The sequence below is a fragment of the Ochlerotatus camptorhynchus genome, unplaced genomic scaffold (genome assembly GCF_037179485.1).
Source record: "Ochlerotatus camptorhynchus isolate MF236.1 unplaced genomic scaffold, CSIRO-AGI_Acam_v1.1 ptg000649l, whole genome shotgun sequence".
NCBI classification, from domain to species: Eukaryota; Metazoa; Arthropoda; class Insecta; order Diptera; family Culicidae; genus Ochlerotatus; species Ochlerotatus camptorhynchus.
In genome coordinates, this window is record NW_027041128.1 from 362,737 (window position 1) to 434,825 (window position 72,089).

Sequence of the window (72,089 nt, forward strand, 5' to 3'; positions counted from 1 at the left end):
AGTAATTGTTACCCATTAGTGGGTAAACGTTACTCATTAGTGTTTTTTATTTACCCATTTAATGGGTTAACCTACTTTACTTAAAAATTGCTGAAATTGTACTCATTTATGAGTACTATAATCTTAGAGTGTAGGCTTAATTTTTTCTTTCATTGATTTTTTCATCGCGTTTTAGCCCGAAACAGTGTGCCACTCGATAACATAGTTCGAGAAAAGAAGTTTAGTGCAAAGCAAGTGCAAGTGATCGGGTGAAATGCATTTCAAAGTGTTTTTTATCAGCATTCTTTTCATCTGAATTGTTATTAGGCGATTGACAAGTTGGCCCGATGATTATGATTGGATTGATGTCGGATTGTGCAAGAGTTTCTTTGAAGATCCGATGGAATGGTTTGTAGTGTAGAGCTAGAACTAGGAGATGCAACAGTCTTCCAAGTTTTTGCTTCACGGGCAAACCATCGTTCATTTGGTGAGTTTGTTCCTGTTTCGGTTTCTACAACTTTGTTTTAGGCATCATTTCGAAGAGCCGCTTTCGTGCTGTATTTTGATGAGAAATCAAATGTCGAATGCGCTATTGTCAAAGGTTGGGAACGAGTGGTTATGGCCAAGTTCCAAAATAGATTTGTCAATTGGTTCATTCGGCAAGAGAGTCGTCCTAGTGCTTTTTTTCTGGTTTTAAAAGTTTGATGTTTTGTACCTTAAAGTTCAATTTTTGTGATCGTGATTTGCCTGAAGAATTTTTGAATTAGTTTTTAAATAACCCGGAAAAATCTTTGAAGCGCCTTTGGTTCAACAATAATGCAGCAGACCAGTAAGAGTACAAAATTATTGAAACTGGCTGAGATCTTCCCTTTTTTTATTTATATGTTCTTAAATTTATAATATATTTCGTTCTATTACTCTCTACTAAAATCTAGCTCTCACCTGTTTGTGTTCAGCGTTGGAAAATTTTGCGAGGTTTTATTTATTTATTTTATTTTTATTTTTACTTGTCTTCGTATAATAAAAACGCACAGACAGAATTACTAATGTCTAGTTAAAGAACTAATCCTATTTTTAAACATGGTTTTCGAAATATTAAAATCATAATCTTCACGCGATTCGTTAAAACGACGGCAGCAAACATCCAGTGGATTGTTTTGACCGTAGACTGTACGATGCTGAGGAATACGGAGAAGGTCATTTTGTCGCGTCTGCCTAGCCGGTGCATTGAACTGGATTTTCCCTAGAAGTTCAGCACAATCTACATTGTTGTCCAGAATGTCGAATATGAACAGCCGTTGCAGATGAATCCTTCTATCAGCCATTGTGAAAGACGAATTAAAGCACAGCGATCCTCGTACGGCGGAAGAACAACCGGATCGTTCCATGGTAACAGTCGTAGAGCGTAGCGGCCAAAGTTACGTTGAATCTTTTCAATGCGAAAGCAAAGCGTGACGTGATACGGTGCCCATACTAGAACGCCATATTCCAGTATGCTACGCACTAGCGAACAATATAATGTTTTTAGACAGCATACATCCTCAAATTGCTGCGTGTTGCGCTTGATGAACCCTAGTATCGCATATGCTTTGGCGGTGGTTGTTGCAATGTGCTCGGTGAATTTCAGCTTACTGTCCAGTATTAATCCAAGATCCTTGATTGATGACACACGGTTGACACTTGAAGCGTTCATCTTATAATCGAAAATGGCAGTTGTCCTAGATCGGTTGAACGAGATGATGTTACATTTATGAATATTCACTTCCATTCCGTTTAATGAGCACCATTCAAGAAGCTAGTCGATATCCATCTGAAGAGCGCAACAATCGACCATGAAACACACAAAAGGAAAACTTCGCGAGTCAATGTGAATTTTAGCGAATTTTTCCTGTAAATTGATTAGAGACCCGTTTTTTTTTTTCAACTTTTACACAAGGGAAGATAGAACTAGGGTTCCTTCCTCCTTTTTTTCTCCTACGGCCTTTTATTCCATTTCTATCTTTTCAGAAAGCGAGTAATTGCGCAATAACCATAAGTCATATAGGGCTAACACAAGAGTTAGTGCTCATGTCCCAACCACTCGAGGAAAATGGAGCATCATTTAACTTTTTTAGATTAGATGCTCCCAACGGCCAATCATTTAAAACAACGGAACGTACGCTACGAGATGTCCACGTTTCGTCCATTTATATGTTTCTGCATCATCTTGCCCTTAAATGCTGCACAGTAAGCCTGGCCGTTTTGATATATTTTGCGTATCTATGATGTACAAAATATACCAAATAGACAAGAAAAAGGATAGAGGTATACCTATCGTTTTCCAGGATGCTTTCATGGACTGGCTGTGTGGTGTTAGATTAGATTAGATTAGATTTTTCTGTGTGAAAACTGTTTTATTTCAGTTGCTGTAAAACAACATTTTACAAGGACATTTGTAGTTGCATGATCAATATTATTTTGGCATGGAAGGTAAACAAATGAATGTATGAAATGCATGAAATTCTCATAATGCGAATGAACTGCGTTACAGATATGCAGGACAATGAAATTCAGGAGTGAACTATGATAAGTTTTAGTTGAATTCAATAATCAGTGTGTAATCAACGCTAAGCTGATTAGCATATAGCAGATTATTATTAGTCTTTGAAGAAACTTTCCTTTTCTAGGATTTAAGATTTCACACCCTTTAAAGTACGCGCCATAAAACAAAAATCTTGCAAAATGTACGAAGATTTTTGCATTTTTTTATGCTGCATTCTGTACTGTACATCTATCGTAGAAGAGATGTTACCCAGACAACCAGAATGCACGTATATTCAAAGTTTTTTTTTCTGTGATATACAAACATAGGGAAAATGAATGTATTGTCGGCCTTACTGCCCCTAATTTGGGCCCATACATAAATTCAGCAATCGACTCAATTTTCAATAGCGACAACAGATATCCATTTGTATCGTCCCAATGACGCGTTCATCTAGATAAAATTGATAAATAGCAGATTTCTAACGATGGACCCAATCTTAGATCCATTGGCCAACATTAGAGCCATTTCCCTTGTATACAATTAATCAAATCGTATAGAATGCAAAAAGGTCTTATACCTACAAAAGTGGAGGACATATACGTGCAAATTTTAATTTCTTTTTAAATGAGTTGATTTGACATCATATACGATTTAATCTGTAATGACAAATTCAATTTGAAAAGTGTTACGATGTAATTTGATTTAATTTGTGATACAGTACGGTGAAAAAATGATTCATCGCATATAAGTCAGAAATTTGCATTCTATATGATTTAACTTAAACATAATGTGATGTATGTCATACTTTTAAAAGATGTTGACTTAAACTGTAGTTATTTACGATACTGTTTGTACATTGTTATACGACTTCTGGTTGTCTGGGTAATTAGAAGCTTAAGGACTTGAGTCCATACCATTTTTTTTTCCTTTTGTTTGTTTTTTCCGTCGATCTTGTTTTCCGTGCTGAGCACCAATGCTACCGACGTGCCAGGAAGGCAGCTCCCACACCTGGACCCTACCTATCGACCCATCAACTCATGAACCGGGGACCAACGGCTTTACTTCCCATTCGAAGGAAGGCGTGATCAGAGATGTTATGCCTCAGAACATCCCGGCGGCGCCGACTGGGATTGAAGGTAATCACGCTTACCACTACACCACCGGCGCCGTTCATACTATATTTGCATTCAATAAAAAAATCAAGCTCTATGCTTAAGAAAACCGAGATATTTTACATCACAAGAAGATCTTCTACGGAACCAAGAATCGAACTGACCACTCCCAGCATGGTCTACTTTAAATAATATCAGTACGCCTTAACTTACTAGACCAACGGAGGCTTTTGGAACAGAATATAGTCGAAAGACAGCACATATAGTAAAATGTGTTCTCATTCTACTTGCCAATGACAAGGAAATATCTCCTCTGATACGGTTCGTTACAGATTCGACTCGTCGCATAGCATCAAGCACACTGTAATAACCGCACTCTTCTGCTAACTACACTCATCCGTTAGTAGGTGTTTCCCTCTTTCACAATCCGCTAACCAAAGACGCAGAGGTCATTTGAATATCCGCTCTCAATTTGACCGGGCATTTGCTATGGGCTCGATGTCATCTCCTTCTCCCGAGCTAAGTAAAGGCCACTACTGGTTTGGTCTCCCGGTTGTGACTGAACCGAGCGATACCATCATCATCGCTACGGCGAAAGACTTCACATGAATGAACGAACGAACCGGACCGTAATTGTAACTCATTTTGAAATTTCTTCCACATTTTTTGTGCTCATTCAGGAAACAGGAAGTGTATCTGACTCCTTCATGTCGTCGCACTATCCGGCGAAAGTTTCATCGCTTCTCATAACGTGCAGTCCCTCTTGGGCGCTGATTATGCTCCAGGAATACTAATTAAATTTTGCACATATATATCCGTGTGTTGGAGCTGCCAGGCCCGAATCGGGATTTGAATCGCGGTGTTGGGATTTGAGCAAGCCATTCAAAGTTGCGTTGTGCGGTCCTGGAAAACCGTCAGCTTCATTGGTCCTATACGAAGGATAGAATTGAAAAGGACGACGGAACCCCTTCTTGCGAACACCAGCGTGCTCAGGGAACGTTGATAGCAGGAATATATTTATATTTTGTTTTACATATTTGAATAAATTTGTATTGTTCGGTTCAAAGATGAACTAGGATCAATTTTCGTACCTGCACACACCCACGCCCCGAGGGCAGAAAGAAGATAACCCACTGGCCGCTGCAGGTTCCTTCGGGAAAGTACACAATGTTCATAGAAAGAGCACACTAGACGTTATATGAAGCGAAAACGGTTGCAGCATAGTTTATTAGTTATCTGCTGCGTCCTGATCCTACCACAAGTTCCCCCGCATCCGCACAGTCCTACTTTCCTCTGCTAGGGACCGCCATGCCAAATATCAACATTATTCTTCCTCTTCCCGTGCAATTTTTGAACTTGGTCTTGTGTTGATACACTTTCCCGTTTGCGTGGTGCTCTGTTTGAACTCACAAGGCAACAATCCGACCCCGGCAGCAGCATCCCACAGCAGATTTGTTTTTTCACCGCCCTTGCATGGCACGTTATAATCCCTTAGTGCTACGTTCGTTGGTTGCTTCACGGAGCACAAACCAACTTAATTTTTATACTGCTTTTGGGATGTATTAGCGTTTGCCCGGATAAAATATTACACATACTTGCTATAATTAAGGCACACCGTGTATGAATAGTAATAAACTTCCTCGAATGAACTGCTAATTTGCAAGCAGAGCTACATGAAAAATGTACAAACGCCCAATCATGCAGACATACATGGAATTAATGCTCCGGGAGAGGATCCAGAAAGTGTGTGTGTGGAGGAAGAATTTAATTGAAATCGTCGTTGGTTGTTGGGAGGACCTTGTGTGTAGAGCTCTAATTAGCATGAGAATTGCAAAAATGCTACACAGATCAATTGTGTGCGTGCGTTTGTGTCGGAAGCAATATGTATTAATTAGTCAGAGTTTTGATTAGATATTAATTTCAAACGAAGTCGTCTTATTGGCGACTGCTGATGTGAAATTCTTCATTAGCAACTAATTTGCTTTGGTATTCATCAAACATGCATCAAGCGAATCTGATCAATTTGTGCAGTTTGTGCTTTCTGCAGACATATTTCACAGAAGTAGTTGGTATATTAAATATTAATATTACAGTTGAAAAAAAAAACTCCGGGATGGATCTTCACTCTTCCTATATTGGAAAGACGATGTTCAAACTTTTTGCCACTAATGTATCTGAAATACTCTGCAAATTAATGTGAACCGTGGAGAACAACTGAACAATAACTATTATTCATCATGATCTGATAACTTTGTAATATCACCAGGAAAAAATCACTTTCATTGCAAACAAAGAGCTGGAGCTACGTTGCTGGTACATTAGTACATATAATTTCAAATATTGAGTGTTGTAAGCGGTTGTAAGCGGTCACCGTAGACGAGGCATTTTCTGTGATAATCGGCTGCCTTTGCTTCCGATACTTGCAAAATAAGCTATCAAAATACAGTACCAAACTAAAATGTGATATGACATTCTCTGTCCTACGACACTACACAGTGGTCCAGAATGCAGATTTAGGTGGAAGGAAATGTTTTGAGCCTTAATTTGAAACTTTATACTAAAAATTTTTTTTCTTTCTACAAAGTTGTTTCTTATAGTTAGGCTCTCATTCTTATGACGATGAATACTAGGATGGTTCTTATTATCATTAAAATCATAAATCTAGCTTTTTTGTTTGAAGAAATTAAGGCAAACATTCTTCGGCAAAGTTATTGCTGAGCTAATTTCAAGCAACTTTGTAGGGAATCTTTTTTTTTTCTAAGAGATACAGTTGACCGATTTAGAGCTATTTTCATAAATTGAGTTAGGTTGTCTCCAGAAAATCTGTTGTTTTGCTCTATTTTTCTTATTTCTAATTTCTCAGTAAAGGTGTCTTAAACTAACATTTAGATCTTTAGAAGGCGCTTATTTTTGCCGCACAAAGCTTGTCGATATCTTTCGCCGATCAATAGTTATTGACTTTTTTCTTATAGAAATATGCCCTTTTCAAATGTTAATATCTCTGGTTGGGATGAACAAAAAATATTTTTTTACAGCATTTGAAAGGATGTAGGGTAAATTATGGCTTCGGCACTCATTGACTATTTTCGGCAACCGAAATTGAAACGTTAATTTCACTGTATTTTCCCGTCAAAACTCTTCGCTGAATGTATTAAGCCGATTCCTTACCTTTCAAGCTTCAATCTGATTACATTTTTACGACTGTGCAATCCTGTTATGCCATATTTTTCTTTAAATTAAATATACACACTACAAAATACGGCTGATTTCGAGTTGCCGATAATAGAACAGCTGGTTAACACGCAGTTCAAATGGAAAGGGTGCCGAAGAAAAAGAGACTGCCGACAATAGTCACACTCACCTGAGAAGTTTGGAGCGATGTAAAAACATGTTCAACCCGTTTTGATCAATTCTGTCGATTGGAATTGGTAGAACAGCAAGCAGCAGATAAATGTCAACAAACAAACCTGTCATGTATGTGTGTGACGCTGAGAAATCGCTAATAGAAGTTCGGACGCTGCTTAGATTGACGAGAATACGTAAATTCCCCTATGTTATTTTCAATAATATGAAAAAATTAGAGGCAGGGGAAATGAATGTAATGTCGGCCTAAATGCCCCTAAATTGGGCCCATACATAAATTCAGCAATCGATAAAATTTTCTAAAGTGACCAAAATTTGCCATTAATACCGTCCCAATGACGCGTTCATCTAGATAAAATTGATAAAAAGCTGATTTTTAGCGATGGCCCAATCTTAGATCCATAAGCCAACATTAGAGCCATTTCCCCTATGTTATTTTTTAAACTCGTATAAAATCAATTTGAATTTACTCATCTTTTTTACTATAATTGGGTATATCTTTTTTGTTAGAAGAGACACAGGTGACAAATGCTTTAAAATGCTTTAGCTTTAAAAGTCTCTATCAGATGATTTTCATTAGAAATTTGATATAAAAAAGTTATCGGCAAAAGATGGTTTTCATATGACCACTCTAATGACAAATTTAAATGAATTGTGCAAGTACATTTTTTCAATATTTGAACATTTAGTGTTTTGGGAGAAGTTTTTGTGCTTAACAATTCCCTTCTTTTGGTGTTTGCAAACGTCAGGGTGGTCCTCAAATGAGAGCATTTTTTAAAACAAACTTTTTTGTTCTACAAAATTAAGACAGGTGTTCTTTGAAAAAAGTTCACGGTAATTTCACGCAACATTGTCGAAGATAATTTTTTTTCTTAACGTTCTCGATTTAGAGTAATTTTTCGGAGTTGACTAGGGTGTTCCTGGAAACTTGTTGATTTCAAATTTTTCATGAAAATAATATTCTAGAGACCTTCAATACCAAGAGTTTTTGTGTGTATCTCTTCTTATAAAAAAAAACCCAATTATAATAAAAAATATGAATAAATTCAAATTGATTTTATACGACTTTAAAAAATAACATACCTCTAATTTTATCATATTATTAAAAATCACATGCATCCTTTTAAATGCCGTGAGAAAACGTTTTTTTTTTACCCAACTAGATATATTAACATTTGATAAGGGCATATTTTTAGTAAAAAATGTCAATAACTCTTGATCGGTGAAAGATATCGACAAGCTCTGTTCTTTTCCTTTATTTAACGTCGGTCTCTGTTCCGCTATCTAGTGCCAATCACCGACGGGCATCGATTGCCATCCATTGACGGCAATCGAATGTGCAGGAAGGCAGCTTCCACACCTGCGTAGGATATCGCACCCATTCAACACACATGGGCCGGGACCAACGGCTTTACTTCCCTTCCGAAGGAAGACGTGACCAGAGATTTTTATGCCTCAGAAAAATCCCACCGACCCGACAAGCTCTTCGCAGCAAAAATTTGCGCCTTCTAGAGGTCTAAATGTTATTTGGAGACAGTTTTGTTGAGAAATTATAAATAAGACATCTAGAGCAAAACAAATGTTTTTTATTAGAAACATCCTAACTCAATTCAAGAAAATAGCTCTAAATCGGTCAAAAAATACTAAGGCTGTGTTCCATTTGCAAAACTTTCTCTTAGATTTGACACTTCGAAGATAAATAAAGATTTTCGAAAATCCCTCTGTTGTACATCGACCGATTTTCGAAAAAAGCGTCTATCAAATTGATTCCTTGTCTGTCAGAAAAAAGTCTGCTGGAATAGCAGGTTTATTTGAAAATTTTCCATCTGTTAAATTTAAGTAAAAATTCAACAAATGGAACACAGTCTTAATAACTTGAGCACAGTAGATGCTAGATAAAAACTTCTTTTATCGATACGTGTGCTGAAAATACCTGGGCCGAGTGGATTCAAGGAGAAAGTCGACGAAGAGAATCTTGTCAGTGTTACTTAGGACCTTATGCAATGTTCAACTTGAATTAATCATTTCGTCCGACCACTTTCCACAGAAATGGCGCTGTTCCGCTGGTAGGAAGTGATAAAAATCTCCATATGGAAATTGAGAAAAGTGGGAATAATTCGCTTTCGGTGCATATTCAGTTAAAAAAAAGTGAACGACAATCTAAAGAAATTAGTCAGGGACTTTGTCGTTCACTTTTTTCCCGGAAATTATTGTTAAACAAGCAACAACTAAAAAAACGATTTTTCCCCATACAGTTTTACCTGTGTTACTACCAGTCCCCAGAGAGCGAACCAATTCAAATTTGAGAGAGAAAATTTGCTCTCACGACCTCAATCTCTCAACATGCCATGTATTTTGTTGACACTCGATTTGTCATTTCCCTTTCACAGATTACAAAATAGAGTACCTGACACTACAAAACATGTCTGGTTCCTCTATATATGCATTTACTTTAACATTTGAAGTTCCCCCTTTTTTACATATTCTCCGCAAAAGATACTTTCTGCCCCGCCCCATTCATAAAAATTGGCGGGAAATTCTGTGAGGGGTGAGCTGTTTTGTGTGCAGAATGTGTAAAAAAGGGGGGACTTCGAATATTAATCTAAATGGATATATAGAGGTACCAGGCATGTTTTGCACTGCAGTGTCCTCTGTGAACAATTAACGGAAAACAGATTATGTGCAGTTTCCGATACATGTCACTGCAAATAACAGTAGTGACATCTGATGGAACATGCATGCAGACGCTTGACAAAATGATTAATTGTTTCGCTTAGCTGTAAACAGAAAATCGATGAAGTGAATCGAACATTACAAGTAGGCCCTTTTGAACGCTCACTGTCGAATTTCAGAACCTAGCACTGAAAAAAACTCGACGGTACCTCTATTTATGCTAAGAGATAAGCATTGCAAGTCCCTCCTACTTGAAGAATCATGCAAAAAAAAAAACTGGGGTTGTATAAACCGTTCTATAGCATAATTTTCCAAGTAGGAGGGACTTTCATAGCTAATCTAAAAGCATAAATAGAGGTACCGTCTGACAATTTCAGTGCTTGGTACAGAAAACTGTTATCTGTGTTGGAAAATCCTTTTTGTCACCACAGAAACACCCCGTTCCCGTTTTCTTAGGCAAAATAATGAATGTGCGTTCGTAAAACGCACGAAATCTTAAAAAAACCATGTTAAGATTTTTTTTAATTCAATCAATAGGTTAAAGATGTACCGAGAATTAAATGGAGGGATTTCAAGCTAAAATGTTCTGATCGCAAAATATTGACTATCAATACCGAAATTTCGCATAAATGTCCAACCCATTTTGTGTGGTGTGTGCTGCTATCTTTCAGTGTTGCCCAATGATTAGGGAACTTTCATAAATAACGTAGTAGTTGAGGGATGAGAGGGGTTTCAGAAGTTGGGACCTGTCATGTATTAGGTGTATTGCAAAACACGCTCCAAGGGGGAACACCCTTCCCCCCCCCCCTGTTAGTTGGTAAAAAATATACGTAATTTATGGATGGCCCTAATTTTACTTCCAAGGCTGTGTCGCAAAGGGTGAGTTGAATTTAACTCGTGGTTAAAGGTGACAGATGAGTCATCGAATAACCCTGCTATACAAGCGTGGTCATTTCAGACCGACTAGATGTTAAAGTTTGGTAACCGTGGCTGAGTTCTGTTTGAAAACTGATCAATTCTCGGCATTTTCGAATATTGAAAATAACTTACGAAATGTCACGTTTAACCACGAGTTAAATTTAACTCGGGAATTGGTACACAGCCCAAAAATTATTTCTTGATTACTTTTTCGAAGGAACGTATCAGCTTTTGTAACCAACGCATTTGATCGTCGATTTGGCGTAACTGGTAGCTCGCCCACGCATGCCAGTACTACCATCAGATAGGGAAAAAAATTCCCAACCTGTTAGCGGTGTTAGTATGTGGGGCGAGCTATTAGTTATGCCAAACCGACGATAAAATGCGTTGTTTACAAAAGCTGATATGTCCTTCCGAAAAGTAATCAAGATTTATAGTTATCATTCAGGCAAGGAGCGCTTGCGCCATCGAGGTGCAAAACTCGAACTCTGCACGCTTGACAGGAACCGCCTTCCTTCTGCTTCTGCTGTTGCTGCTGCTACCTGCTTACCCACCGCCCGAAGCGAAAATAAGTTGAGGCACATTAGCAGCGCTGTTTTATAACTTTTCTGATTCAAGCAGCACGATGTGCAACCAAATTGTACTAGATTTTGAGGACTGGGTTTGGGGAGAACGTTTATTTCATGAAAAGAGTGATAAAATTATCGCTTTTTAGTTGTCCATTTTTAAAACCGTTTTTTTTATGAAAAATTGAAAAAAAAAATATTGCAACAGCTTACGAAAGGTATTTCCTATCGATTGGTGTATTCGGATTTTCATTTCATCTATAAATGATAAAGCTTATAGCGTTCAAAAAATAACACCTTTTCGTGACGGTCGCAATTTCAGATTTTCGATTCACCCCCAGTACCTTCCCGTAAGACGTAGTCTAAGTAAAAAAAAGAGATATGACGGTAGCGCATGAATATACAAACAAACAAACTGTAGCGAACGAAAACGAAGTGAGTGTACTAAAAATCGTCAACCGTTTCAACACCTGATTGAGTCTATACAAAATATACAATCTGAAATTTCCCTTCTGACTTGCAAGGTGGTTAGCATTGTCCGTTGATTAGAGTTAAGAATTTAGTCTGTACGCTCTCTGGTTGAAGACGGTGTCAATTTCCTTTTAAGACGAACAGCCGTAGGATAAAAAACATCTTATCCCTTAAACCACCTACAAATGACAAGTTCATTTCTCGTTTAACCGTAGCAACCGATAAAAGTTAAATCTACCGGAAGACGAACTACGTAATGCTTAGACTTTTATTATTATATGAAATCTGGGATTCAACCCGAAATCTATTGTAAAGTAAGCAAAATCGATCTCTTCTAGACCACCGAGCTCCTTTTATCACTAACAAACCGCTATGACTGACGATATTTCAAACCCGGTAATATGAAGTTAATATCCATATAAACTTCCTACGGCTTGTGTACAGTCAGTTTCTAACTTAATGAGTTCAACACATTTTGGGAGGATGATCAGGACCCAATTTGGAATCCTTTGAGCACTGTGGAGTGAAATTTGTATCAGTTATTAGCACCTGAGAAATTAAGCAAGCCAGGATTATGTGAGTTCCAACAAATACTACACGCCAAAAAATGCACGTTTTTACATTTGTTGTAGTGGGGAACTTTGCAGAAATTCAATATAAAGCAGAAAAACAGACAGTTGAAGCATGTTTTATTTGCATCAACAATTTCCTTGGATATATAAAAAAAAATATAGAAAGAAATGAAAGTTTACCTTACCTTATTTTTCATCACTTGTAAAAATACCGCTCATTTTTCGGCGATTTAATGCGACTGCTCTTGGGTTAAAGGATCAGTTTGAATTTATAAAATATGTGAAAAATATTCTTTGAATTTCCAATAGCCATTGCACGTGAATTGCCAGCGCATTTTCTCTTCGGCCTTTTTGCCAGTTAAAATTTGGTTTTTGGCTATACTAGCAATCAACACCGTCAGTGAAACAAGTATCCATGAACCAACATCAATGGTGAGGTGTCAAACAGGGTTACTTCCACTCACTTGCTATAAAAAAATGTTTTTCAGAATTATGAAATCATGAGCTGGTATAGTGATAATTAGTACTTGTAAGTTACAAGATGAGGACGTGAAGTATGTGTTTGACACATAAAATCTTTCAATTTTGCTTTCTGTGCGTCACAATCAGCAATTTTACTCTTCGTGAGTACTCACTCTGAGTGAACGCTCACGAATCATAAGATCGCTTATTATGACGCTCGGAGAGCAAAATTGACAGGTTTTATGAGTCAAACACATACTTCACGTCCTCTTCTCGTTACTTACAAGTACAGCATATCATTATAACATGTAATGATTGCATAATTCCGAAAAATATGTTTTTATTGCAAGTGAGTGGAAGCAACCCTGGTGTCAAATTCCAATATTCATATTCTCCGTCCCATATGGATGATCAACGAGGAGAACTGCACTGCAACACCGCTCTACTGACTGCGGCGCGATAATCAAAGCGACAAAAATGCCTTTGATCATAATACGTGACCATCCATCAGAAGTGAGCCCACCACCATCCATAGCCAGCAAACAGTCACCTGTAGCAATGTTTGGTCTACGGGTGGAGCTGGTGAGAGACTGAACGTATTGGGAAATGCATTATTTTGATTGAAGTGTGATCTAATATATGCACTAGGGTGGTTCAAAATTTATATTATGCTCCGCCCCACTCAATAAACTTCAAATCAGCTCCTGATCATTCTCTCAAAATTTAAACTCATTTGGTTGCGAACTCGTACTGAAGTTTTTATGGAAAATACTTTTGGAAAGTTGAATTTTTATACTCATCGTCCTAGCCCTTCGTCATAATGATTTACGAAATAGTTTACTATTTGTACTTGTGTGAAATTTTCCCAGCTACAACTTTGCTCAAAGCCACATTTTAATTGAACGCCATAACAATTCGCTTATTAATTAGGATGACGATGTTCTTGTGACATGCTCCATCAACTGCTCAGCAGGAAACAACTTTTTCAATTGTTATTCCCTTATAAACTTCAAAAGGCAGTGCAGTACTAGTTCGTAACCAAATTAGCTCGAATTTTGGGAGAACTATGAGGACCTGATTTGGAATCGATTGCGTGGGATGGAGCAAAATCGATATTTTGAACCACCCTAATATGCATGTGTGGTTGTCGCTGTACCAATAGAGCACTGAGTAGCAAGGATAGAAAAAAAAATGAACATAACAGATGGCTGTGTACATGATACTACATATAAGGCAGGCACGAGTGTGGTTTTCACTGGAAGACAATCTTCCCTTGAGAGCGTCATCAATTTTCCAACTTCAATTAATTCCATGTTGTTTTGATTTATGTCTTCTGCTGATGTGCGCTTGGTTTTTTTTATCTTTGAAGACTGATTAAATTGTATTCCGATGTGAATCCACTCGTTTGCGATGCGATTTTTCATTTTGTTTGGATATACAGTATGATGAACGGTGACTCTTTGAAGGAGAGAATCTTAGTAACTGAATTCATTCGGACATTTTTAAAACGTGTTTAAGAGAAACATTTATGTATACAATATTCTGTTCTATTACAGTAAATCCAGAAATCAGCAGCATTTTGAGCTGCATGTATTTAATTTCATGAAAAATCCGGTAGAATGCGTTTGCCCATCGTTGAAACTGAATAAGATTGATGTTTAATTTAAACATCAAGGAATCGTTCAATTCGATCAAGTTAAGTGTTTTGGGGTTCAAATCCAGTCCAGTTGATGTACATAATTATTTTGGTTGTCAAAACCAGTCATCAACTGCCAAGGCCATCCTTTAACCTATTCTCTAGGATTGATGGTACAGTAATTCGGGGAAAACTGATCACTTTTTAATGTAAATATTCAATTAAAATTATTCAAAAAGCCTGTCGGAAAAAGCACTCAAACCATCACTTATGATACAGCCATCACAAATTCAATGTTGTAATCTTCTTGCCTATGATGTTTTCTGATTATATACTCATTTAAAGTTTCATATTTAAAGAACTAAAATGTTTGAGTTTCACGCATTTTTTTTTCTACATTCATCGAGCGTTATCAAAGTAACCCCAAATCAAAATACTGATGTTCGGTAACAAAACTAAAAAAATAGTGCAAATGCTTTAATTCGCATTAACTCTTGGATCCTCAGTACTTGTTTTAAAAATTCAAAATTTGAAAAATATCATTGCTGCAAAGAATATTTTGAATATACTTTAAACAATGATCAATGTTACTCCGTTTTACGGTACTAGATTATCAGGCGTATTTAACATTTGCGGCAGATCTTTGAATATCAGTGATTGCTTTACAATGTCAATGTCACTTGCGTACTGACATTGAGGCAAATGGTATTGATATTCTAACTGTTTGCACTGAGACTGAAATCAATGTTTGAATAAAATTTGTTTCGATTTGGTTCCTTCATCGTTGACATTTTACTAGACCCAGCATGTTTAATATTAACATTGTCCTTAAGAGACTGATGTTGGTCCTTGACCATCTCTCTCTAGCGTGCGCACCTGGCTGCAGGTTTGCTGAAGATTACTTCTAGAATAATAAATATCAAGTATAACGATGTAGGGTTTCACAGAGGCCAACAACAAGTCTCAAATTAACAAATTTTACTTTGTTTATTATAGAGGCTTTAAACTTGAGAGGAGTACAGTTTTGAACCCCTTTGGATACGGTTGTGGTTTAAGTTTGTTCTCTGTTTTGTGCGTGCGTTCGCTTTCATAGTTTTCGACTGAATTTTCCGGATTAGCGTTGGCACTCTGCCTCCCGGAAGGTTATACGTGTGTGATTGGTGGTTTTTTCACTTTCCTGGAACTTTTAGAATCGAGAAAGAAAACGTGATTCATCATGTTTGCAAGCATCAGAAAAGATGTCGCTATTTGCTTTGTTTGATTTGTGGCATCGCGAGTGATAATTTTTAATTTCAGTTTATTTACGTGCTGTAAGGTGCTTGAAAATGCTCGGCACGGTCGGTGTTAATGTTGGTTCGCTCGCAACTATTTTTGCAAAAAATTTAGTGTTTTCGAACGAAATTGAAACCAAAAGTGTATCAAAAGTGCTTCTGAATATGTTTCGCAGTTGGATGTGGTGAAATTCGTCCATTCCTGGTTGATTTTCAATGGAAATTCCGTATCACAAAATTGCTCACCGAGTTCCTTTTTTTTTAGCGTTCGACGACGACAGGGTTGCTTTTGCGAGAGTGACGTTTATTGGATCCGTTTCTTTGCATGGTTATGTTTTTTATAACCAGCGGTGTGTAAGTGTGCTTGTGATTTTAATTGCCTACCGGGAGGCCGGATCACTGTGTTTGGATGTTAGTCATGTTAATCAGCGAGTATACGGCTTGCAAAAGTGCTCGCCTGCTGGTATCTCACCAGTGACAGAGATTGTGAGCAAGCTGAAAGATGCCTCACTGGATTCGCCCAAGACTGGACGGGCGGTAGCTGGTAGCCGTGAACGGTTCCTGGGGAAAGCACTAGACGCAAACCTCCTCCCAGATGACCATGGCAATGCAGAAAGTATTACAACAAAGGTAATTGATATTAGATATTTTGGGGCAACCCCGCCGTATTGGATCCATACCTTTCACACCAAAGTCACGAATTCAAATTCTCACCCCAGACAAGTCACGAATGACCCAAGTGCGTTAAAGTGACTATAATAAAAAGAAGAAGAAGATTAGATATTTTTGCAAACAGTGACAGATAGCAGACATGAAGCTCAAGTGGAGGTGCCGGGCAAAGGTGTTATATCATAGACAAACGGTAAGCTACAAATTCGCTGTTGTCGTTGTCGTAGGCGCTGTCGTATTCGCCGTCGTAGTCGCTGTCGTAATCGCCGTCGTAGTCCTAGGCGAGAAATAGAAAAGGTGACATAGTAGGAAGAAGTGTTAGTTTGTTTACTAAAATGAACTATACCCATTTTGTTATGGCAAGTTTTGCTATAAAAAATGCTCCTCGTGTTTATTAGTGAAATTAACATCAAAAATTGATTAATTGCTTAGGAAATCAGTTTGGCATCTTCCGGTCGTATGAAACAGGTCAAAAACTGTTCTAATCCACCCATAAAATTTATTGTTTTGATTTTCTGTAAGGCAAAATAGTGAACTTTCCATGAACATTAACGGCAACGAACTCACCAACACTGGGAGACCGTGAGCTCCTGCCCACCTGTCATATTTGCCGCCTAGGTCGTAGTCACCGTAGGCAGTACCTTTTGTATATTTAAAATTAATCATCAACCGCTGAAACTATATGAATTATCGCGTATTTCTGTTGCTTATTACCTACCAAGTGAAATTTGAGAACGTAATTTCATTTGAAACCAGGGCTTAAACAATCGTCACGTCGATCATAGCTTGTTATGATTGTCTGAACCATGCGTAAAGAGCAAATCGAAATATTGAACGTCACATGAAAGTGGAACTTTATGAAGGCCTAAGTTCTCTTCTGTAGCTTTTAGTTTTAAAATTTGAAAGATCTTCGGTTACAGTGGCTGGCATACTGAGGTCCTTTCATATTAAAAATGTATGGTAAGATCCCTTGTTTATCGAGTATTTTTTTAAACTTTTCGTTGTCGTCGGTGCCGGGTTTGAATAGTTATAACAACTTGAGTAACGGTATAATGTGATATGAGGGGCTCGATGGCCTAAGAGCAAGCCCATCCACATTCAAGATTCGTCAATCTTTTTATTTGTTAACATGACTACATGGTAATAACAGCAACTTGATGATTAAAAAGGAGCTCGTCTGCTTAGTGGCAAACGTTTTTGCTTACTGATCAGAAGACCGTGGGTTCAATCCCAAGGTTCTTCGTGTTATATGATCGTTAGGACATCAATTCAGCTAATCGTTTACAAAAACGAGCCCTGCTGCAAACCCAACCTTATTACCCAATATCCCAGTGATTCCTCGTGGAAGTGCAGAGGTGTTCTTGGCTTCTATCAAAGCGAGTGTCACATCAACACATACGCTGGTATTGCCTAGTTTAAGATCACCAGTTGTTATACATTGAGGATGATTGCTAATTCCATGCATCGTCTATTGGTTCTCTGTGTAATTACAGCTGCTCTGGCAATAGGAGAGTAGCAACCGTGAGCGATCAATCATGCTCATGCTCATGATATAGAGGTTTCAGACTTGAGAGTTCATTCGCCTCTTCACAATTGAACACATTGAATGACGATGTCAGTTTTGGAATTCTTTGCCATTCCTTCTGCGCGTGCTACTTAGAGCACATATCAGCAGCTATTCTATCATATAAGAGTGCACGGATGGATTTGAGCTCACTCACACGAGAAAAGTGACACACGCTACTGGCAATGTTTACCAATCATGAACACTAATGTTCATCAGGGTTGCTTCCACTCACTTGCTATAAAAATGTTTTTCGGAGTTTTGAAATCATTAGATGTTATAATGATACTTGGTACTTATAAGTTGCAGGAATAGGTTGTGAAGCATGTGTTTGACACATAAAATCTGCCAATGTTGCATTCAGAGCGCCATAATTAGCCATTTTACGTTACATAAAATCTGCTATTGTTGCTTTCAGAGCGCCATAATTAGCCATTTTACGTTTCGTGAGCGCTCACTCTGAGTGAACGCTCACGAATCGTAAAATCGCATAATGTGACGCTCTGAGAATGAAACTGACAGGCTTTATAAGTCAAACATACATACTTTACAACCCTTTTTTGTATAGCGGCGCAGGTTTTGTAGTGGTAAGCGTGATAACTTCTCACCCCAGCAGGCCTGGGTTCAATCCAATGCCGCCGGGATGCTCTGAGGCATAACATCTCTGAAGGGAAGGGAAGTAAAGCCGTTGGTCCCCGGTTCATGAGTTGATGGGTCGATAGGTAAGGTCTTGGTGTGGGAGCTGCCTTCCTGGCGTCGATAGCATTGGTGCTCAGCACGGAAAACAAGATCGACGGAAAACAAACCAAGGAAAAAAACCCTTTTTTGTATCTTGCAAGTATTAATTATCATTACAACGTCTAATAATTTCATAATTCCACAAAACAATTTTTTAAGCAAGTGAATGGAAGTAACCCTGATGTTCATTATTCATTATTCATTATCATTGAGTGTTCATGATTAGTGAACATTTCTCGCAGCTTGTGCCACTTTTCCTCGAGTGAGTGAACTAAAAGCCTGCAAGGATCGTCTATTATGGTCATCGGAAGCAATGAGGAGTATACAGGTGAGAAAATGATCGTAAAATGGACGTCAAACTCAACTTTTTTCCTGTTAATTTTTTACGAGTGTTCCGTCATCACCAAGGTTCTACAATAATGTTCCATCAGATGACTGCTGTTGTTTGCAGTGACATCGATCGGAAACTACGCATAATATATTTTCCATTAATTGTTTAAAAAGTACATACAGTGCAGTGCAAAACATGTCTGGTGCCTCTATATACTTTGATTAACATCCGATGTCCCTCCTTTTATTCATATGCTGCTTAAAAATACATCTTAAATACATGATAGAGATAAACAACCATTATGATGACCATTTCTGGATTCTGTCCCGTATCCAGTATTTCTACACAAATTTGATGCTGAACGTCACCAATGAGATCATTGAGTTCGATTGCTCACCTGGAATGAAAGAGAAAAGAAAAATACTTGTCAGAACTTAATCTTAGGCAGATGGATCTTGTGTTTGGCATGCCGCGATTTCAGTAACACAACAATTTAATTTTTCTGGAAGTATTCTAAATTTATATTTTTTTCAAATATTTTGCTGCATTTGTTAAAGTTACACGCTGGGAGCTGTAAATGATTTGTAAATGAAATGAAATCATTTTAGCACAAGTTAAAATAAAATCGATATTGGTAGCATTGGCAACAAACGCTGGAAAAGTCCACTAAGGGAAAAGTACACGAGTCATAGTGAATTTAGGTGAACTTTTCCAACACTGATTGCAACATACCATGGTATTCGATTTTGGAAACACGGTAATTGGAATTTTCTTAAGTTAGTCTAAAACATTTTTTTTTCAATAGTTTATCAACAGGATGTTTTGATTTAGCAGCGCAGGTGGTGTAGTGGTAAGTGTGATTACCTCTCACCCCAGCAGGCCTGCGGCATGAAGTAGTTCGCCTCCTCGTGGTGTGCCCTGGAAACGTTAATTATCGAACCCAAGGGAAAGATATTGCGGCTTAATGAACTACCGCAGACTAAGGACGCTGGAACCCCATCCAGCTCGTCCCAGGAGGTCGATAAGCCCTGCACAAACCCTCGTTGTGCAAAGGCAGAAGTGACACCTGGTTCTTAGAGTGCTTAGCACACGCAGCTGGTAAGCGGTCACATCTGTCCTGTTTGGCCCTGGACAGTTGGCTGGCTATCACGTCTGCTCTTGAACCCAGGCGAACAACTAACAGCGAACAACAAGAGGAAGGCCCTGCACAGCTGCTCACACAACACTAGTGATGCGCCATAGCGCAACCGACCCCCTCCCATGACGTAATGCTTTCGGGCGGTTCCGAGGAGGGCAAGGGCCTAGAGCACAGGGTAAGGTTTAGTGGGTCGGAAGTGCTACTTCTCCCATCCCCACACCCTGAGTTATCTTCTCAGGTGTCTGGGAGCAAATTCCCCCCTGTATGAAAAAAAAAAAAAAAAAAAAACAGCAGGTCTGGGTTCCCTAGCAGCACACTTGTCATTAAACAGTTGTGGTTACTTGTTTCCAACTTATTCCAGTCACAATCAAGTTGCAGCAACTTATTGTGATGGATGTGTGTTGCTTGGGTTCAATCCCAGTCGGCGCCGAAGAGTTTACTCAGCTTGAAGCCCAGAAGGTCAGCGAATGCTCATCAAAAATAGATATGCACAGATACTGTACAGACCTAAATATGCAAGGAACGTCCAGTGGTCAGTCAAAGAGATTTAGAAAATTATTAGAGAAAGTGGATAAGTCCTAAAGATCTTTTTGGAGAAAATCCAATGTAAGTCTTGTTGGGTGAAAAAAAAATAATGAAAATTATAGACATAACATCTCTGATCACGCCTTCCTTCGGAAAGTAAAATCGTTGGTCCCCGGTTCATGAGTTGATGATTCCTTCAAAACTATCTGCCTGCAATTATGAAATGAAAATGGTTTTGAACTCACCAGCTAACGGGTGTTCAATAAAAAATGAGAATTTTTTTCAGTCATATAGCTAGTAAAAAAAATTTTTTTTTTTCAACGAATTCAGTATTTTTTATTAAAAACATAATGTTTATTCTTCAAAAAAAAAAAACGTCAATGAATATTGGAGAAGGGGCCCTGGTCAGCCGTACGATGCAACTTAGTCGCGATGCTCTCACAAAAGCGCTGGGCGGCACTGACGCTTCGTATCCTTGGCCCGCCAATTATTGTTGTACACTAGGACACTGAGGAAGCCGAAAAATCCTCAATGGGACGGCACTGGGGCGGTAAGTAACTTTCGTCGTCTAGCAAGAACGACGTCCCGCGGTAGTTCTTCGTCATTCACAGGCACTGCGATTTCACGGTCGCTATCGCCTCGTCCATGTACTCGGAGGACCGAGTCTTCTTCTGACAGATGATGCCCTCCATCTTAAGGGTTCAATGAATCAAGGTATGGGAGCAGTGATATTTTCGGCCGGCGTCACGCAAACTCGTTCCGTCCTTGTTGTCGAACAGATTTTTCAACTTCCTTCCTTCTTTCTTCGTCATTATCTTCGCCGGACGGCCACTACCGGCCTTCCACTCCATGCTCAGGGATGCCAGGATCCAGTAAACTGTACTCACGGGCACGTTTTCGTCTCGAAAGTGGTCTACCGTAAACTTTTTCCACGATGACCATGCGTTTCGTAAAACCGTAAAACACGCTCGCGGAGTGCTTGCTGTTGCGACGCCATCTTCGATTGAACTGACAGCACCCTAGCGAAAAGAAACATGCCACCCATTTTTAGGGAGTCCAGAGAGCAATTGTCTAGGAGAGAAAAAAATACGCTCTTTACTTTAATTACAGAAAGGTATTGAAATCATTATCATTTTTTATTGAACACCCGTTAGGGTCTGTTCATAAACTATGTAGACAGTTTTTTTTATGGGATTATTGACCCCCCTCCCCCTGCGTAGACAATTGTCCATACATTTTTTTTTTAAATTTGTATGAGCCGTGGATAATTCTCAACCCCCCCCCCCCCCCCCCTAAACTGTCCACGTAGTTTATGAACAGCCCCTTAGGGGAAATGAATGTAATGTCGGCCTAAATGCCTCTAATTTGGGCCCATACATAAATTCAGCAAACGACTAAATTTTCAATAGCGATCAAAAATATTCATTAGTACCGTTCCAATGACGCGTTCATCTAGATAAAATTGATAAATATCAGATTTTTAGCGATGGGCCCAATCTTAGATCCATAGGCAACATTAGAGCCATTTCGCCTATAACATTTTTTGCACACAGTTTGATTTTATTTTAATCTGCTCATAGATTCTCATGCATTCCTGTAAAATTCGCCCAAATGTAATGGAAAAATCTATATTGAACAAGCATTCGCCAATTATAATTTTATATCTTATAGCGTAAGGGATATTCCAAGAATTTTAGGAAATTAAGTTCCCGAAATTTCAAGGCAGTCCATAAAACTTCAGAGAAGATCAGAAAACTTTAGAAAATTTTCAGGAGCTTTATGGAAGTCCGGAGATCTTCAAGGATGCTTAAACATTTTACCGGATTTTTCCATTCATCATAGTGCTTTGAAGAAGAACTTTCAGCTAATTACGAGAACTCCAGGATAGCTCGATGAACAGCAGAGAAGATCAAAAAATCTCAGGGTAGTTCAAATAGCTACAATGAAATTACATTACTTTCAAAGAACTTCTGAGAAACTCATAAATTTCCTAAAACATTAGCAAAGTCTTAAAAATTTCCCAATCAAAAGGAGGTCCATAGTGGTGCATGTGGTGTAGTTGTAAACGTGACAGCCTCTAACTCTACAAAGCCTGGGTTCAATCCCAGACAGCGCCGTCACGATTTTTTGAGGCACAAAATCTCTGATCACGCCTAGTAAAGCCGTTGGACCCCCGGTCCATGAGTTGATGGGTCGATAGGTAGGGTACAAGTGGCGTTGGCGTTGGTCGCATTGGTACTCAGTACGGAATACAAGATCAATGTAAACAAATCAAAGAAAACCCAAGGGAGGTCCATGTCCATCGGGAAAATGCACGAACGTTGTATAGGATAATCTGAGAACTTCAAGGCAGTCTTATTAATTTCAGAAAAAAAAAAGAAAACTTTCCCGAATTTCCGAAATTTCCAGGGAAATTCAAAGAACATCAATGAAGTAAAGAAATTTTTGGCAGTATCTCTATCGTTAGGAAAGTTCTGAGAAAATTAAACAAAATCAAAAATTTCTAGAGAACTTCAATTAATTTCAGGAAAATTTCAAAAACTATCAAGAAATTATGGGAAATTCAATTTTGTTGGAAATTTTCTTAAAATTTCAGGAAATGGCGGGAAACCAGGGAAGTTCCATTATTATCAAAAAAATTTCCAGATCATTAAGAAAATTCCCAGAACTTCTTGACAATTTGAAGAACTTCAAGGAAGCACTAGGGTGGCCTTAGAACTCATCCAACAATTTAAGCTTTTTTTTTAACTTTATTAAAGTGATTTTTAGCCGTAGGCTAGTTTATCTCCAACAATTTCAGCTCCAAATAAGCCTTATGGCCAAAATCAGGCGTACTCAGCTTTTAGCCTGCCAAATTATTGGTTTGAAAATGTACGGAAGATATTTAAAAAGATGTTCCGTGTGCTTTGAGGAAGTTTTTAAAACTTCAGGATAATTTCGGTAGCTTCAGAGAAGATCAAATAATTTAAATTCAGTTCAATAAACTTAAGAAAGTAAGTGCGATATTCTAAACAGTCCTTATAAATTCAGGGAAGCCTAAAGAACATTAGGTAAGTTAAGATAACTTCAGAGCAGTTCCAATAGCTTCAGAGAAAATTCCAAAACGTCAGAAATTTCAAGACTTGCGGGGAAATTTAATGCACCTGAAAGTTTATTTGTGACAAATTTTCAGTTCAGTTCATTTTCATGAACTTTGAAAAAATCGCGAAATCTACGGGAACTCTTAAATCTGCATTTATGATATCGTTTTAACTTCAGAAAAATAACGGGAACCTTTCAGAAGTTACAGTATTTTTTGGGAAATCAATAGAACTCCAGTGAAACTCTTTTTTTATAATAACTTCTGAAATATCACAGAAGTTAAGAGAACTCCAGTATGGAAAGTGCCAAGAGCTTTAGAGAAGTTGCAAAACACTCCAATGACCATTATAATGATGCAGGAACATTTTTAGTTATGTTTCGTAAATGTCATGGCTGTTTAAAACAATGCGGCAACATCAGGTAAGATTATCGCAGTTCCATTAATTTCAGGAAAATAGAAAATCATTTTGATTAGCTCTCAACGTTTCAGGAAGTCCAGGGAACTTTATAGATCGTGGGATGCCTAAAGAATCATTCAAAGGAAATCATAATTAACCTTTGGAGATAGTTAGAAGAAGCTCCTCAAAGAAGTCAGAAGAAATAGTACAACAAATTCTGGAGAAGTCGGAAGAAAATTCTGGGAGTAAATTAAACACAGGCCCGGGTAATGACGTCTCCAGAGCACGACTGTTGGATACCCTTGTGGCCCGAGGTAGACAACCCTTATGTGAAGTAAGAGATGTATTGGGAGACCCTGATCTTCCCTACATGCAGGCGATCTACGAATTCCTTTGTTTGTCTGATGTTAGATTTTGATGGGACCATCCCCTCCTTTCCAAACAATTTCCAGCCATTGTGTCCTAATCTTATTATCCTTCTGTTTCTGTGCTACTTGCCCCTGCCCAGCCAGGATTTGGTCAACCGTCCGAGAGTTCTGAAGGAGGCTTCAGAAACCAGTTACCTACCTAGCTCCTTCTAATCGAAATTGTTACCCATTAACCTCGAGCCCGCCACGAGTAATTGGTACCCAATACTAACCAAGAACTACTGCTGTTTAAAATGTAAATGCAAGTATTACTGATTTTTGGCTCCGCAAAGTGTCATACACGACTGAGCCTAGTAAATAAACGAACTAGTTAAAAAAAATTAAACACAGCTTCCAGGTTTATCCATACATTTCAATTAAATGGACACATTTATTTAATTATATTTGGATATTTAGCTATACCAGAAGTTCAAGATTTCTTTTTATCTAGTTCAAACCTTCCATAAAACGGCAGCTACCATGACATTTACCATGACAGCGCTGATCGGTTGGCAAACAGCTGAGTGGACGTCACGGTGGGTGGGGCCTCCCTAAACTTGTTCGATAGAGGTGTAGCAATAAAGCAAGACCATGCTGGAGGCGGTCGGATTTAATTTCCGAGCCGGTCTAGGAATGATTCAGGTTGAAACAGTTCTCGACTTCACTGGAGATAGAGTATGATTGTACATACCACGCAATAATACTCATGCAGAAATGGTACAGGCTCTAAGCTTTCAATTATTTAACAACTGTGATAGTGCATCTTGAACACTAAGATGACGGCCACCAGAAAGTCCCAGTAGCGATGTAATATATAAACTCAATTCTGTTTATGCACGATTCTATTTTTAACTATTTTGCCCTAATTTGGGATGAGTACATAAGCTTCAATGTTACCATGTCTTTGATTTATTTTCTGAGTAGCACACTTAATTTTGTTTGCCAAATCTCGGTAATATTTGCCAAGATTTGCACAGCTGAGTGACGTGTGGTTGTTGAGTCTAGGAAAATGTTTCACTGAATCTCAGCAAACAAACGTAATATTAGCTGAGATCTCAGTAACATGTGTTGCCGAACACTCGGCTGTGCAAATCTCGGCAAAACTGAGTGTGTGCACGAAACAAATCGCTTAAAATCAGATTTGAGTATAATTGAATAACCATTTGCTACATTTTGGTCTACGACAAAGACCCTAAGCAGTATTTATTTCCATAACAGCAGAGAGTTCACAACACACATTAAAGCTCGTTTGTACAAGTTTCCCACCTGATCCGACATAGAAAAAAGTGCATTAAAAACATATAAAATATCAATTTGCGCAGAAATCACACATCGCACTACTTCGTTTGTCACCGTGACAGGAAGGAAAATGGATGGCATTATTCAAATTTCCACGTTTCCTCCTCTGGCTCTCACCCGATCGTATTTATATTTCCCGTCTCATTCATCTTGTTTCAACCTTTTCCTACATTCTTTTACAGATAGACATTGCACTTGAGCAGCTCCGTAGCAGCAGGTAGTAAATAGCTGTCGTAATATTCCAAATTGTGTAACAGATTTCAGGTCTTGCTCCACAAAGAAACTCGTTGCTTCTATACTATCAAATTCCACTTTTCCAAGGGGATTCCAAGTTTGCCAAATACTTTTAGTCAAGATATTTTTTTATACCTTGAATCTAGTTTGATTCAGATCTAGAATTCAAATATGCAGCTACTTTGAGCAGAAGAAAAAACAACGTTTCTTTGTCATCTCAGTCGGGAGGAGCAACGAATGCATCCCTGGGAAATTAAGTCGCTTTCCTGGTTCAACCCTGTTCCCGAAATCGACGGAGTTCAGCTCATAACAAATTGAAAATTAAATAGAATTCACTTATTCTTGCTGGCTGCATTTTACATTAAGCGCACTCAGATGAAGGGACGGGGGAGCGACAGGACCCATCAAAACTACTCCACTTGTCTTTGTATTCGGATTTTTCCTGGCTCTCTTTTTTCCATTTTGAAAGAAAACTTATGCATTTAATACTACTTTCTCGGTTCCTTCATCTACGAATCGCTCTCTTGGCTCTTCTGTTTCCGTCAGTTCCCAGGCAACTCGGGGTAAACTTGTACCGATAGGTGCACATCCGGTGAGAAGGGACATTTTTTGCCCCGAGTTCTGATCCCCGAGCACTGCGGAGAGTGATGATCTTTACTGCGTGATGGAGACGAATCTTCACCGATGCTTTTAAACTCAATTCAACTTCTTCCCTTTATTGCTCTCAGCATCTCAGTGAACAACGGCAAAGTCGTACAGGAATGTGCCTTTACTGCTGGTTGCTGCTGGTAAGCTTTCTTTTTAGTTAGTCCTCACATACAGTAGTGAAGTGGAAGAGCAGAGTAGAGCTTCAAAGTGCAAAGGGAGGGTTAGGGGGGGGGGGGGGTCGTGGGTACAGGGATCGTGCAGTCAATGGTTTGCTTTTAGAAAAAAAATGTAAGTTTCTCATCCATCCTTTCGGGGCTTATGGGAAAAGACGGATGAAACAGAAGGAACCTGATATTCAGCATGTCTCAGTTTAGGGGAAACTTTTCATAAATTAATTTTAATCTCACTAAGCTATTCGACAATTTTAAATTGATTTGATTTTCTTTTTCTGTCATGGGTTCTCGATTCCATATGGATAATAACTAGAATGATGATGGAAAACACAAAGTTGGTTGCTAATTAAAACAGGTCAACAGCTGGGTGCTCTCGTGTGTGCAGAATAAATGCGATGAAAGGAAATAGATTTCTACGACAGATTTTTTATAGTACAGTGTTAACTGAGATGGTTACTAGCGAAATACACCTCAGTGATGATGTGCTATGGAAAAGTTTTCTGTTTTCAGGAAACCTTGTTTGCATTGAAGTGGAGATTTAATTAATGAACTGCAAAACCAAACAGCATTTTTTCTCGCATCCATGAAAGAATTGTTAAATTATTGAGAATTGTTAAATGTTGTTAAAAAAAATTACATAATATTGAGTAATAGTTGATTCATTTATCTTTATATCTGTTCTTCTTTTATCACATGTTACTTTTCATGGTGTTACGCCTTTGGACTTAAACAAAAATTACTATCATTCAATTCACTACGTGTTATTTTAAATCATTTGCATCTAGATTTTAACTCATTACCACATGTTTTGCTATTCGAAGATTGTGTGACAAATGATCGAACGAAAAAGAGGTTGAAATTGAAAATGTTATGGTCCTTAATTGATTTACCCAACCTTTTAGCATCATGCTATAGAATAAAAAAAATCACGTTAATTTTCTTAACAACTACAGGTAAAAATTGATTTTCTTGGATTAGGGTATGATTTTTTTTATGTTTTTAGAAAAATGCAGGCGTTCCGAGGAAATATAAACCATTTCGAAAGTTTCAGGACCAGGTTGGATCTGAATTTAAAAAAAAATATGAATTTAAGAAAAAATGCTAGAACATGAGAAAAATTAAATATAATTTATTTTTTATAATTTAGGCAAGTACCCAAAACTTCAATGAAGTTCAGAAAATTTCAAATAAAATAAGAGATTTTAGGAGAAGTCCCAAGAATTAGACCTGTTTGCCAGTCATTTCATCGGCAGCGGCGGCGTAGAAGCTGTTTTAGTCTCGGCGGTGACGGTGTCGTGGCGTGCCGCCGTTGCCTTAGATCGTCGGCGGTGTGCATCGGCGTAGGGTAGAGAACTACTTCGGCCTAAGCGCCCATTTTGGGCCTATCAAGCAGAAATCATCAAATAAATCAATAATTTCGGCGTCAATAAGAACGCGTGAAATGAATGTTAGCACCCAATATTCTCAAATACAAATGAAGCGCACCGATCGAATCAATCTTTATCTTCATCCGATAGGCCGAAGTGAATTCATAGACGTTCCAATGGCGTTTCAATGCGTTAAGCCAAATTTAGAATCCATAGGCCGAGTTTGGCGTCAAGAAGCAGTGCACAGTGGTACAGAATGCAGATTTAGGTGGAATGATATGTTTTGAGCCTGAAATTGAAACTTTAGACTAAAAGTCTCTTCCACAAAGTTGTTCCTTATAGTTAGGCCCTCATTTTTATGACAATGAATTCTAGGGTGGTTCCTACTATCATTAAAATCAAAAATCTAACTTTTTTGTTTGAATAAATTAAGGTATACATTCTTGGGCAAAGTTATAGCTGAGCTAATTTCAAGCAACTTTGTTGAAAATAACTTTTTTGTATCTCTTTAATTGGCCGATTTAGAGCTATTTTCTTGAATTGAGTTAGGGTGGCTCTTAAAAAAACAGTTTTGTTGCTCTATTTTTCTTATTTCGAATTTCTCAGCAAAGCTGTCTTCATATAACTTTTAGATCTTAAGAAGGCGCAAATTTTTGCTGCACAATGCTTGTCAATATCTTTCGCCGATCAAGAGGTATTGACGTTTGTATACTAAAAATATGCACTTTTCAAATGTTAATATCTCTGGTTGGGGCAAACAAAAAAAAAGTTTTTTTGCAGCATTTGAAAGGGCGTATGTTATTCTCAATAATATGAAAAAAATGGAGGTATGTTATTTTTAAACTCGTATAAAATCAATTTGAATTTATTCATTTTTTTTTTACTATATTTGAGTATATCATTTTTATTAGAAGAGATATAGGCAACAAATTCAGGTATAAAACATTCGTCCTAAAGAGTTTTAAAAGTCTCTAGAAGATAACTTTCATGAGAATTTTCAAATAAAAAAGTTATTGTCAAAAAATGGATTTCATAGGACCACTCTAATGACAAATTTATATAAAATGTGCTAGTACATTTGTTTCAATATTTGGACATTTAGGTTATTTTGAAATTTAGGCTAGAGTCAAAATGGCCAAATTCTGACACAAGCTTGGTTCATTGCCCATAGCGAACAATTTGCGAAGTTTCATGGAATTCTGGAAGCTAAAATCTAAGTTTTGATAATTTTGTTATATTTGTTTATGTATTTAAATTCGCAAATTGTCTGTATTTGTCTTAATCAAGAATTTTGGGGTGTGTGATGTGTTTTTTTTTTCTTTTTTAGCACGGTTGCAATTTTTTATCCCGCAGAACATCATATTTTTTTAAAGTTCGTTTTAATTACATCACATTCATATTCAATGAGTGAAGGGTGAAAAGCTTAAACCCTGCTTGGACTGCTAGCTCTCATTTTCAGAGGGAAGAGATGTGCCAGTCTCGGGATAAAAATCTCTCAACTAAAAACAAACCATTGTTTTTTTCAAGATTGTACAAATTTTTTTTATCTATAATACGGCCCAAATTCCCTTTAACCTTAATTCAATTATTGAAAGTTAGCTTTGCAGTTACAAATTTACAAGAAGTACTGTGAACCTCCCAATGTTGATTTTTTTCCAAAATTTACTGAGCTTTCACCAGTTTTCCTATTATTCTATGCGATTCCCTGATTTTTATAAAGTTTCCTGAACTTCGTTTATGCCAGGGAATTCTCTTTTGAATTATTTTTTTTTTGTACATTATTTTATGTTCCCTTAATTTACTCAATAAAAAATAAATCGTAAACAAACTAATTTCAAACCATCCAAGCTTTGAAAATTCAACTCTTCTCCACTGGAAGTCCCAACCAATAAAATCTAACCTCCCATAAATTCCTGCAAAGCTGCTCTCTTCGGATCGAAGGAAACTTTTCATATAAACTTCAACCCTCAAAAGTTCATGCAACATAAATTTACAGCTTCTACTGCTGTTGTCGCTGCAGTTGCACTGTGCCCAGGGTTGGTTGATGTGGTTTTTGACAGTTTCATGCATGGTTCGGCATCTCCTAATGCCAATCTTTACGGCAAGGACAGAAGCGGACAATAATTTTGAATTTGGCCACCCTCTTGGCACGTTTCTTGGCCACGCTCGATCTTTCCTCAGTCTGCTTACTTGTGGATTTAACCGAACCATGGACCCTGCACTTTTATCCGGCTCGTTTGGGATCAAGAAAAGAAACTTTGCTCCCAAGCTTAAAAACTTGGCATTTATAGGGAAAGGAAAAAGTTTTATTTCGCTCAAAGATATCATCCTTCTAAAGTTCAAATGCACTGCAACCGATGCATGGGTGGGAAAATCGAACCAAAGCATAAAATTTAATAGTTATTAACCCTCTATTGAATCTGGGGGCCACCGCACCAGTGAGAGTGTCATTTGAAAGTATCGACTATGGGACGATAAAAATGATTGTATTTTTAGTTTTCCACGCTGTACGGTAGAACATTTTCAGTGAAGATGGCAAGCTCTAGGACAGTTGGTAGTAATTCCTTTGACTGGGTAAGGCTTTGAACTTGGTCTTTCTTATGGAGAAGCACTCCTGTGGGACCAGCATTTGTACAACAGCAGTGGCACGGCGGTGGGAAAAGAGTCCATCTGAAGAACGACGAAGAATTACATCATCTGGTGTGGTCTATTGCTGTGTGTTTTCGTTTCTCATCTATTCAACAGTGGAAATGAACCATCCTTGAACTGGTGAAACCGACTAAAGTGTTTCAACGTTTCCCTGTATTGAATCCATTCAATTTTAATGCTCTTTGGACAAAGTAGAAAAAAAAACGGGTACAAAGAGGCAGCGGCAAAGAAAAGGCTCTTTCTCGTACAGGACAAAACTATGGAAACATTTAGCACAAATCCACTCTGTGATCTTCCTGAGCGTCCGTCTTTTGATACATGTTCCTGTTGACTTTTCAAATAATGTTTCATGTGATGTGCATGATTGGTAACCGGAAAAAGGACAACCTTTAGTTTCTGACTGAAATTTTGGAATAAATTCATACCAAGCAAGCAAATTCTATGCGAAAAGACAATCTCGATTCTTTGTGGATGATGGCGAACCAGCTTGCTAAGTAATCCCTTGGTAAAGTAAAATTGCTTTCTTTTCTCTACATGAGTGAAGAGGAACTGGACAAAATCGGATCATCTACTTTCGGGTTTCCATCACGATCTGCTCTTCCGAATATTCTAAATAGTCGAATGTGTGGAACAGATTACAGCACGGTGAACCATTATCATTCCGTTTGGCTACAACTGCAATGTGCATGCAGAAGTTCAGTGTAAAAGAATGATGTTCCTTATGTCTATAGGATCTCGATATGCCTTCGATGTGGCATGGAGAATAGTCGGATTATTGTTTGAACTGGTCTCTCTTGCTCGGTAGTTGACTTCTTTTGTGTTCTACTGTGATGGACGTAATTCTAACACTTTAGATAGAATGCGCAAATCACAGGCTGTGTTGTCTTTAAAATGTTGTCCAGGTGAAAAACAAAATAGCTAATGTTTACTAATTTGTTTTATTATTTGTTAAAATGTGAGAGAAATTTCAAAACAATTTGTAATGGGATGTATTGTCATGTGCCTAGGGGGATTTAGATGTTTTGCAACAATATGAGCCGACATTTTATTTATTTATTAATTTTATTTTATTATTTGTCGTCAATCAGTGTAGACCGTTTTACAAATTTATTGAACGCTAATTGTTAAAATTTTACTTCAAGTAGTTGCATAACATTTATATTTTATTATTGATGCCTAGCTAACCTCGTGAATAAAGTTTTTTTAAGCGTACTTTAATTCATTGTTATGTCAAAAGCTATAGCAAGAAAATGACAATTAATGATAATAGCAAGACCAGTGTTCGGAAAACTCAAAAACTCAAATCTTATGCATGAGTATATACGCCTATGACTTTTGCCTGCCAAAATTTAACGTCGCAAAAATCACCGCTGAGTTTTCATGTTCAAAAATTCATTTCTTTATATGTCGGCGCTATTAATTGTTATTACTCTTGTTTGTGCAGCAGGGGTTGTAAAACTAATGCTACATGCTTTGGCATGCCATCAATTGACGTTTGAGTGGTTTTTATGAGTAGCTGGAATGATTTTTCGGCGTTGTGAGTGTGAGTGCAGAATCTCAAGCATGAATTTTGCTTGCCACATTCGCACGCAAGTTTATTCTCGTAGGGAGACTCAATGAATGAGATTTGAGAGTGATTTTCCGAACACTGAGCAAGACATCATTCTATTCAATGGGATATTTTTGGCATAATATGTTCTTTGATTGTTGATGCTTAACAAATTTCTATTCCGCAGCGAGCGAGTGGGAGCATCGCAATAATTTTTTTCAAAAATCTCTGGGCTGTTAACTCTTTGCGAAGCAATCATTGTCAACTCTCTTCGCTTTTTGAGCTCATCTAAATTAATTAGCATACAACGCGATTCATAAGATGGAAGTAGAAAACTCGTCCAACCCAACTTTCTTAGAGCAAACAACAAGAACAAGAACTGATTCAATGCAGTTTACATGTGTATCATGATATGGAGCCCACACTATGCTACAATATTCGAGAAGAGGCCTCACATATGCTACGTAAAGTGTTTTGATTGTGTAGGGATCATTGAAGTGCAAACTACCCAGTCAACATTTTGGTCCGTGTAGTTCCTGATATACATAGTGATAACCAAACAAATCGTATAAGATGCATAGATTTGCTTTATACGTTCCAAAGTGGAGGCCATATATACATACAATACAGGCTTTCCAATAACGATTTTGCTGACGACTGAAATACGATCATCCATATAAATAAAACAAAACAAAAATCAATTTCTGCCACTAGCCTACATACGTCTAGCTTCGTATCCAGAAACCAGTACTGAATCCACTAAACCATATAAGCACTTGTAAGTACAGAGAGTTATATCATTCATAAATTATACACTTATAAAGCCTACTTGGACTTGGAAAGATTTTGATGTTGATGAAAAGCATCAGATTAACGATTGGATCTTGAGTTTGTTTAGATTCCACGGGACCTTCACACACATGCTATGACAATCATATCTGTTAATATACAAATAGTCCCTTAGTTTTATTGCACGAAATAGGGAGGTATAACCATTTACGATGAAAACGGCGCCGGTGGTGTAGTGGTAAGCGTGATAACTTTCTCATTTTTTTGAGGCATACAAGTCTCTGGTCACGTCGTCCTTCGGAAGGGAAGTAAAGCTGTTGATCCCGGCCCATGTGTGTGTTGAATGAGTACGATATCCTACACAAGTGTGGAAGCTGCTTTCCTACACATTCGATTGCCGTCAATGGATGGCAATCGATGTCCGTCGGTGATTGGCACTAGATTGCGAAACAGAGACCGACGTTAAATAAAGGGAAAAAAATCCGATTTTGCAGTGTTTTAGGGAGCGGAAGTTGATCATATCGTGCAGAGGTGCGTGGATGCTTCTGTCGAGATCCCCACCGGATGCTGATCATGAGCTGATTTGCGTTCCAGTTGAGGGGTGTTCTTATGATTTATATTTTCCATTGGTGTTGATTCGCGTTGCCTACGGTTGGTGTGTGGCGCGATTTGTTGTAGAGTGCGAGCATTACGATTTTGTTTAAAGCATTGTGGTAAAGCATGATTCGTTTTACGTTATACGCTATACGTAGCCCAAGCAGGGAATCAAAATAAAGATAATTCAGATAAAGATAATGTCACTGTCATTTCGGTTTCACTCACGATCAGTATAGTACAAACCCAAAAATCACAATGGATAGTTCTGGAAACTATAAGGCGATTATCATATGTGTTGCAGATCACAATCATATGAAATAGCGATAATCAACGAGCATCACCATCAACTGCCGTTGAATAAATATTAAATACGCTACAATATTGGTATTTTTGAAATTATGATGCCGTATAGATGGCGAAAATATATTTCCACCTCCTTTTGGAAATCCAAGATGACAGCCATCGATTTCAGAAAATATAACTGTCAAATACCCTGCAATATGAGTATTTTTGAATTGGGGATGATATGCAGATGTAGAAAACTGATGTCTGCCGCCATTTTGGAATTCAAGATGGCTGCATTGGTTTTAGAAATAAAAAAAAAAAAACAGTCCACTACAATATGGGTATTTTTGGAACGAGGATGTAATGTAGACGTCGGAAATCGATGTCCGCTGCTATTTTGATTGTTTTTTCTGAAACCAAAATGCTGGCGGACATTAAATTTTCGGCCTATACACGTCATCCCAGTCCTGAAAAAAAAAACCATATTGTAGTGCATTTTACAGTTTTTCAGAAACCGACTGCTGCCTTCTTGGATTTTAAAATGGCGGCGGACATTGATTTTCGACATCTACCTACATGTTATCCCGGTTCCAAAAATGTCCATATTACATATAGGGTATTTGTCCTCCAAATCAACTTTTCCAAATACAGTAAGTTCCTAGACTTCGAGATACAGTACGCAGTGATTGATATCATATCATTGGATTATCGTTTTTGTAGCTGATCATGATGTGTACCAAAAATGATATTCCATGATCTCAGATGCGGGTTTCATCTCAGGCCACTTTACATTACTGAATTGATAGGGTTGCACCGCTTGCCTACCAGAAATCAAAAGATCGCAAGTCTTATTCCCGTCAATTTTGGAAAGTCATCACTTATCAAGGTGAATCCTGATCCAACGAACCTTAACAACTAACAAAATCTCCCTCGTGAGATCTTTGTGGGGATGCAGAGATAAACACGGTTCCCAAAAACAACAACATATTAATATTCCTTGCCTACTCCGCCGTTATTGATCTTCAAAATATGGAGTCACTGAAAGTTGTAAAATGAGAGCGGATGGCCAATCACAACCCCATTCAGTTGAGGCTTTATGCAATTTCACTGATTCTGATCAATCACGGAGTAACAACCATTTGATACGTGCAGTCAGTCTAAGCTAAGCTAAGCCAATGATAATTATTGTCCTTATCAAACAATTATAAAATGTTTCCTGCCAATCGGAGATGGTTCAGTCTGATCGATTCGTCATTCGTAGCGTGCTCCTGTTCCCTTTATTTGTTAATTTTAGTTCAATTTCGTTAAGTGGCTACCGAGAAACTCATTTTAGTTTCTTTTTTGATTCACATTATAACTAAATTCTCTGAAAATGTCTGGTAGAATGCAGGCATGGAAAATCAAACATATTCATTTCGTGCATTAATTTGCATAAATTTGCCTCAAACTTTAATCACCAACAGAATTCCGTAAAATGATGTATCAAGTGTTTGTAGGTTTCGATACTAACAACAACTTTTATAAATATCTCAAATCTGTTTCTCTTATACATGACGAACTGGAGCGAGTAGAACTTTTTTTTTTCATTGAATGTGATTTACAATTACTGAAAAAGAACGGTGGATTTTGTTCGCTCTGGTTCAACATGCATAAGAGATACAGATTTGATTTATTTACAAACAGTTGTAGCTAATATTAAAATCCTCAACAACTTTATACATCATTTAACGGAATTCTGTTGATGAAAAAGTAAGAGGCAAATGAATATAAGTGAATACACGAAATGAAAGTAAATGATTTTCCATTCCTGGTAAAAGGTCGTATTGCCTGAGTAATAGCTTTTTCGATACTCTTTTGATTGAAGCATTTCAATATCTTGTTCAGGGCTCTACATTTTTGAAGCTCTAAAATGAGTTTTTGTTTTGTTTACTTTATACAACGTGTTTAACGCATCATTTCTATAAAACCTAGCTAGGCTATCAGTACGAAACGAAAATGAAAAGAAGCACGCTTAGAACGAAAGACTGGTTGTGGATCAGCTCGTCGTAGCTTTGCTCATTCGCTATTTAAACGAAACCTCATTATGGCTTTCAATTCCTTTCACCGACACTCTATCACCGCTCTTTCAATTTGTTTAATATGTGTTACGTCCCGTTTTCGTTACTTTTTTCTTAGATATATATGTGGGTGGAAGATAAATTAAACGTATTACGTGTAATCTTCAAGCGTTTTTCACGTGAGAAATGCTTTAAATATATACTTTCATTGACCTTCATATACGTCATGAGACCTTTGTTGATGTGTTTGAATAAAGACGAAACTAACAAAGTCGAGCGCTCTTTCACTTGTCCGCTTCACCGAAGTTTGAAAGAAAGACCAATGAAGCGGCGGAAGAGAGAGAGACAAGCGATTGAAAATTTGTTTGTAGACGGCGACCGAGGGGGGCGACACACCTAGATTATCTTATCTTCATCATTAATCACACCAAGAATCACACATATCTTTATATATTTATTTACCGTACGCTATCTGTTTATATCTGTGTCATCTACTTTCATCTACTCTCGAATCTTGCATCTTTCGTCCCATCACTCGCATCGTCATCGATTCAATCACAGATACCGCCGAACGAAAAAACGGCAAACGTCAACAATGTTGTTTGTTTACATTTTACTGCGCCTCGATAATAAAGTGTTGTGAAAAAGTGTTGAATAGGAAAGGTAAAGAAAACATTTCTATATCAATTTCAATGTTAATTAAAAACCATCGGTTGAAGTTGCAAAAGGTTAGGAGATTACTACCGTCGGAGAAAAATTGTAATATCCAATGAAAGTGCAAGTTTGCAGTGTATGTTTGAGTTCGATATATCTATTTTCCAGAAATTAGTCATCACCCTAGAGAGGAGTGGAGTAAGACGTCCAAAAATAGTATAACACCAGTATCAGCCACATCAGGACACTCATCATGAGTATTACAATCTTTCAACTACCAGTCGTCATCAGTATTGCCATCGGATCACTGGAGAATTCCATACCCAATCGCAACAGTACCTATATCAACACCATCGGCTTTTGAACTGCACTAGTCGCACTTGGTTGAGCAGGAACGGTGCAGATCTTCGAATGAGATTATAAAAAAAAATCATTCCGTAATAAAGGAAGTGCCGTCAACGAATTGAAACCAAAATGTGGAGTCGCAAACTCGGTGAAGCAATGTATGTTCAGGAAGAAGTTGGTTTTCCGGGTGGCATACAGCTATGCGTGTTCATATCAGAACTATGTAGAAACCCGGGACAAACTAGTAAAGAGATTGATTGAATTTAAGAAGAGGAGTAAGATGATGACGAGATTTTGAAGGTAGTTATAAAACGCAAGAGGTAAAAAGTAAAAGGACAAGGAGAAGAAACGTAAGAAGGAAATTGTGGAGGAACGGTGTGCTTCTCTAAATAGTGTACCTTCGCGGAGCCTATGACTAATTTTTAAGGAGGTAAATAAATCCAGGGAAATCATTGATTTAGACGATCTACATAAAGACAAGCAGCCCATTTCCAGTCCTTAGAAAGTTTTTTTTCTCAGTGATGAGTGGTAATAAGAAGAATTATCGGTTCAATGACCTGATTGGTACTAACATCCTTATTGTGCGGGTCATGTTACTCTGTCACTAGTAAGGTGACAAAAGTTACGCCGTTTGAAGTGATTCTCTGTAGAAATCAAATGCAGGATCACATCACACGACATGATTTTTGTCACCTCACTAGTGACAGAGTGTCACGACCGGCAGAATATAGGTGTTTGTTCCGATCAGCAGCTAAATTCCGATCATACATTTCATCCATACGTAGAAAATTCTTTTTCATTCGATGAAATGTATGTCCGCGAAAATACTCCTCCTAGACCACTACACGACATTGTTGCGTGTCATCCTTCTGGTCAAATACTTTTTTTTTTTTGTTATTTATAGTATGTTTCCTTCCATTATTATTTTAGCAAATCTACTTTGTAAACTGAAATGAAAATATGGTCATGGCAACATGAAAGTTACAGTAATTACCAACAGAACATATGCCTTTTTACTGCTTGTACTGCGACTCTTTTAACCGCAATGGAATGGAACAACTGTTATTAGGATTATCCATTAATAATAAGAAATCCCTAACCCAATCAAGAGGAAAATCATTGAAAAGTATGCTACTATTCTAGGAAACAAAAAAAATAAATAAATCAGTGCAAGTATCATTTATTTTGTGCCCCTAAGGCCTGCGCATATTTTTAATAACAAAATAGTTGTACATAAGTGAGTTAAAAATGTTTATAGGTACTATGGAAAAATATAGGGGAAATGGCTCTAATGTTGGCCTATGGATCTAAGATTGGGCCCATCGCTAAAAATCTGCTATCTATCAATTTCATCTAGATGAACACGTCATTGGGACGGTACTAATGGATATTTTTGGTTGCTATTGAAAATTTAGTCGATTGATGAATTTATGTATGGGCCCAAATTAGGGACATATAGGCCAACATTACATCCATTTTCTCTACATATAGAAAAAAAAAATCACAAAAAATATTCTGCTAAATTTTGGCCGCTAACTAACTAACTACCAAAAGTTTTTAATCAATGTCATTTAAATTAAAAAGATAATTACACAACAAAATAATATTTCATATTTCCATGCCCTAACTGGGCCAATAAATTATTCTACGACTACTCGATGGTATCGGCCAACATGTAATATTTATAGAAGAACTATAAATGGCTGCATGCTTCAACGGTCATCTCTCTCTCTCTCTCTCTTTCTCTGCAAGGGTCAGTTTATTATGTAACTCCTCATAACTCGAATACTTGAACCCTGGCTTGAAACATTGTCTCTGCACACAAAACACACACTGTTTGGCAAGCCTAGTCTGGTTATCCTTCATATCCGTCTCGTACTCCGGAAGCCATTTCCATGCACCGGACAATTTTTAATGTTTTCGTCCCCTTGACATATCGCTGTTACTTAAATAATCATTGGGACCATATTGTACCTGTTGATGTTAAAAAATAAATAAATAAAAATAAAATTATACAATCATTGAACTATGAACGGGCAATGTATCCTCAAAGTAGCGGTTTCGAGAATTCTCATTTTTAATCTGGGTACGGTAAAAGCAGAATTCTGAGTTAATTATTTGTAAGCTATAGCCTGTACTGTAGGGCTGTGATACAAGATATAAGTCCAGTGCACAGCTGCTTCGGCTACAAAGTACGTAATCGTTGGTCGTTAGACCACTGATCAATGGAATTCAGAGACGCTCATAATATATTAAATACAATTTAGTCCTTAGCGGTGTGAGAATCGGTTGCCTCCTGGACGATGCTGGTTTGCAATTTACGGTAAACGATGCTATTGTCATCGAAGATCCACACGATTGAATAAGGACTCGCCTGCATGGTGCACCAACGTCCAACAACAACAACAGCCTGAAAACTCCCTTCAGGACGTGTAGATCGTGCTCCCACTTCTGGATCAACCGATGTGGTTCATAGAAAATATCGTCCTGTTACAGCTCACAAGCATTCGGGTAATCTTGCAGAGCTCAAGTCATCAGTGCATTTGCATAGCCGCTAAATACAGGCACGTCTCGTTTCTCCTGACCTTGAAATATGCCGCGTAATTGGCAATCCCTACTTTATCTTCGGCCAATGATATTCGCTCAAATAAGTGCACCGCCGTACTCTGCTGCCGGGGTTTGTGTAGACAATTTTTGGAAAAGGCTTCGTTGTGAGGATTCTCTCTAACTTTACATAACAGAGTGAATGCCAGGCTATAAAAACGGTAGGACTGACAAGGATTAGAGCGAGTAATACTAATTATTAGTAAGAAATGCTTTATATTCGCTGATAACTTAATCAATGCACACTGCGCAACCAAACTCCAAATACATTTTTCTCAATAAATTGTTATCGCTGTTGCCATCTACCTGGAAATATACTTTTATCTTTTGCATCTTCTGCAGCATCGTAAAAGTGGATGCAGCGAATACTAGAGAGTGAAATCTGATAGAAATACACTGATCCAAAAAAAGATATTAATACTGTTTGCTATCTACATGCCATTTTAGATGTGTCGCCCCCCTCGACGGCGACTGAGGTTCTAGAATGCTGCGAAGCTGTTCGACTTCAACATAATAAGAAAACTAGCAGTCTTTTCGTCGCATCAATTTTGTCGATCGAAGCTGATATTGTGCCCTGATCAGTGCTGTAAATTCTCAAAATCAACTGTACTTTTTTGATGAAAATGAGAAAAGCAGCTATCCGCTATCAAAGGAGACCTCCTTCGAATAGGTGATATCAGTTGCTTAGTCATTTGACAAAGGCATGGATCATTCTCATTTGAGAAACGCTTGATATCGTTAAATAAGTGTAACCTATGCTTTGGTCGACATTCCGGCGAAAAATCTAAGCCAACCCGACACCAACATGACTTCTACCAAACCCCAACCCGCTCAACGTCGGGATATTGACCCGACATAAACCCAAATTGACTCGATATCAACCCTGGGTCTACATCTACCTTACATTTGCTTTACATTGATCCGACATCGTGTCGACTTGTCTGTTCGAGACCATTTTTCTGGGTTTCTTCCATACTCCACTGTCGTATAACAAATGATAGTGAGTGACTCAATTGACAGTGACGCTGAGCTTCAAATGAGAATGGAGTTTTTCCAATGATGGGCATGTGAGAATTCGTTTTCACAGAATTGATTGAATGGTTGTATTGATTTATTTTCAATCGAATGCTATGGCCCTGATCGTGCTTGTTCAAAGTTTTAAAAAAGGGGACGAAGTCCTGGATTTGCGTAAACAATTTGTGAAATCCAAATATTCTATTCCATTACATTCCATTCTATTTCATTTCTATTGTCTTATTCTTAGTAATCTATGAAAATCATGCCACAGGCCACAGAATACTACTCCGACAATTGCAATTTTATACTCCCATTACTCATTGTAAGTGGAAATGATTTGCATTCTAAACGCGCCGAGCAACCGTTCCATTGTTCCATCATTATAGTTCTCCTATTTGGCACTCAAGCATGGTCTTTCCATGCCGGTTTGCTTTGTCCATTGGGGTGACATTTTACAAACGTCAGTTTGTGACACTTCTGACAAGCGGTCAAAGCAGACTGAAAAGGAATATAATGCGAAACTGGATGATTGCATAACCAAAGGATCAACTGGTGCAGCATCCGTTCATTCGTTCATGTTGCCACGGAAGAGAAACGCTCTGCGCTGGTCAGCGGTGGACTAGAAGCGAAAGGGGGAGGTGCCATTCAAAAACAAAAATTCATCCCATTATTTTCACTTCCGAGCAGGGATCAACAAGCTACCGATAATTACTCATATTCAAAGTTTCACGCCCTACCTGGCCTCCTATCTTCCAGCACCCTAGCAAAAGGCATAAAGCAGAGGAAAAGTGCCTTCCAACCCATTTTAAAATTATAATTAATGGAAACTAATTAAAATTTTGCAGTAATTTTAGCAAATAATTATAATGCACCATCGAATGGAATTTAATAACAATGGTGGTAATAATGAAATACACAAACACATGTATAGTACACATACACGAAGAGCAATATTATGAATTTGGAAAAAGCAAACAGACCCAGCGAGCGTATACGCTATAGAGGAAGATGCTTGCGGGTGTTGGCCGGGTATCGACGAGTGATTGGTTTGTGATGTTGTAATAAGTTGCTAACTGGTGTGTGAATGATGGCACACACATTTAGCGTTCTGCCATTGAATGTGCATATGTATATACTTACTATACTTGTTGTTTCTTTTTTATCGCTCGCCAATATTGATTCGTCCAGAGGCGGATGCCACTTTTAATTGGAACACTGGACGCGTGATGTATCGCTTCACCACATGAAAATTACAAGGCTCTTGGTATTTATTTTCCAGTAGCGTGTTTTATTAATATTCTGTGGTTGTTTCAAGTATTTCATTTCTGGTCCACCTCCGATACCACCATACTGCTTTTTGTACACAGAAAAACAAAACTACCCACCGCTTGGGTTTTTTAAACTCAAATTTGAGTTATTTGACCTCTGCCCGTTTCATTTCCTCTCGCTATTGTTGTCAAAAATAGAACGAAAGATTCGACTCAACCGTCTAGTTCCGTACGAGAAGCCAAAATTGAGTAATATGCGATATACCCAAATTTGAGTTAATTGAACTTAATTTTGGGTAGAAAAAATTGAAAATAACTTAGCGATGGGTAATTTTTTTTGCCGAGCTTAAATGCAAACTACTTTGAGCCGGTTTACCCAAATTTGGCTTATCGTACGGAACATGGGAGATGAGTGAAAAGAACTTAATTTTGGGTTGTTTTGAATTTCTGTGTATGGATTCGATACACGGCCAACGAGAGTAACTCAAAATTGCAGAAAGTGGGGGTACTCAGTGCATGAGTAAGATTTTCTTCGATGTTTCAGGAAAAACTTCTTGAGTATGAGGAAAATCGAAAGTTCACTCAGCTTATTAGTATACTCCTAGACTGAGTGAAAATTTGGTCGATTTTCCTCACATTCAATCAATTTTTTCTCGGAAAAGTGAGGAGAATTTAACTCACTTTCTGAGAAACTTCACTTTATGCAATTTTGAGTTGTATTCGATTCAGGTATTGAGCTACTTTTATCGGCCGTGTACTATTTAATGGAAATTTTAATAAGCACCCTTACCGGTGTTGGGGCTGGATACGGAGAGGGGTGGTGATGGAGCTGTCCACAAGCTCAGGGGTAGTGTTTACCGAACATGAAATTAATGAAGTGAAACGAATATGTGTGATAATATATTTTTTTACTTCCCTTGGAAGCTTTCAAACATTGGATTGAATGTTTATTAAAATCAATATTAAATGACGCACAGATAACAATTAAACTTTGTGAAATGTTAGAATATACAGTGCTACATCTAATCTAAATGTCTAATACCTCAAATGTACGTATGCGTTTCTTAAAAATCCTTACCATATGAAGAAAAAGCGTTTTGCTTCAGAGGCGTGTTTAATTGTCGGCTTAATAAGAGCAACTAATTGCAGATTGACCCTGTGTTATCGGAAAAAAAAACCATTCGATGTATTCAAATTTGTGATTTTCAACTTAAATGTGAATCAATCTTTGATTGGCCTCGGCAGAATGCAGCCTTTGGTTTGGACAACACTTTTGTAAGAATATGAATTCCTATAAAACTTTCAAAACCATTCGCAATTAAAACTGCAGACATTCAGGGTTTTCCTCTCAATTACATTTCGAACTTTTCTACAAATAAAACTTCTCGCATTTCACGCTCTACGGCATACTGCTGTTGGTGCTAGTGCTGCATCACAAAATAAGTCCTTCCAATCGGTTTCCCTACCACCAGCCCCGGCCAAGTCGGCCGCAAGAGCTGAGGTATAATAAATCATCCTTTCGCTTGGTAAATTTTAGCAACAGTTCAGACTCTGTGTGTGTGTGTGTGTGAGCGTTTGTACGGGCGCAAGACTTTTGATTTGCAAACCGAGAGGAAAAAGTTTTGCCAAAGAACAAATATTTTCCATTTAAGGATTTGATGAGCGGGGTAGGGAACAGCCGAGTGAGCACGCGAGGTATCCTTTCCATCTCGCTCCCGAAAGGAAAACTAATTGAAAATGCATTTTACTTGCCAAAAGTGTTTCCTTTCATCGCTTCGATGAAATACGGGCTTCGGATTCGGTTGTGGAACCGCACTTCTTGCTGGTCTGTTATATTTTTTGGGGAAGAAAGTTTTTGTGAATTTTAAACGATTTATGATAACAAATGGCTTAGGTGTGAGAAATAAAAACAAAATTATACAGACGTCATCTTGTCGTAGGTTGAAATTTTACTATTTTACCAGACGAAAAACGATTTGTCCTAGTATATGGAAGTGAGTGCCCTGTACGTTTAATACAAAGCGGCAAACCACTAATTGATAGAGGAAAACTAATTGCCGCCGTCAGTCAAGAATTCATTATCACTGAACTAATCCTCCGAAAGCCTATTAATTAAAATAAGCCTTACTTCTAATCGACTTTCGTGCCGAGCTGCATGCAACTGGTGCTGATACACAGTTGCTTTTCTTGTTACGCAAGCGTTGAGAGTTTGGCACACTTTCATCGAACGGATGCAGCCATTATTTATTATTGATAGATAGAAACAGGATAGAGTCAAATAAATGCTATTAACTATATAAAGTGGACCATCTTTACGCTATTCCTTACGTCACTTAGTAGGCGAAAACGTGCCGACAAAGGCGTAGCCGAATTTTAAAATAAAAGGGGGTTTTAGTGATGGGTCATTAGAAGATGGGTTTAAATGATGGGCGTGAAATGAGCATATGAATCGAAATTTGAAGAATCCTCCATGCTTAAAATTTATTTTTAAAATTCCATGAATAATCCACCAACCATTGTCACGAGCCTTTCTCGTTTAAAATTAAATAGCTTCCTTTTTTATATCTCTATTAACGAGACTTTCAGTCCTAAGCTGGTTCATCGCCAGACAACTATATAGTAGCTTCCTTCGTCTTCTTCTACTTGATCACATTTCAAGCATATTACGTATCGCATATTGACTTATTGCATGCTCTCAAGTGTGAGTTCTTTATACACTTCCACAGCTAATAATTAAAAGCTATGGATGTCAGTTTCATTTTTGCATTAGTATAATTGTGGCAAGTACAATCATCAATGTGAGGCAAGTACAATCATACTATATGCCCAGGGAAGTCGAGACATTTTCCAACTCGAAAAATTCCTAGACCGAACCGGGAATCAAACAGCCACCTCCAGCATGGTATTGCTTTGTAGCTGCGGCTTTACCTACGGAACTAAGGGTGGCCCCAAGCTGTATTCCATATTCTGGTAATTATTGCATGGGCATCTGGAATACATGGAAGTTTTGAGTAAGTAGTGTAGAATATTTATCAATTTTTATTAACGTCAAAGGTTGAGTGAAAATAACTCAAATATAGGTGAATTGCTTACAGGTTAGCGAATGGCAACTACTTATAGTCTTGAGGTCACACACGCAACCCTAAGGTTGGCAATGTTTGCCATAACTAATGGTGGTGTTAGTTGACGTAAAGGAAGATATCACATTTAGAAAATTTTACGTGTACAGTTATCGCTTATATATTTGACGATTGCATTTGAACTGATTTACTTCCAGGTTACAAACTATTCATATTTAGTTGGAGATGATTAACGTCAAATATCAGACTTAAAGTGATACGATGGATGAGGAGATGAAAGTATAGAGTTGATAGTTCCGTTAGAGTTCGGTAGTGTGAAAATTGTATATAGAGAGTAGAAAGTGAGCAAAAGTTAATTTTGAGGAAGGTACGAATCGGGTTGATCATCTACTTTACCAAACTTCCCCGTTGCTTACGTCAGATGGCGACTTGAGTGTGAAACAATCGATAGAACTGTTTCCGTATATCTAAGATACTTGAGCAAACCAGGCTTGATGGAACCTGAAATGAGCCGAGCGTTGCATTATTCTGAGGAGTAGAATGCCTGCTGCTAAATAATTCCACTGAGCTTCAGAGCTTGTTAGCGAAGGGGGATACAATGAGAGTGAGGTTTGCTGCCATTCATGTTCATGTTTTATATCACACGTTCTTACTCTCACTGTGGTTGAACTCTGAGCTTCTTGCGTCGAAAAAAAAAGTAATCTGGAGTCTCGAAAAGTGCACCTCACGTCAAATCATCCTCTCGCTGAAGTTCACTCTCCCTCTCTGTCGATGAGTTTTTGGTTACTTCTTCCATATTCCTGCCGCCACTCACTCGAGGTAAGGGCTGGCTAAACTCACAGGACAAGAGTGTTTTAAAACCTCCAGTGAGTTTGATGAGTTTCAGTAAGCCTGGAGCAAACCGGCGATCATCCTTCTGCCAGTGGTGGCGGGGGATACCACTAACCATTCCTCCTTTTTAAATCCTGCACGAGAATGGCACTCGTCACCGGTAGGTGGATTAATTAGGGTCTTCGATCTTCTTCTTCATTCTTTTATTTAACGTCAGTGTCTGTTCTGCAATCTAAAGCCTATCACCGACGGACATCGATTGCCATCCATTGACGGCAATCGAATGTACAGGAAGGCAGCTTCCAAACCTGCGTAGGATATCACACCCATTCAACACACATGGGCCGAGACCAACGGCTTTACTTTCCTTCCGAAGGAAGACGTGACCAGAGATTTTGCTTCATAAAAATCCCACCGACCTCGGCTAGGATTGAACCCAGACCCATTGGGGTGAGAAAGCAATCACGCTTACCACCGGCGCCGGTGGTTTTGATCAAATCTTTGGAACCTTAGATATGATCAGGTTAACATTCAATCTGGTTCTTTGGAAATGAGATACAAACAAAATGCAACTTGTTGCACACAAATCAGTTCAGCCATCACCGAGAAAAGAGTGGGTTTTACTGTTCTATTGCAAAATACCAATTTGGCCGTATCTCCGGTGCCAGTAAAGCAATCCGGATGAAATTCAACAAGGTTCTATAAGAAATAGATACAAACAGAATGAAACTGGATGCATTTAAATCAGTACAGCCATCGCCGAGAAAAGAGTGAGTTATACTGCCTTATAGCAAAATTGAGCAGTACCGTTTGAAAGAAATTTTGATTCAAATAAATTAGATTCAGTTGAAAAGTGAGTGAGTAACACAGATTTTTTTTTTTTTTTTTTGTTTATATTGGATGTCCCAGAATGTCTAAGCATGATTTAAAAAACGATAACATACACTACCGATCAGAAGTTTAAGGACATCCCCAAAAAAACCATGCAAATATGTTTTGTTCAATGATCTCTCATTTTACGTTCAATTTTAGATCTCCAAAGGTTATTTGAATGGTATGAATGGTATAGCATAAGTGTTCTACTAGTACTTTTATTTTAAAATTTGGCCAACCCAATTCTGAGAAAATTAGTCACGATTCTTCAGAGTAAATTTTGAAAAATATTGTATTTTTGAAAATTATACTGAACAATTTGCCTACAAGGAAAGTTCCATTCAATACCTTTCAAATGATCTAAAGAGAACGAAAATTGAACGTAACATAACAGAGATATGAACATAACAAATTTGTCATGTTTTTTGGAGGTGTCTTTAAACTTATGATCGGGAGTGTAACTCTGTTTACACCAAATTCGATTTTTATTTCGTATTCATGTTATCTATAGTATTCTTTTACAAATTTACGTAGAAAATCTGAGATCCAATGAGTCGTATGCCAATCAGCGGCTTTTGGTCTCACGTTACTCATTAGTTTCAGCACAGATGCCTTTCCAACAATTTTGGATATTTTTTCCCAGTCTTTCGCAAAATTTGTAACGAATTTCACTGCCTTTACATGCTTTCGCCAATATGCTTTGGCCTGAGGACAGTTTGGCGGATCTCTTTGGGTACGAATTGGACCTTCTTGACTTTATACCAGGCTACCGTGTCCTTGAAGTAATTAACCGACGCAAAATCCTGCCAAAGCAATACTGAGGCGTCGTGTTTTTGGATCATGGGTAACAGACGCTTGTTTAAATGCTCACACAGGTAAATATCGGTTGTCATTGGCTCCGTAGTCACCAACGGTTTGGAAAGCATATAGCTCTCACAAATGGCTTGCCAAACCATAGACTTTTTAGCGAATTTTTCGGTAAAAATCGACTTATCCGCGTCGTTAACACTTCGGCCATGACGAACGCTGTAGAACTGATCACCAGAGCTTTGTAATCAAATTTAACATATCGTCCATAATCACGCACACCGATTTTTCGCACACCAATTGGTCGTATAACTTTTGAGCCCTCGTTTTGACGGATGCGGCTTGTTTTTTACTCCGCTTTGGCACCTTCTGCTTCTTATACGTCTTTAGACCCATTCTTGCCTTGGCCCGCTGGACGCTACTCTTGAAGAGTCCCAATTTTTGACGTAGGACTACGTCTGTGATTTCTAAATGGGGGTAAGCTTTGTGAAAACCGAAAATGGAACATGTAACCAAATTATGAAAGATTTTGAACGTTAATAACTCAGCTGCCCCTGGACCAATTTCAATAATTTTATGAACAATCGATCAGAACTATTTCTACGCATCTATTCTTAGTCATTTTTCAAAATTTCACTTTTGAAAACTGCACGAACTGTTGCTATGATAATTAAAATTATCACCGTTTGCCTGCAAAGAGTGACTTCCCTAACACATATTTCAAAATTGAATTTTACACATCATATAAAAAAATCAGCGATGTGTTTTTTTTTTTTGTTTTTAAATAATATTTGTTTGAAGTTAAGTTTTGGGGTTTCACTCAATACTCCTATGCAACTAAACTACCATGCGTCTCCATTGCTGTATAGTAACTGTAACATGGTCATTACATTTCATTTGATGAAAATCGATTTTTTGACCACCCTAATATGTAAATGGTCACCCAAATTACAAAATAAAAAATACGAGTCTAATATTTTGCAATAAGTATCGTTTTGGTATGGAATGGCTGCTTTCGTAATTAGTCCTATTTCTTTTAGACATAGATATATAAGTGAAATTTGTAATGTGGCAAAACCGAATTATCAGCTCCGTTATATTGAACCGTTCACATAAAAAAACTACAGGGTGATTCGGAATAACTGTCCCTTTTTAAAATGGTCATAACGATTGAACGCTTGCATGAATTTTTGATATCATTATATTCCAGATATTCTACATATATAATCTTCAACTAAGCATAGTTTATTTCAAATCTCTCTCCCTTTACCTTAATTATCAGCCACACCTGGCACGCACACTTTAGTTCCAGCACTTTTTGAGTCCTGGTGATGCGTTTAAGCTCTGATGTTGAACGGATTTTCCAAGCATGGTTCCTTTGTACCTCTATAATGATGCAAAAATAAATGTTACATTCTTTTGAAGAGATTTCAGTTTCCAAAAGATAACACACGATTTTTTTTAAAGATTTATGCCATTCTCCATTTTGACGTCAATGGCTGCTTGAAATCACAAACGAATGAAATTTCAAATCCTACTATCAATATAAGCTGATATTTGAACACACTTAAAACAAAAATACTTGAACATATACCCATTTTACTCATTGAGAATTGCATATTTGTGAATCGGTGACTGAATCACCCTGTAGATAATAAAACACGAAGCCAAGAAATCATATGCTCACTATAACTCGAATGCACTGGTCATATTTTAAATCTTTCGTCAAAAATGCACCTGCTTTGAAAATACATTTCTAGCTAGAATTATAATTTTCCAGAAATTTTGGAGATCGGTTTCTCCAATATTAACAACGAAAAAGCATGACTACGGATTTATTTATGGTGACAAAGGTGGTTAAAAATTTTAAGCCCCCAATTCTGGATTCGCGACTTAATAATGGAGTAAGACATGTTCAACTATTTCTGATAACAAAACACTTATTTAATCTCGATTTATGCTTTATTCTCGAAGATCAATGCAACAACTCGTGTGTTGTGATATGAGGACCTCGGCTGCCTTACACAGCCGTTTTTGGTTACTGAGCTGAAAATCATGGTACCAAACCTAGGCCCCATCATAATTTAGAGTTTTACTCATCGGTACCAATTGTCAATCTAAAGTTGATATCAGTTAGATGGCTAGCACCGGCTGCCCAAAACTTCTACAAACCTCATCGCCAAATACGGTAGTCTGTCCATATTGTCATTGCCAGTCACAGGAATAATTATGGGTTTAATAGTCTGCTAAACTCCTGCCTTAGAGCTTATAATGCTGTTTGTGATGTCTTAGATTGTATTGCTACCAGGAACTGTTTTACAAAAAATCCAATGACTGAACCAATGAATAAATATAGTGTATTTTGTGAAAATTGTTGTCGTTTTCATCGGTGCCGGTTTGAATGGTTAAAACAACAATTCGTTCATTAGTGGTGTGATGTGATATGAAGGGCCCGGTGACCTTAAAGTGACCGGTTTTGCTTACTGAGCAGAACATCATGAATTCATTCTCATGCCTCGTCACATTCAATATTCGTTAGTCGCTTTTTTAACACATCACTATAATTCAGCATACCGTTTGGTTGGTTTATTTTCCATCGATCATGTTTTCCGTGCTGTGCCCCACTGCTACCGACGCCAGGGAGGCAGCTCCCACACCTGGACCCTACCTATCGACCGATCAACTCATGAACCGGGGACCAACGGCTTTACTTCCCATCCGAAGGAAGGCGTGATCAGAGATATTATACCTCAGAACATCCCGGCGGCGCCGACTGGGATTGAACCCAGGCCTGCTGAGGTGAGAGGTAATCACGCTTACCACTACACCACCGGCGCCACTTGAAGGTAAAATACCGTGCGTTATCTTCACAAAACTCCAACTCCAACTGAAAACGAAACTAACGCAGAGAGTGAGTCACTTTTACTCATTTATGAGTAACTGTTACTCATTCGTATGGAGAATTTTTTGAAAAGCGTAGGTAACTCAGAGCATGTAAAACCTACCCAAGTAACATTGCAGGTTTTATCGCGGTTTTATAGCATTCCACAAGTCTAAATCATGGTCTACAGAACCCTCATAAAACCAAAATTGTTACTTGGGTACGCATTAGATTAGATTAGATTTCTTTATTAAAGAGATTTTCAGCCGTCTCTACGCTTTTAGAAATTTTCTAATACGAATGAGTAAAATTGATTTACTCTTTGAGTAAGATTCGTTTTCAATGAAAGATACATATCTACAGTTAAGAATCATATTTTCTTTTCGCATTACTACAGTCCAGTGAGGCAATTTTCTGAAACTGTTGCAGTGCAATAAATCGAATTATTAGCTATCAAAAGCAACATCAAACGCACCGAAAAATGTTAACCAAGCTGCGTTATTAACAAAAGAGGAAAAAAGATAAAAAGAATCGATCATCGGAGTTAGGCCCTAATAATTCTAAATGCTAGCACGTTTTTAGTTTTGAAAATTTATTTTGTTACGGTACGAAGAGAGGGTATTTGAACCACCTCTCTTCATCTGCCTATGGCTATGTGTTTGGATTGATGAACATCCTAGTGTAGGGAATGGTTTCCAATTTCCATTACCCAAGAGTGTTGTTTGGTTGCGGTGGAGAATTCTGAAAAAATACGAAAGTGTAACCATGCTTTAAACATAAACTTAGCTTAAAATTATACCTTATGTGTATACTGGTGCACATCATTTTAATCAGCATGGTGTAAAGCTTGTTAAACAATGAAAATACAGTAATGACCCGATTTTGTTAGGCCAGAAAATATTTTCTAATGTAATACGAAATCCATGAGCTTTTCCAGTGATATTATAACACCAAAGTATCCATAAGATAATGAATATGAATTGTGAATGATGCGAGGAAGGGCTGAAAAAAAGCGGATCATTACTGTATAGGTAAAACATGGATGAAATAGGAGATTATCACCATGACCACAAACAGCATCTCAAATAACATAACAATCAATAGAAGATAATAAAGACAGCGATAATGTGCTCTGGTTTCGAGGAAAAAGGCTTTGCTGTCAAGTGTGTATTCTATGAGCATGGCTGTTTGCATTCCGTTGTTGAACACAATAATATGACAGCAATAAGTCTAGTGAACAGCAAAGGCAATTAGTTATAAAAGGGCATGAGGAAATCATATATTTTAATTAAATTCGCTTCTTATTGAGCAATTACGATCAGCTTATTTGAAACAAATATCAAACTAATGATACAAAATCTTGAAACGAAAAGAAGTAAACTAGCCAATGGATCTTGTGATGGTTTATTAAATTCACGATTTTGTATGTTCACTATTACATTTCTCGTAAGAAACGTATACAAAACCATGCTTAAATTTTACGTCTGCTTTAATTAGTTAAAGCGTAGGTTCATTCACCTAATAACTAATTTGAACTCGTTTTTCATAATAAACATAGCACATCCTAAGCATGCAGCATTCTCCCGAGTGTAAGCGTTCAATCTGATTAAATCCGAAATCAACCAATAACTTTCTGCATGCCCAGGATTCCCAACCGAGCCCGACATAATCCTTACCTTAAATGAGTGTAAGCCTTTCGTTATTTTCCCACTTGGTAAAACCACACAACACTCTATCCTGGTTGCTATCGCCGACCATCGTGCATCATAGATTAATTAGTTTTAAGAGCTTCATAATGGAATTTATGCATTATCGAATGTTTAAAAGGATTTAATGATGATTTTTAATGCCTTAGTGCATTATTTTCCCACCGCTTGAGGCGAAACCACCGTACCACCGTTTTTACCGTCGTCGGGCCACAGTAAAGTTTTTCACTCGAGCCGGACACCACACCTGACGCTGGATTCTCGGAAAATCTATTGAAAACCCCAGGTTCGTCCGACAAAGCTCAGCTCCATCGCCAACCGACCAGATCAGGGCGTGACTCATTCTCTATACCCTTCAGTTTTATGAACACCATTCACCGGTTTTTGTTTTTATTCCATAAAACCTCACTGTTGCTGGGCCCATGTTCCATCTACCGTAGTATACTTAAGCGCGGTTCATCCTGATGGACGCTGCAATCGCCGCCACCGCACCACCACTGGCTAGCGTGGTAAACCTTGCACCATTATTAAGTTCCATTTTTAGAAAATAAGATTTTCCATCAACACGGTGGCGATGGGAAATCGCCATCGACATACCATACGTTCCGGAAAACGGTTTTTACTGGATGCATTTTCGAGTGTGCCCATTCTCGTTGTTTGGTCGAGTGGTATTGGCAGTGCACGCGTGTAGGTATTTCAAATTTAAACAAAACTCTGAATCCGTGTTTTTTCACAGCAAAAACGATTCTTTCAAGCGTTTTTGAGAGTAATGCCAGCTCAGGATGGTACACAGGCGGTGAAAGCATGAAATATGAATAAAAGTTTTTTTAGGAAAACAATATTTATAAACAACGAGGATGTTATTTATTAAGTGGAAAATAGTTGCTCCAAAGATTAACAATTCGTACTGGACGTTTCAAACTGAATTTTTATTCTTTAAATTTAAACAATTTGTTCAAAACTATTTAAATGCGTTAAAGTATTTGCTTTAACTAAACTCCAACATATTGTGATCATCGTGGCATTGTTGCTCTATTTTGTTTAATAAACGAGTTACGAGTGTAGTGAAGCATTAAATGGAGATTTCAATACCAATTTGTTACTTACAGTCCTTTGGGTTAACCGTTCCGATACAAAGTTGCTCTCTGAAACAGAATCGAGAAGAGCACAAGGTACCCACGTCGTCCTTGAAGATGGCTACCGCTGTCGTTAATGCTATGTTTGTGAAGATACATTACACAACATAGGGTCCGGCCTTAAACCACGTGAACTTCTTAGGAGGGGTAGGGATACGGAAATAACAACATCGTGCCAATATTTATTGCAGATATTTTATTAGCAATGCAACTAATAAAATGACTGTAGAATGTGAGTTGATGTGATTTCAGTTCAAAAATATTGTTCATAAATATGTTTTAAAAATGGGAACAAACAACAGGTTCAGAGGAATGTAGATTAATGAATGATTTTATATCTTACTACTATACCAATATTGGTAAAACGTGCTTTAAAATCCCTAGATTTCCCAAAATACCTACTACTTTCTATGAGCTTCCCTAATCCAAACATAGTATTTCAAAACATTATCAATGTTTTCTAAAACAAATTTAATGTATTCTGAAGAAACATAAACTACTCTGTGGTTCATTTGAGCTTGTATAAACTTTCCTTTAGCTTCTCTGAGGGTTTTTTAAGCCTTTCCGAAGAGTCTTCTTGAATTTCCCAAAGATCTCTGAAGTGATCACTGAGTCCTTTTGATATTCCGTCCACGACAATAATGCTCCCTGTGTTTCTTTGAACTTTGCTGTACATAGTGAACCAGCGGGGCATAACGAGCATCATGGAATTTAACTTTAAATTTCTAATAGTTCAACACAATTTAATTGGTAGTAGGTTTAATATCATATTAGCATTGCATCTATTATTAATTAATTTTGTTGAACAATTAGAAATGTAAAGCTGAAGTACAGGATCCTCATTATGACCCACTTGTTCACAATGCCCCTCCATCTCCTATCTCTGAAGTCTACTGATCTTTGGGATTGTTTTTGCAACAACACATGAAAATAATTGAATAAACTAGTTTATTTAAAAATTCTTAATGCACTCATAGAGCACTTAATTTGAAAAGTTATACCTTCAGTGTAAATGAACAGGGAATGAAATCAGTTATGAATCAAATAAGTTATTTCATAGTTTAGCAATAATGGTGGTAAGAGTTAGGAACAAGTTTGATCTTTTATTTCGATTTGTTTTTTTTTTTCATTTTTTATTGTTCATGTGTGTGTAAGTCATTCTCTACCCCTCACCCAGCTGAGAGCGTTGGACATATAGAACTGCGAATAATTTGATCAAATCTAATGCTCCGTAATGGTGCCTTTGATGTGAAGATCAGTGTTTTAAAATGAATAACTTGGTGGCCTCAACAAGTTTTAGAAAAAGTTGTACTAATGTCCACAACAGGTACAGCAAAACATCGCTAAGACGCCCTTATTCACACTATCTATTCAGGGATAGAAGGAAAAGAAGAGCCACCGCAGCCAACTTAAGCATGCACCGGGTACCTGTAACATCCACAATACCCGTGGCAACAGCCAACAAACGATGCCCTGTCGTTTTTAGTTCTTCAATATTGTTGTAATTATAAATGTTATGTTTATGTTATTATGTTATATATACTGGAATAAATTTTATTTTTACTAAATGGATGGATCCCACCAAATTTTGGGCCGGATCCTGTTCTTATTCAAACATTATCTTACATTATGCTGACCTCCCAATTTCACCACTCGTCTTTCTGAATTCTATACACTTCTTCCATTCACAACACCGATGCACCAACCTTCCACTACCATCGTGATTTCAGTTGTTTTCTTCCCTTCTGAACTCCTGAGCCATTGTTCATCTTCGAAATTCCCTCGTTACAACAGCAAAGCCTCTCTTCCGCGTATTAAGTTTGCGTCGCACAATTGCGTCTTATGTAATAGGACAACCCATTTTACTGTTTTTTCAAACTTTTCCAAAACAAAGCTGTTGAGCTCATCCAGTAATGCAAATATGGATGATTAGCTACCATTTCCAGTGGTAAAACCAGTTTTGACAAAAATTCAAATGGGACCGACTTGCGATGAGTGACAGATAACAAATAACCGCCCACGGTCACTACTCCGTTATTGCCAGGTCAGCTGTAATTACTCAGGTAATGAACAGACGAAGCTTGGGACTAACGTTCGTCCTCAATGTGTAAAAACTGGGGATCTCAAACTAAGCAATTTCAGCGCCGACCGCGTCCAAATGCAGATCAAGAATGGAATGGGTAGGTATGTCTTAACATGACACTCGCTTTTATCGTAGCCGAGAAATCCTTTGCAGTACCACGAGGAATCACTGTGATGTTGGATAAAAGGGTTGGGTTTGCAGCAGGATTAGTTTTGGTAAACTATAAGCTGAATTGATGTTCTAACAATATTAAAACGCTGGCCACTAGGAAAATGAGCTCCTTACATTACAGCACACCACTTGTGATCGGGTTGCTGTTTTGTCCATGTTGGGGAAATGGCTCTAATGTTGGCCTATGGATCTTAAATTGGGCCCATCGCTAAAAATCTGCTATTTATCAATCGAGATGAACGCGTCATTGGGACGGTACTAATAAATATTTTGGGTTGCTATTGAAAATTTAGTCGATTGCTGAATTTATGTATGGGCCCAAATTAGGGACACTTAGGCCGACATTACATACATTTCCCCTGTTAATATTATCTAATAAAACGATTAACGAAGGGGCTTGACATTAAACTTATGATGTTCTGCTCAGTAAACAAAAGTGGTCGCTCTAAGGCCACCGAGCCCTTCATATGGCTTGTACTCGAAAAAAATGCACCATTTTTATCCATGTCTAACTTTTTATCCGTGCGTAAAAATTGATGAAAATTTGAGTATAACTAGTTTGGAGTGAATTGTTTGCATGTGCAAAATTTCATAACAATCGGTTCAGTGGTTATTGAGATGTCATCGAAACAAGAAGAAAATCGCCGGAGAATTTTGCGCGCCGCCATGGAAAATCCGACTGCGACCATGAGATGGATCGGAAGACAACTGGGAATCACCGATACAACTGTGTCCGGGTGGTAAAATCGTTTAAGGAGTCCCATACGACCGAGCGGCGGGCTGGAAGTGGAAGAAAATCGAAGACAGCTGACCCTGTGAAGGCCCGGAAGGTGTTGGATTATTTCAAGCGTAATCCGAACCTTTCGATTCGCGACGCGGCTCTGAAGGCAAAGTGTTCCGCCTGGTTCGTTCAGCAAACCATGAAACGAGCTGGGCTTCGTGTATTCAAGGTCCGGAAGGCACCGAACCGCCGGGATCAACAAAACACGGCGGCCAAATCCCGCGCAAGGAACCGATGTGTTTGGTTATGGATGACGAAACCTACATCAAGGCAGACGCAAAGCAGAAACCTGGGCTGGAGTTCTACGTTGCCAAATCACGGTTTGATGTTCCAGAAGACATAAGGAAGAAGAAAGTGGACAAATTCGCCAAAAAATACTTGCTCTGGCAGGCCATATGCCAATGCGGTAAACTGAGTAAACCGTACATCACAATGGGTACCATCAACAGCAAAATTTACCGCACCGAGTGCCTCCAGAAGCATATGTTGCCCTTCCTGCGGTCCCACGAAGGCGAGACATTATTTTGGCCAGACCTGGCATCATGCCATTACGCGCGATCGATTAGTTAATTCCCTGAAAGTTTCAAGAAAATCCGACTTAAAATAAATTTTTGGCGAACACTTTTGTCTGGTGTATTTTTTTTTTCGAGTACAGGCCTTATCACATAATATCAGCTATGATCGAGTTGTCAAATCTGATACCAATGACGACGATGAAGACAAGTTTCATTAAACTCATGATAAGCAAGTGATGACTATACATATCCTTAATGTGAAGGAACTTGGGATTGATTCCACACCTTCCACTTTGTAAGCAAAAAGGGTTGTAAAGACTGAAACGCGCAAAAATTGGTCGACAGAAAAATCGTTTCTTTCAGTCAAAATTCATATCACTAAAATCTTCTTATATTTCTTTTGATAGTTCAATTCATATAGGGTATACGTCCCTAACCTCGGTCTAATATGCAGCCATAGATTACGTTTTTAATCATAACTCATCAATTAATTTACCTGCAAACGATATTCTACTGCTAAATGGTATGCTTAGATATGCTTATCATGTCGTTTGCTATCAGGAACCGCAAAAAGTTGAAAAACTTACTTTTTTTAAGACAAAAACTCACCAGGGAAATGTATGTAATATCGGTCTATTGTCCCCAAATTGGGTCTATTTATGGATGCAACTTCGTCCTATCCTGTTTGATTCTCAAAAAAAAACGCTCTTGGTAACGTTTTCTTATGTATTTTTTTTTATCACTATCACTGTTAACTTAATACTCTTCATTCCTCAAAACATTTCTTAGAGAAAATTTTACGAAAACTACATTAAATCACTCAAGTTAAAAATTAAAAATTAAAAATTTCGCTTATCGTCTTTCGACCGCAGAATATCTAAATCAAAACATTGTGATGTTCATTATACAGATTTGGCAGAAAAAATCTCCCTTCCTGTTCGTTCCTTATCATCCAAATGCAAACCACATTGTTGACGTTACTCTTATTGCTATATGCTGTCAAATGAATTTCATGGGCCAAAGTTAGGAACATAGAAAAGAAATGTGTCCCTAAAGTTGGGTCCATGATTTACTTGTGAAAACGTTGTTAAACAATTAAAATAAACATAAAATATTCAAACAGTAACTGTGAGTTTTACGTCTAGTGTGTATTATCAGGTAATTCCATTCAATAAATGCCATAATCAGGCCATTTGATGATCGTCAGTGCAACCTTCCCATCTTAACCTTAGAAGTCATGGCGGCTAAAAACTCCGAACAGAGTGATATTCTCAACCAGTTTTATTACTTACGAGAGCTGAAAATGTATTGAAATGTTGTGATATAAATTGATTTGTGTGTGGTACACATTTATCAATCATCAGTGATCAATATTTTCCTTATTTTTTGTGTAATATTCCTTAATTAATTATTTATTTGCGTGATAGGCCGAATGAAAGGACTAGACCCACATTACATACCGTAACCCTATTTAAAGAAAAAAAATGTAAGTGTATTCTTTTGGTTTGACAAATCCGAACTGCCGTGCCTTCTGCTTAACCCCTTCCATTAAATTTTGCACAGTGCTCCATCGACCTTATTCGCCGCCGGACGCCAGTTAGATTTAAACTGCTGCTCGTTTTCCATGGATTTATTAGTTTTTTGAGATTCCGTTTGACCCAAGCCCAATACCGTTCGATAGGGCGGAGTTCTGGGCTGTTGGGAGTGTTGTTGTCTTTGGGTACCACAACCACGTTGTTCGCATCGTACCACTCGATTGCCTTTTTCCCATAGTGGCAGCTCGCCAAGTCCGGCCAGAACAACACAGGTATATTATGTTGCTTTAGGAATTGTAGCAGCCGCTTTTCCAAGCACTCCTGGACGTAGATCTCTTGATTGATGGTTCCCGTAGTAATGAAAATGCCGCTTTATAGACCACACGTGCATATGACCTGCCAAACGAGATATTTTTTCGGAACTTCGATAGTTTGAAGGTGTTGAAAATTTCAGCCACCTTCCCTTTTCCTGATGCGGTATTAAACTCCTGTCCCGGAAGCTGCTTGAAATCCGCCTTCACATAAGTTTTGTGTGGGAAAGTCGGATTCTCTTGCTGCGCGAGCAAAATTTTGACACGCTTCTCCTGTTGCTTGGACGTCATTTTGAAAACTGGAGAGCAAACGGTGAAGATTCATCATAGTAACCATTGTATATACACTCAACTTCCAAATGCAGCATTTCAGTTTTTTAATGCATTTTTAACAGAAATACACCGATTTGAAGTTGACCAATTAAGGCAGCCAAGTATCTCACAGCTGATGCTATAGTCATTAAAACCCGACGGCGGTGCCCCTTACACCAGAACAAGTCACTGCAACCGACGATCCTTCAAGCCCGAAGACAAAGCTACGAAAAGTACTTAGGCCTTTTTTAAATTATACTTTTACGTGACGTTAATTGTTTCGATTTGTTCTTCAAGAAAACGAGAACAGAACGCATATGACCGCTACATTTTTCATGCTTCTATTTCCCTCACATAACAATCAACTACGACCGGCGCGATGATTATTCAAGCCCTGGTAAAAGAAGCTATTCGAATGAAACCACGTCCCCCTACTAATGATAAATATAAGCAATAAGAATAGTTAAAAAGATTAACTCCCAAAATTATATGAAATGAAACGGTCTCACCTAAACAGATGTTCTGCATGACTGTGATCCATCATCAGAAACTTTTTCATCGCCTTTCTTTTTTTCTATCATTTCTATGATACAATTAAGATTCACTACAATACCAATCAATCGTCCAGATACATATCACACATTTTGAAAAAAAAAATATGTATAAATTTGGACGTGGAAAATTACTCCGCGGAAAACAGTTAAATTCGAGTCAGCTCATGAAAACCCACCCGTCCATGGGCTAAGCCTACTGCCATCTCTATTTTTATATTGTGTATTTCATACTAAAGTACCCTTAAACATGTTTCTGCTCATAGGGTTTTTGATCTAATTTCCGTCCTACTAAGCACAACTCTCGCTTTACCTCTCTTTTTTGAAGTTATTTGAACAAAAAATTGATTTATTTCTGTCAAAGATGACTTCTAAATTTATTCACCTTTCCATACGTACCGTTGGATTTGATAATAAGTCACAAATTGATGATATATTGTTCAAAATCTAATACTTTTTCTTGATTCTAAATTCGTCCTACGAGTTTCAATTCCGTCCTAACGCATTGAAACGCCATTAGATTTTCTTCGTCCTACGGATAAACGTAGAAAAAGGGGATTCGCTTGGAGCGCTTCTTTTGTTTTGAGAACAAAGCGCGTAAATATTCATGCAATGCGCTCTAATAGGATTCATGTTGTAGCTAATGAACTAATGCATCGGAACAAACCTATTAGTGATTTGTACGCGCTTAAATCATTGATATTATTGACCTTTTCTGCTCGATAGAACGGAAATGGGCGATTACGACGAAGTAGCGCTCTACCCTACTTGAAAAACAATAAATTAATAATTTTCAAAGATCAATGACCACTAGTATGACGATAGGATACTTTTTTTTATAAATTCAAAAAGGTAGGTTCTTATTTTTAATGAGGAAAAAACCTGAGAGGTTTGGTGCAAAATGTGCAATGAATGGAATGGAAAAAACGGAGTACTTTCTTTGTTTTTAAAAACAAAGCTTGTATATATGCATACTTTGCGCTCATCAGCATTGTTGATCAGTCTTCAAGGTGCAGCATCGCGCTTGTGAGCAAATAAGTTTTCGTACTCACAAGAACATTCATTCTGTGCTCACGCATGCACTCAGCCCGAGCGTATGTTTAAAGTTCATGCGCGCACTTTGTTTTCTCCAGCGCTCGAACATCAATGTTCGCAACCAAGCGCAGACGCTGGTTTCTTTTTCAACATTTTGTTTTTGGGAAAACGTGTGTGACGAACGCGAAAATATATTAGTGGTGATTTAGTAGCGTTACCTATTCAGATATCTTATATCACAAGAAGTAATCGTCGGTAAGTAAGACTGTAAAATTAAAAAAATATATATATATATATTCCAGCCGAAGCATAAATATTTAGCTATAGTGCTGTCAGTGATCCGCCTACTACGTCGTATGGCAGCCATTTCCATCCAAAAATTATCAAAGCAAATAAAGCTGTCCACGAGACAGTTGCGATCAGCTGACTTTTTTGTTTACCACGAACTTTTGACAGATCACAGTTGAACTGACAGTTCCCTATCATATGAATTTCTGCTTTGTTTATGTTTACATTCAGCACCATTAACACCAGATCACTCACACACTCTTGATTTCTAGCTGTCAGTTCCTCTGAGAAACGTCTCTTGGATTACCTTATTGCAACTAATGTCGTTTTCGTTTTTGCGGTGTAGCTACACCGGTGCTACACTGCAGTACACCGAAATAATTTAAAGTGTAGATATAGGATGCACCTTTGTTTACAAACAAATTATGTTGAGATGTCAAAGACTTGCGCTTATTCCTGCTTACACTACACCGGTGCTACACCGCAAAAACGAAAACGACATAAAAAACGTTGTGTGTTGAATTGTTTGCACAATTTCTTTATAGTGGTGATTTATATACGAAAGCTTCTTTATATAAGAAAGCTCTTCATGGGTTGCATTGGTATTTTGACTAATTTGGAATTTACTATATATTTTTTGTGTGAATGGATATACTTATTTTAATGACATACAACCGTCGATGTACGTAGGAACATCGATTTACGGAGGCAAACATATAACATTCTTATGTGATACCAGTTGTGACACAGTGACTGCAGGGGCCTCAGATAGCCTAGTGTTATTCTAAATGTTTACAGCACCTGCTTATTTGTTTATATAGTTATATTTTTACTTTACACTTATATACATTATGTTTATTTTTATGGAAAGAACAGCATGTGATTTCAAGAAGGGAAAATTCTAAAAAAAAATAATTTATTACAAACGATGTAATGTTTTCTAGTGAATTTTCCCTTCTTTTGAATATTAGTTGTTTTTCAAGTATGTCATTCACTGATTTTTTTTTAATGTACAAGGATATATTTACATTTTTCATAACCTCACTTAGTCGAGTGGTAAAGGTACGGTCTTCCAAACCAGAGGAGGCAGGTTAGGGAAAGTTAATTAATTATGTCACTCAAAATATTAAATGTTTAACCAAATTTCATATTTTTAGTATGAATATTAAAACATTTTCTTTGGATCGTCATCGTTTCCAAACCCATAATAATGAACTGTACTATGCTCAATACAATATTTTTCAAAAATATTCAATACTAAAAAATATACAGTCAAATTTCGCTCGTCGGGCTGTAGCCCACCTGAATTGTAGTCAAACGTCATTTCTGACAGTGCTGATTCATTTTCGAAGGGCTCATGGATGAACAATTTGGCTAGTTGCTAAGTGATTTGGATAATAATAAACAATCGGTGTATCCCTCAACCAATTTTCAACTTGAAATCTTAGCCCAACTAACGAAAGCCTTTCACTAAGTGGGATACGGGTCCGCATCAGCTACGCAGGTCTCAGTTGACGTGAAGACTGTTGTTGATGGTTGTTACTGCCTTTAGTTATTACATTAAAATTGCTTTTTTTTTGTTACTTCAAACGTGAAGTTTACGATTTTCATATTTTTAGAAGGAACGATCAGCCGAATGGTGCGCGAAAATGGATTTTTTAAACTAGTGTGATCGAGTCCGCCATTGGTCATTGGGTCTCTGGTAACGTGTTTCAGCCATCATCTGTTGGCCTTGATAGCATTCAGCGTGGACTGAAACACCATTCGTAGGGCACGCCAGCATTTCGAGCCGACCTAAGCACCCTCTGCTGGCCTCCCGTACTGGCAAAAGCACTAGTGTCGTCACCATTGCCCATATGGTAGGAAAAAAAGCTATGTAAAATTCAATTAATCCCATTTATTCAGGCTATCAGCTTACTAAGCTCCCTAACTGAATACCCTGGAACCCGGAAGTAAAGAGGCCTTCGGTGCATACCCCATGAGTTGCCGTTGACTTAAGGAACTTCTCCTTCTGCGACTGAGAGATTTCTCAGGGCTTTATATAGTTTCACAACGCATAATTGAATCGTTAACACCGAAATCATAGTTTTGTTTTTTCTTTGATTTGTTTTCCGTCGATATTGTTTTCCGTACTGAGTACTAATGCAACCGATGCCAGGCCAAGGAGGCAGCTCCCACATCTGTATCCTACCTATCGACCCATCAACTCATGGACCGGGGAACAACGGATTTACTTCCCGTGATCAGAGGCCAACTGGGATTGAACCCGGGCCGTTTAGGTGAAAGACAATCACGTTTATCACTGCACCACCATCGCCGCAAAATCAAAGATACATTTGATATTTTCTGCTCGATGAATTCGAGCCAAATAAAAAAAAACGTGAAAATCACCAAATCCGCCAACCCTACCAGTACGAAAACAAAATTGTTTGTCAGTGCGAACCTCTACCTAAGGCATAGTTTACAAACAAACCATCAAACTGACGTTTGTCAGAAAACAAGCAGTCTCAATCTTGATAAGTATCCTATATAGGTTGAAACTGAATAAAAAAATGAGAGCTGGTGTGACAGCCACAATTCGACAAAGTACGTTCATAAGGGCCTTATTGCAATGATCGATTCTCTTCATCTTTTGTTAATAACTCGCTTGAATTAATAATTTCCAGAGCGCTTCTTCATTTTGCTTCCCTTACCTGTAGCAATTTAAAGAGAAAATCGATGAAGAGAATCGAACATCGCAGTTAGGTCCTTATTCATGCTCACTGTCAAGTTATACTCTATGTCAAGGATTCAAGAAGCTGAGTTGTATCCTTCCTACATAATGCTACAGGTTTCGTTTTACCTGGAAAGGCTTTCCACTAGACACTATCCCGTAGATCAATTCTCTAACATATTCAAAATTAGCATTGGTTTTCCCAAAACAAGAAAGTAATTTCATAAGATTGTCAAAATTTCACCACAGTCAGCACTTTGCATGCAGGGTTTCTTTCAAGCACAAATAAACTCTGATCGTTCCCCAGTTCCGATAAACATAATTTCCTCCGATTATTCTTCTCTCCGACCGAGAACTCTCCGAATGATCCACATCGTTCTGACGAAAACATGCCAAAATTTGAAAACATCGTCGTCGAAAGCAGCAATCCGACCGGATGTGGATTTGTTTCCTATACGTTATCTCTCCCGGTTTACGAGCGTACGGATGCACGGATATATGTTTGCCGGTGTGCGAGGCAAGAGGGGTGTGTGCGCCTTCGTGCATACCATCGACCGACGGAGGGACGCGAAATGGGAGGAGTTGGAAAATTTGTTGCTGCTTCCGTTTTATCAGTGAATTTCTTCGATTTTTTTTATTATATTTTCGTTGGTTCCACTCATAAAACGAGATAAAAGTATAGCAATAGTACAAGTCAATAAAGGAAAAATGTTTGACAATCAATTGGTGGAATTTAGTACAAGGGGGATGGACGATCCTGAACAGAGCTTCGGTCGGTGCATGTGAGGACTTTGTGAAAAGAATGGGATCCGTTCTATGTCGGAACTAAATTTTATTTGTTTGCTTTCGCACAGAGAGCCATACTGCGAGTATGAAGGGAGGTAGGTGGGTAACTGTCAGATATAATGTGAACTGCTCTGATACCCGGAAAACTAGAAGAGATTTGCTAGCTGAAATATTTGCTTTCGATACTCTCCGGGGCGAAAGTATGGCATCAAAGCAAATCTTTGCTTTCATCGACTTTCAATTTCCGCCATGGGTAGCTACCTACCTTCCTGTTTAAGACGAGGAGTACTATACATACACAAACACACGCACACTCTGACACACACACACAGATAGGAGCCTAGGGCCCATCAGACGAGTTGCAGAAAAATAGATTTTATTGTAAAGTACAAAACTATCATTTCCGGGACGTTCATGTGCCAGGAAAAGTTCCTGACAGGTTACAAATTCGATAACATGTCACGCACCCGTCCGTTTGATCTACCAGTTGGAAGCAATCAGAAATGGATTTTACCTTGATCACGTGTGTTCATTGCCAGCTGGTCTTGTGTTTGATAGGAAACAGATTTTTCAAATAATGTTGCACCTAGGTATCTATATTGATGCCAAACGTGACCTGCAGCAGGTAAGTCAAACATCACCGTACACATACTCTATATCCTGCTCTCGATGTTCCCTACTTGCGGTGTGGAAAAGTACTGCTAGAGAGTGTCCGGAAAATATTTGAAGAACGTGGTGTAGCTTGCGAGAGCGGGATTTCTTCACGAATCAAAAGGGTAAACAGAATATAATCTCCAAAAATTGTGTTTACCTTTTACAAGGCTGGCTGGGTGACACTATGTTTAGAGAAATGAACTTTTACCGCAAATTCGCAGAAAATTACGATCGTTTGTTTTCAAGAAGTGTTGCTTTCAAAAGTGAAACCGATCAAACTGAATCGGGGACTTGCTTTATTATTATTTTACCTGCAGCCTATTGCAAAATGAAATCTACAAGTACATGTAACTTGTAATTGAAAGTATTTTAAATGGGAAATACAAGTTACAAGTTCTTGTATATTCATTATGCAATAAGCCCCGGGTTGTACATCTGTGTTGTTCCAATTTTATTACAGTGATGTTTCGATTTGATCATAGTAAACCATTTTTTTCACGTGATTTATTTGAAACGTGATATTTTTAAAACGAACAAAAGAAACGCTCCGACCGAATCCATTTTTTTCTTCATTTGATAGACCGAAGTGAATTCATTGGCGTTTCAATGTCGTTTCAATGCGTTAGGCTGAGTTTAGAATCCGTAGGCCGAGTGTAGCGTCAAGAAGCAATGTTAGACTCTTGACAATATCTCAACGATTGGTTTCTCTTTATCAAATCTTACGGTACATACGGAAAGGTATATACATTTGGAAGCCATCAGTAATAATAACATTCCGTTTTGTGGTAAACTACGCTTGTTTAAGAAAGGTAAGTGCGGGTTGTGCTTCATAGGCCGGAAATGGGGTAGGTAATCCTATTTTAATTCCTTTTTATCAAATCGAAAACATCATATTAAACAGACTGGCAGCTCTGCTTGCATTCAATGGACAAATGCAGTAGCACTGCGCTTGAGCAAACCACCGGAAAGAAAAATTAGCAAATGCGCAAACATATCTTTTGACGGAGGACTACGTCTGTGATCTATATATAGGGGTACACTTTGTGAAAACCGAAAATGGAAAATGTAAAAAAAATATGAAAGATTTTGAACGATTATAACTCAGCTGACCCTTGACCAATTTCAAAAATTTTATCACCAATCGATCATAAATATTTCTACACCCAATCGAGGGATGTAAGATTCGATTTCGAAGATTTCGAAGATTCGATGATTATGTGAGATTCATCATTAGAGGATGTTAGTAGAGACCGCATGAACCGAGGATGCGATATACTTAGCTGCGGTCCAATGCCAGAAAATTTGAGACCGAAAAATGTAGAGTGTATTAGTGAGGTAAATTAGTTATGTCGAAAAAATTGTAAACAGACTGCCGGCTGGACTCGAACCACGAACGTTGCGATTATGAGACCTGTGCTTTCTCCACTGCTCTCCATGCTTCTGAAAATGGATATCCTAAAAGCATAGATGAAGCACTCATTTTCTGGCATACTCGACTTCGTATGCTTTTTCTGTTGGAGAGATTCGAGGCAAGTGTGTGCGCCGTTCTATAATGTTCTACAATGGGCGTCGTTCTACAAGCTTACTGGAATAGTCGAAAGCGTAGATAGAACACGAAATAAAAAAGACAAAAAACCGCCTGCATGGTCAATTCCTAGATGATAGGAAATGGAACTAACATAGATGTAATAGATTTTTGGTTTGCGTGTACGCATCTGTACAATTTAAGACTTCATTATTTAAAAAAAAATTACTATTGCAACTTGCACGAATGTGCAACTGTTGCTATGATAATTTAAACTATCACCGATTACCTGCGAAAAGCGATTTCCCTAACACAGATTTCAAAGTTGAATTCAATCCGGTCTCACCAAACGGTGTTTAGTCAATCACCGCGTAGTGAGTGGTGGTGTTCTCCAGTACACAACAAAAGGCTGCCTGCGAGCAGTGAGCTGCAGCCCACATGAGCATCCATAGAAGGAGCAGGAAGCTGCACCGCTATTGATCGGAATCAGTAGCTCTTCGTGAGTTGCTGTGGGCCATCTATGTCAAGCGCGTCATACTAAGGAGTATAAACAGAGAGAACCCCGCTAAAATTTCTATTCCTACTCAAAACACAAGCTCCTGCTGCAGTTAACAAATAAGATTTATTATACAAGACCACGTAGTCCTACGTCACCATTGCGTACAACCCCATAGGGCTGTCCCTTGTAGTTTTAGGTTGGCATATTTACTGTCCAATTCGTTCAGAGCTTTGACCTTCTAGCGATAAATGATGAGATTTTATATTTTTGAATTAATAATTTCCAAAGCTGATAGTTCTAGCCCCTCCCTGGTAGTGAAGCAGTTTTTCCAGTATTGGAAAAATCGTTGATTCATGCAATTCTCGGCAACTTCGCCGTCTAATTGGACTGTTAGGCATCCCTAGAAAATATTGTATTTTCATGTTTTTTTTCCGGCCCTTCAAAAATGTCGAACAGCAGAATTGCTACCAGAAAGTGTAACCCAAGAACCAAAAGCGTTGCTATGCTAGTTATCATTGCTATGACGACGACTGAACTAAGGGGCTTAGAGCAGAGGGGTAAAAGTAAATTCTCTTCATCGATTTCCTCTTTTGATGACCATTGCTTCACTAACCTATTTCTGCTATGCTCTTCTATCATCCAGAACAACAAACGTATCAACGAATGTGTTTACCGTCGAGTTATTAACGAAACAGAAAGTCGATGAAGACAATCGATCAAAATCACTTGCAAAAAAAAAAAAAAAACTTGCATCCCTGCTTCCAAGTTTGGCTACAAGATTGCAACTCTGGAGAACATTTTGTGTGGTTGTTGAATATTGCGATGAGTGTGCAAAATGTTACGCAATTGCATCCTCCCTAATCGCACGCGCTCGAAGATTGGTGAATGCCACTTCGACTTGTTTCGTCTACTAACGACTCTCTGATGGCAGTGTTGGGGAAGCACTAATGCTACATAAACATGTTTTGCCAAGAAACGATTCTCTGATGACTGTGTTTGGGAAGCAGCATATGCATGTACGTAATTGGTGGATTTGTTAGTTATTTCGATGGTTTTGGACAATGCTTGACATTTACCACTTTTTCAATAGTTTCTTGTTGAAATTCAACAGTCTCCCTGCTATCTATGGGTAAAAATATTTCTGACCGATTGGTGATAAAAGTATTGAAATTGGTCCAGGGGAAGCTGGACCAATTTCAATACTTTCATAGTTTCGTTACATGTTCCATTTTCGGTTTACACAAAGTACACCCCCATATAGAAATCACAGACGTAGTCCTTCGTTAAAATGTCCATACATTCTCAGATTCAAAACATCCAAGCCCATACACTTCAAGGTAAGAGGCCACTTACATGTGACTACCGACAGACAGAAGTGGAAAATCCGACAGATGTCGCCCCACCATTGGTGGATAAACCAGTTTTGTGGTATGGAGGTTTTCGAAAAATCGTCGATTTCTCTTCCAACCTTGATTCTAGCGGTGAGAAAATTTTGAAGAGGGTGAGCCCGAGACCTCTCAAACTCAGTCTACGTAGTTTATGAACAGCCCCTAGTGAAGAAGCTTGCAAAAAATAGGTTTGTTCCCGTACTGCCGTCTACCCACCTCCATTTCTCAATAGTCTTTCAACCAATTGAGCTGACTTTTTGTGAGTGTCAAGTTTGCGATTGGTCCTAATCACATACAAAAAATTAGCTCAATTGGTTGAAAGATTGCTGAGAAATGGCGGCACCAAGCATCACACAAATAGGGGATTCCTGTATTGTTTTCTTTTAGCAACGTACAGCAAATGAAAAAAGCAAGTACGGGAACAAAGCTAATTATATGTGGTTGCTTCCATCGTTCCGATCAGAGGTTTTCATGGAAAAAAAAACCAAGAGGATTTTTTCCTGTTATTTGCCGTTACTGACAATATGTTATCAGCTGTATAAGCTGTATAAGACAGCTTAAGATGTGCTATCGACAACTTAAGATGTGCTACGTATCGATTTCAAACAATAGATGTTCAACAATATATAGTGCTTTCGATATAATAACAGCACATGCTAATTTTTATACAAAATTGAAAACTTTAACATGTTGTAATTTTGTTCTCCTAAAACCAATCGAACGTTTCACGCCACGGAACTACAAATATGTTTAATTTTACGATTACAAATACCAAATTTTTTGGAAGCACTTCCCGGAAAGTGAGAGACTAGGTTAAATTGTTCAAAGTAATATCAGATTTAATAATTTTAAATTCAGCTCAATTTTGAGATTTTAAATTTTACAATCATTCAAATAATCCCACCCAATTAACAAACTCAAAGCACGTGACAGTACATTTTTCCTTTTCACGAGCACTAGCTTAAGCTACCCGAGTGCACAAAAGAAAGTCTCAAAAGAACAAACCATTAAGAACTAGACCACTTGCTCTCGCTCGTATTTATCCCTTTCCACTAATTATTTATTGATGTACTAAAGTATTAGAAGAAGACCAATCATTGTTAAGATAAAAACCGTGTGTAATAAAGGACCAGAAACAGTCTTTCGATGTGGCTTCCCATACACAAAGTTTCAGGTTATTGTGAGAGATGGCAATTACCCATGACTTAAGTGTGAAAAGGCCTGTGAATTTTCAAATTGTTTCGAGAATTCCTCGTGTAATTACTAAAAATCGATTTCCATTTAGGTAGGGTTCAGGTGTGGGAGTTGCCTCCCTGGCGTTGGTAGCATTGGTGCTCAGCACGGAAAACAAGATCGACGGAAAACAAATCGAGGGAAAAAAAAATAAGATTCCATTAATCAAAGATAGATATAAGTTTAATTTTTTTTTTTAAATTTATTCTGGAACTGGAATGTTACTATATTTGCATTATTTGTGAGTGAGATCTAAGCTATCAATTGATAAAATTCCAAAGTTCTGGTAGTATATCTCATCGAATACCACTCTTTTTTTGTAATTCACAATATCATCTCTATATTGAAAACCCCCGTGGGACTCTGATTTTCTCGATATCCACGGCCCACATAGACGGACGGAACGGGCAACCTGCATTATTATTATCATCAACATCATCAGCATCTTCGTCTGATGACGGATAGAATGATAAAAAAAAACACAGTTCCCAATATAAATTAGTTTCGCTTTTTATTTCCCGCAGCTCTCCATCTTCATCATCTCCGTTTATGCTCGACCGGGAGCCTAGTGCAACATGCCAATAAACAAGTGCGCACCGCATCACAGTGCTTGTTTGTCCTAGCGTGAGCGCTCGTTTCAAAGGAATTCGGATTTTATCATTATACTTTTAATATAGTTGAGCACAAGTGTCCTCGTTTCTCCCCCTTCAGGCTACCGTTGCGTCGGTTGGTCGGTCGGTGCTGCCCCGAGCGCCAAACCAGAACACCGTTCGAAGTGTATCGTTTTGAATGATGACAGCCATGCTCAATCTCTGATTCACTTGGTATGGTGAATTTAATATCTTCCGGCGAATTGCTTCCGCCCACACGTCTCCGTCGATTTGCCGCAAGCAAGCCAGAGATCTATCAACAACCAGTCAGTGGGCCAGTAGTAGCGGGTGAGCGGAGGTTGCACTGTTTTCTTCTCCATAAACATTCAGCTTCTGGCGAAACGCAGCAAAAATTCTTATCCAAAAACGAAATAAACTCAAAGCTGCACATAAAAAGCGAAAAAATCGAGTGTACATAAAATTTCAAATGAATAATTTCCAATTTTAATGTCTTCAGTGATTTTAATTTCTTTTTCATCTTTCAGTTTTGTTTGGATCGGGTAGGATGGCAGAGGGAACTGACGAGTGGTGAATTTGTTTTGCTCATCGTCGATGGTAATCATTATATTTATTCGTTTTCCTGTTTATTTCAGCTCGTCTGATTGTCAGCGGGGGATAGCTGTCGAATCTGGAATGGGCAATGTACACGCGTTTTCCCTCCCAGTTCAGTGCTGGTGCAGTTGGGAAGCTATAATCCCTGGTTTGTTTTGCATTTTCCGGAGTGTTGGTGGAGGGAGATTATTTGCGCAGACTATGAACGAAGAGCCAGCAGTGGATATTCACTGGTAATTGCGAAGAGAAGGATTTCGCTGATGGACCTATTGATGAGCAAATCCTTCTTATTAGTGGAAAATACTTGTTGCGATGGAAGCTACGTTGCTATGCACTTATTATTGGAGCACCTTCTTTAAGTAGCTTAAAACTCTGATCTGATTATCCTTATCATTATGATTGTTTTTCATTTTGTTTTGTTATTACGAATATATTTTGTTAGTGACCAGCAAAGAGCAGATTGCTGGAAAAACGACTGAAAGGACTATTATTTGGCTTGTTTAAGTGGGGCTTCCCATTGATCACATAGGCGGAAAAGTCACGGAATAATATGCCGGATCATTTTTTTGGCTTTGAAAACTTTCATTCAAAGTGTTTTGTTACTTCATACGTGAAGTTTACGATTTTCAGAGTTGGGAAGAAATGCTATGAAGCTGTAGTGAGGTAATCTATTAGCTAGAGAAAGTTAAAAAAAGGATAGATTATTAATTCCCCTAGACTATGGCAGTGTGAAAAATGAACAGAAGTTGGAATTGAGCGAAGACAGTATATGAGCAAAACAAATGCACACTGTTTTGCCTGTAGATTTGAGGACATACTAGGGATACCTTCCGTTCTGATTTTGCAGGACATATCCTGAGTTTGAGGTCGTCTTGGAGCGTCCTGATTTATTTTTAAAAATGTACAATTTGTCCTGATTTTATTGTTTTCCCCACAATAGTTTTATATTTTACTTGATTAAAAGTGTATAGTTTCATTATTCCCTTTATTATTTTTATTCCATATTATTATTCCATTATTCGCATCGATCGATTTAAAGAAAATGAATTTCTTGTTCTTCATTTTTGACTGAATTTTTTTGAGCGTTTGTTTTGTGAGTTCTCTTTGATTGTTTAAAATTTGAGACCTCTTCTGATAATCACTGTGTGAATTCTGAGTTTTAATTCGTTAAGTTCGTGTGCCGATTTAATAAACAGATCGATAAAAATGCACAAAGAAAGTGCTATTTCACCGTTGAACTGCCGGAAGTATCCTTGCTTC